Below are 62,077 nucleotides of genomic sequence, written 5' to 3' on the forward strand. Positions count from 1 at the left end.
TGCAGTAATTACAGCAGTCTACTTTGACAATTTGTGTGCATTTGTTTACCTTCATTATGGCCGGTGGCTCAAGTGATAGTACTATCTTTAATATTGACAAGATGGATGGCATCAACTTACAGCTAATAGAATGTTAAAATACGCAGGATCTAGAGCATGGCAGATGTGGAAGCTATGGAGGTTGAAATAAGAAAAAGAAACTCATGAAGACATTGAACCTGACAAGGACAGTTTGTTACACAAGTGAATTAGGTTCCAAGATTGAGACTTGGACTCATAAACACAATCTTTTGTATTGACAGTGACGTGACACTTTACTAGAAAGAAAAGAGTACTATCATTGCATTAGAAAAAGAGTGCAAGTACAATGCTTTATAGGAATTGAGTGGTGGCACTTTCTCCTACTGTGCATATGGGATTCTGGTCCTGAGCCCTCACTGCTCCTCACAAAGGGACTGAAGTAGGTGTGATTGTAAATATCTCAACATGGAAAGCCCAAACCTAGCAAGTTTTAGTGTAGAAAATGCAAGTTGGGTGTTTAAAACATAAGAGTGTCAAGCCAGAACCTATTGATGTAGAGGATTGGGCAGAATTAGATGAGCTATGTAAGTCCACCATCATATTGTCCCTCTCTAAGCAAGTGTTCTATAATGTTGTCTCAGATGGGCAATCCACATGGGACTTATGGGAAAAGGTTCACAATGCCTATGACCAGCAGATCCCCACTTCTCAACTGTATTGGCTGAAACTAATAGACCTTTACATGGAGGGCACTTCTATGTCAACTCCCTTAAATGAGTTTAATTCCATTATTAGTCATTTGTCTTCATAGGGGATTGAATTCAAGGGTACTCTTCTTCCCTTGTTCCTCTTACTTACACTACTTGAATCATGGGATACATTTCGTACTGCTATGTATGCCAACATGCCTATTGATAGGTTACAATTGCAGGATGTATAGGGTGCATGCTTGATTGAAGAGGTTAACAAAAAGAATATCGATATTTCCTACACCTCTCATACTTTGACATTTAGAGGCAATAATTGTAGTGGTAGGAATTCCCACCATGGGAGAGACTCTCAACAATCTGGCTCTCAGTCATATGGACAGCAGTCTCACAATAAGTCCCATGACTATCCAGGAAACCCATAGGAATCTTGTCATTGCATGTAGTGCTAAGTCCAATATTGTCTACTCCTTGCCTATATTTGGGTTAGTTAACCACATTTTGGCAGTGGATGCAGTTTCACATGTATATTTGTGGTATCGTCGCCTTGGGCACATGTCCTTGAAAGGAATGAAAATACTTACCCATTTGTAATATCTTCCACCACTGCTTTGAGTCTTGTGATCATTGTTTATATGGTAGGTAGACATGTAATATGCATAAAAAGTCTATTATGACATGCATGGGTGAGCCTTTGGCTCATGTTCATTTGGATATATGTGGTCTCATACCTTGCAAGTCATTAGGAGGTATAAAGTATTTCGTTACTTTCATTGATGGCTATACACATAAGGTTTGGGCCTATCCTATTAAACAAAAATTGGAAGTCTTGTCTACCTTTCAATATTGGCTTGCTTTAGTTGAGAATTAGTCTGGGTATAGGCTCAAATTCCTAAGGTCAGATAATGGGGGTGAATATGTCTCTAGAGCCTTTGAGCAATCTTGTGACAAGAGGGGTATTAAGCATTAGTTCACCACCCTGTACATCCCACCCCAGAATGATATGGCTAAGTGCATGAATAGGAGAATTCAGAAGTGAGTTTTCATTATGCTTAGCTAAGCAAGCTTACCATAGCATTTTTGGGCAGAGGCAATTACTACTACCATACACTTAATAAATCGGTCCCCATGTAATACTATTCTTGACTATCAGGTTGTAGAGGAGGTATAGTTTGGAAAACCTCCCTTATATGCTCATTTGTGTGTCTTTGGTTGTGAGGCTTTCTACCATGTATCCAAGGACAAGCGCGAAATTTCTTGGTTATGAGAATGCAGGTGAGGTGGGCTATCACTTATGGGATCTGCAGTTCGAAAGGTTATCTACAGCCATGATGTTGTTTTTCATAAGGAGAAAATGTGTAAGCAGCCTGAGCATGTAATTAAGGTACGCATGGTGATATTTCAGGAGCCTCATGTTACTATGCAGCCCACTAGATAGCCTATAGCAATTATTGATGTACGACTAGTCAAGGTCCCTCCTAATGCTCCATAGGATGTACAAGCCCCATAGCCAGCTTTGAGGCAGTCTACTAGAGATACATGACAACCTACACGGTTTGAGCCCTTTATGGATTATGTTATGGTGACAGATGTGAGTGAGTCTCTTACTTATGATGAGGCCATGCGGAGAGGTGATAGTCACTCTTGGGAGAGGGCCATGCAGTCAGAGTATGACTCACTATAGAAAAATCATAAGTGGGATTTAATTGCTTTGTCTAGTGGCAAGTACGCTTTGCCATGCAAATGGGTGCATAAGTTGGAAAATACCCTTAGACGCCCCAAGTCGGGATACAAGGCCAAATTGGTTGCTAAGGGCTTCAAGCAAGAACATTTGTTGACTTTGATGAAGTCTTTTATCATGTTGTGAAGATGACTATCCTACACTTGGTACTAGCTTTGGTTTGCTCAGCTTGACTTGGATCTTTATCAGATGGATGTCAAGACGGCTTTTCTTTATGGGGACTTGCATGATGAGATTTACATGGAGCAGCCTAAGGGCTTTGTAGAACCTAGCAAGAACCACTTAATGTGCAAATTGAGGAAGAGCCTTTATAGCCTTCAGCGGGCACCTAGGGAATGGTACCACAAGTTTGATACCTTAATGCATTCACAGGGATATTTCCACAATGATGCAGCCTTATGATTTTAATCCTCTATTTGGATGATATGACTCCTAGGAGTGCTCATGATGAGTTGGATTCCTTGAAAGGTCAAAGAATTTGGTTTTCCATGAGAAGAAGAAGCATATTGAGGTGTGTTACCACTTTATTGAAGAGGTCATTGAGGATAAGTCCATTGAGCTTGTCAAGATCTCAATTGACCAAAATCCTATAGATCTACTCACTAAAAGTCTCTCAGTGGAGGGTTTTTCCTTCCTTAGGAAGTTGATGGGGTGTTACATGAGATGAAGTCTTTCCTCATCCTTTTGTACTTATGTACATTTGTACTTTGTCACTTTTTTTAAATTCTCTCCTCACTAGGGGCACATTCGCCTTTAACTAGAAGGTTGTTGGGGGTAAAGGCGATTGTGCCTAGCCACCCATGTATTAGTTACACTAATAGTACATGCATACCCGCACACTTGTACACTACACGTGGCGAGCACCCATCACTGTCACTTCATTATTTATTCTTTAAGTGATTTTTGAATAAAGGGAAGGCTGATCACTCATTGTGACTATTGGAGTTTCTACATGTTGTGTGTGTCTCTCTCTCTTGCTCTTGGTCCTTCCACCATAGCTCTTGCTTCTACTCCATAATTCCACTTTAGGACTCACTCCCTTCAAGTTGGCCAACAAAACCTCACAATGAGGGAGTATAAAAAGTAATTTATGAAGTTAAAAATATATATTGAAAGGGTCAATGATGATACAAAGCTATGTAAGTATATCTATGGGCTAAAACCAAGCCTATCTACTATGTAATGGCTCAAAAACCCTCCACCTTGTTTGATGAGATGGAGTTGGTTGAAATATATGCACGTAAGTATTGCAAGTATGATGATTTGCAGCAAGGCTTTGGACAACAAAGAGGTCCCATAAGTCGAAGACAATATGGAGGGATTTATAGATAGTAACATACCTAGTACTAGCCCCAAAATTCCAACTTACCCTACATTTAATATTGAAAGAAAACAAGAAAATTTTGGGATAGCATTTAACCCAAGGAGAGAAATGAAGTATGCTAAAAACAAGCTTAGAAATGCTTGAATCCAAGATGGTAAAAATGGTCAAAAGTTTATTCTGTTGGATGTAGTTAAGGAAAGAAAGGAAAAAGGCATATGCTTTGAGTGTGGGGACAAGTATTTAGTAGACCATGCCTCTAAATGTCCTTATAAGATAGTCAATGTTAAGGTTCACAACATGTATGTTATGGAAGATTGGAAAAATGAGGATGAGGACCCAAATGCTATGAATGCCATGGCACATGCTAAAAATGATGAGTATGAGGAGGATATTGAGCAAGAGCAATTCTATGACTTGTCTATGATGGTTTCTCTTTTGACTTGGGTGGATGTTTGCCTTGTCACCCCGATGGGATTCCTTCTACTATACCCTCACATGTTGCCACTTCCATTTGATTCATATCTATGGATGCATGGACAAGCTCTAAGGTCCCTAGCACACTTCACATCATTCAAGGGAAAATCAATGGGAAGAATTATTTCATTTTAGTGGATAGTGATAGTAGCCATATTTTTGTAAATAGATAAGCCATGGATAGGCTAAAATGCTTTCCAATGGAATTACAATATTCCATTACAGTACAAGAAGCTAATGTTGATGAAGAAATCAACACTCAAATATGCTCAAAGCACTTCCACGTTTGGCTGAAAATTATTAGTGGATTTGATTGCACTAGACATGAGCCCCATTAATGTTGAGCTGGGTTGTGATTCGTTGAAACACTTGGGCAAGATTGCTATGGAATTCACTTAGCTATATATGGATTTTTTCATATAGGGGTAGCTCATAGCTTAGAGGCGGTTTGAGATAATGTAGTTTTTAGCTTATTACGACTAAGCAACTTAAGAGGGAATTTAAGAAATACTCTTAGATATTTGTCTTACACTTGAATAAAGAATTCATTGATTAGTCCTCAAACTTGGCTAAGAATTCACCATTGGAAACTTTGTTAAAAGACTACATGGATTTGTTCTAGATGCCTACAATCCTCCCACTTAAGAGACAAGGGAATCACACCATTGATTTAGAGCCCCATTCTAAGCAAGTGAATGAGCCACCTTACAAGATCTCAAAATGTGAGCCTGAAGAAGTTACTAGGCATGTCCAAGAGTTGTTAGAGATGGGGTTTATTGAGCCTAGTTCTTCTCATTATGCATCCCAAGTTGTGTTAGTCAAGAAGAAAGATGGTTCCTTCAAAATGTCTATTGACTATAGAGACCTCAATAAGAGCAGGGTCAAGAATAGGTAACCCATTCCCAAGATTGATTACTTGCTTGATGAGTTGAAAGGGACAAAGTATTTTACCAACATAGATATGAGATTTGGCTATCATTAGATTTGCATGAGAGAGCATAATGAGATAGAGACGACATTCAGGATCAATCGCAAGCTTTACCATTTTCTTGTGATACCATTTGGCCTAACAAATGCCCTAATCACTTTCTAGAGCCTTGCGAATATAAGTTTACACCCTTTTCTCTTTAAGTTTGTGCTTATATACTTTGATGATATCCTTATTTATAACGTAATAGAAAGAGTACTTGTCCATGTTAGAAGGTTATTTGACATGTTGAGAGAGCATAGATTGTTTATTAAGGAGAGCAAGTATGTATTCATACATCATGCATAAAACAATGCAATGCTTAGGCCACACTATGAGTGAAAATGGAATAGAGGCTGGCCCAAAAAGTTATAACACCAAGAGCAAAGATAATGTAGTGGTTGATTCAATCTCATCGTTGTAGGCAACGACATATTTCAAAAAGTACAGTATGGGTTAATGGAAGAAAACTCCCATGTGTAGCTTAAGAATGGCACTGAGATGGTCCTATAGCAAGATTGTTATCCCCCACACCTCTCATTTCATATGAAAGATCATGGAAGATATGCATTCTTGCTCCACTGTTGTTTATCTAGGTGTTTTCAAGACCTATGAAAAATTTACCCAAAGCTTTTATTGGAAGGGCCTATGGAGGGATTTCAAAGACTTTATCTCTTGTTGTGTTCCATGCCAATAGAACAAGGACAACACTCTTAAGCGAGTTGGTCTATTGTAGCCCCTTTACCTATCCTTGAGGGGAAATGGATGCATATACTATGGACTTTATCACTAGCTTACCCACAACCAAGAAAGGATGGATCAGCATATATGTGGTGGTAGAAAGGCTCACCAAAGTAGCCTACTTCATTCCCACAAAGACTCAGTATACAACATCTCAAGTGGCCACTCAGTTTATAGAGCATATATCCAAATTGTATGGCTTATCGCAAGTCATAGTGTATGACGAGGATACTAAGTTTATGAGCAAATTTTGGTAGGTGGTTTTCATCTCTATGGACACCAAATTAGCCCCATCCATGGCATGTCACCCCTAGATTGATGTCTAGAGAGAGAGGGTTAACAAATGGCTTGATACCTATTTGAGACACTTTTGTCATAATGTACAACATACTTGGGATTCATGGATCCATTTTGTAGAGTTTGCATACAATAACTCCACTCATTCTAACATTGGAGTTTCTCCCTTTGAGTCATTGTATGGGTATAAGGTGCCACTTCCTATGGTTCTCTTTAATGGTAAGATAAACCCTTAGAGCAAAGAGGAGGAATTGGAATGCACCCATGCCCTAGATCAGCAATGTAAGATGAATCTTAGAAAATCCCAAGACTACATGAAGCTCTATGTAGATGAAGAGAGAATACACATAGAGTTCTAAGAGGTTGAGCTAGTTCTTTTGAAGGTGAAAAAGTCCCACTATTCTACTCTCAAGGATGGCACCAACAATAAGCTGACCCACACATTCTATGGACCATACAAGGTCATAAAAAGAGTAAGTGACTTGGCTTATTGCTTGGAACACTCCTTCTCAACTAAGATTTATGATGTGTTTCATGTTATCTAATTGAAGCTCTTCATTAGAACCTCAGTGGAGTATGTGAAAGAGTTACCTCCCATAGATGAAAAAGGCATCATTCAGTATATCCCTAAAGCGGTCATTGGGTAGAATGACAAGTAGCTGAGGTCCATCCATTAAAGAATACATCATTAAATAGCAAGCTCTACCCTTCGAAGAAGCCTCTTGGTGACCAACATTCATCTTAAAGGAAGTCCTCTACTTAAAAGATACTAATTTGGTTGTAAGACTAGCTAGACATGGCTTAGGTTTTGACCTTAGACGTCTTGTAGATAGCACTTTGTCTTAGACCACTTTGGACCCTGCATTAATTATAGCAAAGTGCATCCTATCTGGCCTAAAAGTACTTGCCAAGAGCTTCATTTTGATATGTGCTATGCCCCATTCGGAGTATCCCATAGTGCGGATTTACTACAATAGGTTTGTGGTAGACAACATGTTGTTCATAGTCTTTAGGAGCCCACTTCTAAAGAATTGATTGCCAAGCTTATAACTTACCAATGCCCCATTAATGTACATATCCCATACATGACTATATACTCCATCTAGATTTGGACTTCTTCTCATATTTTTCTATCATTATAATGTTGAATAGAGTAGTACTCAATAGCATCTCACCCTTTTCTTAATGATTTGATAAGCTTTGGGATAATCATATGTAGGAAGAATACTTTTAGCATCTCAAATTTTTCTTTTTGGAACTTCAAATCAAGCAAGCCACTATATGTTTCACTCTCATTAGTTTATGTTAAAGTGATACTCATCCTTTGAAGCTTCACCCATTTAGAAAACTTAGTTTTATCTCATTTAAAGCAATCTATACTTTGGAACCACATTTTTCCATATATCATTATTGTAGCTTGCATCTTGTATAGATCTAGATATTAGTGGTAATATTTATGAAATTGACCTTCTAAGCATCCTTTATTTCTAGCTTCAAAGTTTCCACATATCTAGCATGCATAGGATCTCCTACTAACTCAAAAACCTTAGTCTTGAGCATCTTACATGGATCTATTGATGTTGATGGCCTAGGCAAAGGCTATTGAGAAATGTGCAATCACATCCACCATAGCCTCTTTGTAAGGAACAACAAGGCAAAGAAACACATTGCAAATAAAGCCTTAAACTAGGTCATGTATGCATGGTTTATTAAAACCACAGTTGGTGAATACCATGGTCACTTTCCACCTTTTTCCACCCACCAATACCACCTACTGTAAGCCTATAAAAGGCACTCATCTCCACACTCATTTCATCAATCATTATCATTCGGTTGTACTTGCATTATGCTTGGATAATATCAGTTGTTCTTCTTTGTCATTACTTATGACTCATCATGATTGTATACTTACTCATCAGTGATCCTCCTTAGTATGCATCTTCAATATTTTAACATGGTATCAAAGCGAGTTCCAAGATAATGAGTCATTAGGCCACTCATTGGGTCATTCCAGTTTGAATTTCTGGCTCCCTCCAATTTCCTATGAATCTCTCACCTACCTCCATAGCCGCCCACCTTCAGTGGAGGGCTTGAATCTCTCAAACCAGGCCATTTCAGCTCGTGCTTTCCTCTGGAAAAATCTTCCTTGACTCAAAATGCTCCTCCCTATCATCTCATGGCCTAACATTGTCACCCCTCAACTCCAGCATTGCAGCTGCAATGAATCGCAGCCCAAATCTGCGCCATTTCTGTTCGTACTATTCAATCCATCTTCACACACAACAATGCTGACAATGTTCATGGGTTTCTTGAAGCCTGCTATCTAATCTAAATCCCCATCAAATCTCTAGCTAAATAATCACATGTACATGCTACAATCAACAAAAAATCAGTCGTCTGTTGTAACCCTAATAGAGAAGCCATAGACATCAAACTTCAAGCTTCTATTTCACTTTATTTTTCTCCTCTACCACTCAAGCCACAGTGTTACCACTCAAATATCATTGGATTTGGCATATATTCTCACAAAAAATCATTGAGGAGGGGAGATCTTGGTGATGTTTTTTGCAAGATTGAAGTATAGTCAAGCACAGTGTCTCTAGACACCACTGATCTAGTGACTCTTGTCACTGTGTCATCTGACACAATCAGATTTTTTTTTGTGCTACTCCAACATCAAATCAAGGAGGGGAAGACTCGGACCTACAAGACCTTGAAGATCCCAAGTTCAAAGGGCATACTAGTCACCTAGTCACCTAGTATCTCTTGATACTAATCATCTAGTGCTTCTTGGCAATTGTGCTCGACTCTTTTACTACTGAAATCTAAAATTTTTGGATTTGATTTGTTGCTAATGTTGCAACCTCAACATGGGCAAGGACTCACCGATAGCTCAATTCAACGGTGTCAAATTCCATACATGGCAAACTAGGATCAAACTGATCCTGATAAAGAAAGGCTTGTGGTCAATCACTAGTCAAGAGAAGAAACCAAGGGAAGCTGCACTTTCAATCATATGGGATAAAAATGATGATAAGGCTCAAGCTATTATCAAGCTCAAACTTGATGACATCTATATTCATTGTGTTGATGATTGTTAAACCTCTCAAGAAACATGGGATTGATTAGAAACCTTGTTTGGAGCTCATTCAAAATCCTCCAAATATGGCTTACTGATTGAATTTTTTAGGCTGCTTGACATGAAAAGTAGTACCTCACTTGCAACTCATTTGAATTATATGGAAAGCTTGTTGACACAACTTGCAAGAATCAACTTGAAGATGGATGAAGACATTTGCATTGGAGTGCTTCTCAAGAGTCTTCCACCTAAGTTTGATAATGTGTCTACCACATTAATCAACATGCCAAAGCCGAAGCTTGTGGATATCAAAGCCAATCTCCTGGGGAAGAGGAAAAGAAGAGCAAGAGCAAGGGAGAAACAAGCATCCCAAGAGGAGACCAACAACTCCTCTATGTGAAAGGGAAGAAGAGCATAGTTTGTGACTTTTGTAAGAAAATTTGGCATATTGAGAAGTTTTCCCATGCTAAGAAAATTTCTCAAAGAGCATATCTTGCTACAATCAAAGAAGATGAAGACAACAATGAAGAAGAAGAAGAAGAAAACACTCAAGAACAAAAGGATAGGACTCACCAGCCCCTCTTTTGTAGCTCATTTTCTGATAGACATTTTTAAGTTTAAAATGTGGACTTGCCTAGTGTTCCCACCATAAGCTCCTATACTCCTCATGTAACCCTGCACACTACAACCTCTACACACTTAGTGAGGCCTTGTAACAGCCTCTAGCTTTTTACTGTTGGTTCTTTCCATGTCTACACTTGGAAAGGTTCTACTCATGACAGCCTTTGTAAACTCAATGTCTTTCTTGGTTGTGATTGAGGAGGGGTGTTGAGAAATGTGCAATCATATCCACCATAGCCTCTTTGTAAGGAACAACAAGGCAAAGAACAAATAAAGCCTTAGCCTAGGTCATGTATGCATGGTTTATTAAAACCACAGCTGGTGAATACCATGGTCACTTTCCACCTTTTTCCACCTACCGATACCACCTATTTTAAGCCTATAAAAGGCACTCATCCCCACACTCGTTTCATCAATCATTATCATTCAATTGTACTTGCATTATGCTTGGATAATATCAATTGTTCTTCTTTGTCATTACTTATGCCTCATCATGATTGTATGCTTGCTCATCAGTGATCCTCCTTAGTATGCATTCTCAATATTTTAACAAAGGCACTATCCTATTCTTATTTGGTGTATAATCAAATATATCTTTTACACTTGAAAATTTTGGAATAATCATTGTGCTAATGCCAGCCCTATCACATATAGCTTATGCATCCATAGGAGAGAGTTGATTTAAAGCATTTCTTTAAAGTGAAATCAGTGAAATTATTCAAAATGTATTCTTGTGTGCTTGCCTTCATCAATTTATTATTGGATGGCCACTATTCTCACTCAACTCTATTATTTATTTTCTCTTTCACTTGCTTTCTTGTGTTATGTTTTGATTAATCTTGTGAAGCTCATTCAATTGTGTTATATTCTCCTTGTATTAGATAGTGAGAACATGGATGGTGTTGTTCATTGTGTTTGTCACATTGATTCTTTCATCTAGTAATCCATTGACATCCACAATGTCACTTGATACTAGTGGGGTCATGGCATATTTTCCATATTTGTAATCATGAGAACATTTGATTGTATTTTTGCAACTATTGTAAACCTTCATTTCTTGATTGTTGAGATGCCCGATGTGACCAAGCCATCCATTTTCACTATTATGAATATATTTTAGAAAGCTTATGAAACCAAAAGAAGTGGGAGGGGTATAGCCCTATCCACCCATAAGTTAAGGTGCTTCAAACCATTATGCTTGTAGCTTTATAAGACGTAAGAAGTGGGAGGGGTATTAGCCCTCACTTTTTCCACCATACATTGTATTTCACTCTCTTCAATTTCGCATGAAAAATTTGCTTCCTCCTCTCTCTCTCTCTCTCTCTCTCTCTCTCTCTCTCTCTCTCTCTCTCTCTCTCTCTCTCTCTCTCTCTCTCTCTCTCTCTCTCTCTCTCTCTCTCTCTCTCTCTCTCTCTCTCTCTCTCTCTCTCTCTCTCTCTCTCTCTCTCTCTCTCTCTCTCTCTCTCTCTCGGGTCTCTCGGGTCTCTCGGGTCTCTCGGGTCTCTCGGGTCTCTTTTCAATTTCTCTCTATTTTTAGTCTTCCTCTTTTTCTATTTATCTCTCTTTTTATTTTATTCTATATATATCTCTATCTCTCCTTTCCCTTGTGTGTGTGTGTGTGTGCATGTGTGTGTGTGTCCCTCTCAAGCAATGTGCAGACTTCGCCCTTCTCTTGAGAGTGAGAGAGAGAGGCACCGCACCCTCATTCATAGGATTTCTTAACTCTTTGAATGAGGGTGCCCAATTAAACTGAGCCTACACTATTGCAATTACATTTACCTATGCGCAATCCATAAAATAGTTGTAGGTGCAACAAATACAATTACGGGTGATAATACACTATCCATAGGAGTGAGCTCGGCTCTCACAAAATAGTATAACCATGATAATATGATGTGTCCATGAAGTTTAACAAATAATACAAGAGCCCAAAAATAATAAATCTAGCACAATCTCACACTTGCAATTTGATTGTTGCCTTTGACTTTCCTTGACTTTGCCTTTGATTATAGCCTTCCACATTTCCTGTTAATGCTTGAACTTGAAAGCCTTGCATTGAGGTAGATTGACCTATGAGGAGGGGTGTTGCAAGCTCAAAAGGAAATTTGGAGGTTTGGGATCTCCCTTAGCCACAGTCAAAATTATATGTAGTACCTAGTCATCGACGCGTCTAAAAAGCTAAGATAGTGTACATTATAACTTCATTATTCTTTTCACTAAACTCTTTTTTCCTCATGGCAAATATCTTATCATGAATTGTAGGCATAAATTAAATTTGTATTGAAGCCAAATACAAGCTAAGACATTTATCAACACCTATGGAAGGGATTTTAGGAGTGTAAGCAATATGCATTGATAAAAATGAAAATATGCATTAATTAAATATTACATATTTATTTGTCAAAGGTAGAAAATAACAAATACAAAACATAATTGCTTCCTCTAAGGGAAGTTTTGTAATGAAGAAAAGTAATGTTATTGATCGTGTTAATGTAAATGGGGGTTTAAAATATGAACAAAGTTTCAAAATAGTATAACTTTATGATTGAGATTAAGGGCAACAATACAAATAAATTTTTTTAATCAATCATGTCAATGTAAAAGGAGGTTTAAAGTATGAATAAAATTTTCAAAATAGTTTACCTTTATGATTGAGATTAAGGCCATTAATAAGCATATTCCAAGAACTTGATCGTAATGTCAACTTTTAATTTTAGAAGCACAAATGGAGTTTTACAAATCCATTTCGATTGTTCTCTCTAATGTAAATCTTTAACAAAGTCTTAAATATCTGTTTAAATAATATTATGCAATTTCTACAATGTGTATCTATATATCTCACTTTTATGCTACTTTCACAAAATGGCATCATTTTATAAACAATGACTATTACTTTATTGATTAATTTTTAGTGCGTCCACAAATAGATATGCATACTTTGATATCCAGGTCAATCATTATTGTTTAGGAAAGACACCTCAAGATCAATAATATTAATCATACAATAGATACTATTTTATATTAGACATTCTCAAGTTCTAAACACTCCCAAACAAGCTTTGCATAGTGCATTTATAGATCTTGCCTTCCAGGTGCTTTCATGACAACTATTGGCATAATTTGCATAAACATGGTCTATTACTTAATTTATTAACTTTTAGAGTGTATATAATATATATGCAAGCTTTGATATCCAAGTCCATCATTAATGTTTGTGGAATACACCTCAAAATAAATAAATGTGATCATATAAGACACATTGTGTTTCATAGGAGACATTGGGGATCTTACACACCACAACTAATTGTCAATTGAGTTGGAGCTTGTCCACACATGATAAATACACATATTTTGTCTCTATTTCTTCAATATAATCATGTAATTGCTGGTCTAGCTTCATTTATGATACCTATGACATTGCTTGTGATTTTCACAACTAGATACTTAAATAAGAAATATGATAGCATGTTGAGCTCTTTGATGTTCTAATTTGGCCATAAAGTAAGTTCATGTTCTTTTAACAAGAAATAAACTCAAGAGAAAATCAACCAAAATATTGTGACACTTAAAATAATGTTTTTTACTAAAAGACCAAAGAAATCATATACTAAATTCGAAAAACTTTATTGGCGATATGAGGACAATCTTTTGCTAGAATCTTTTGAAATCTCATAGTTTTACTAAATAAAGAAATTGCAATAAATGTAATGGTACCTAGGGATTTCTTGTTATGATATGATTCAATGTAAATTTATTGGGCATTCATTATGCAACAACAAGGTTTTTTTTTTTAATATACAATGTTTGACAATAAGTAAATTGTGGGGGCAAAATACATGTCTTCAACATTAACATTTCTTTCTAATGTCAACAATTTGAATGATACTTAGCAATGCCCATAAGATTTAGTGATACATGATCCAATAAATAGTGGAAGTTGAGCCAAGTAAGTTCAAAATAAAACATGGCAAACAAGTTGTTCAGTTACTCATTTAACCTCATGGCTTTTAGGTTTGATTTAGTAAATTATCACATTCTAGACACATAAAAAGTAAGATTAGAGCCCATTCATCACTATTTGATATAGATTTAGTTACGTAAGTTCTTAAACTAAGGCTATGAACGAAAGTCCCAGGAGAAAGTCAAACTTCTACCATGTTAGGTAACAAATAAGAGAGTGCCACCTGACATAATTCAAGAGTCTGCAAATTAGGATGGTCTCGCAAAAGTTAGAAATGCACCACATTTTTTCTAACCAAACGATAAGTATACAACTAAAGCACTCATAATCTTGTGGACTTTTAGAACCATGCTATGTGCAAATTCACAAACTTGTGCATGCTAATCAATGAAACAACTAGCTAGACATGTGCAAGTAAAGAATGCATGTGGCCAAGAAGAGAGTAGTTGTTCAAGGTGGAGAGAGACTAAGACATGAGAGAGAGAGAGAGAGAGAGAGATCATTGCTCACAGCATGACAAGTACTTATAATAGTCAATCAAGTAACCCCTTTGGGGGTTGCTGCATTGAATTGCAACAACCACAAGAAAGCTTGAAGACCACCAAGCTAGCCACATGTGCAATCCTTTTACTTCAACAAGTATTTTGGACTTATGCATGGTTGCGGTCTTAGCATACTGATTGTGTCCAAACCACATCTTATCATAGACCTTTATTACAACAATTAAACAAGGGAATAAGCACAACTCACTAGCAATTCTTTATCCCTATAGTGCCAGACCACAAATAACTATTCACATGAAAATACTAGACATTAGGCCCATTATCATACAAAATATCGAGTTTGCATATAACAAACAACAATAAAAGTTTTCACATTTAAGCCATGATTGGAGAAAGGAACATGCAATGAAGTTTCTTCGTGCAAGTTATGACTTGTGTCCATATAGAAGAATCAAAAGTGCATATGATAATGAAGGATCTTTGGATGTTTGAGTGTGGAGATAGTAAACATGCTAGAGACAAGGATTCTCACGCTTCATCTCAATCATGTTGTAGTTTATAAGTGGATGCTCTTTATAACTCTTTTACTATATTCATGATGTATTACATATTAGCCTTTAAATAAGAAGAAGAATCTAATGGGGAAATTTGGTGATGTAATTGATAATCTATTCAATAATGATGACCGTAAAATGGTTTTAAAAATATATTTATTTTAGCCTCAAAAGATTGACAAAAGCAAGCATTAGTAAGTCATTTTTAAGTTCCTCTTTGCAACCCCACAAACCTACCTTATACACTATTGGACTCACCTTTCTAAGGACTTTGCACTTTAAAAAAATACCATACATTTTTAAGAAAACATCACTCACCTTACATATTATAATTTATGCAAGATGCATTTTTTTAGCTTCTTGATATGTCTCTAAATTACAGAATTTAATCCTTGCTCTTCAATGTCCAACTTAGGGTCTTTTCGACAATTTGTGCATGGGTTTCCAATGGCAAAACTAATATCTAGCCTTTTGTTGCACAAAAAGACAATGAATGAGGACACATGAGCTCCTCATAATGGGGCTAGTGTCCATAGTGGTGACACATCATCCATTGAAAATTTTTGAATCAATTCCACTACTAACCATGTTCTTATATTTAGTTATCCTAGATGCCTTAAGAATGTCTTGGTACACCTTCACTATGAAATGAGGGTTTTGTTAGGTTCTTGAGAGACCTCAATACATAATTAAAAATATAAAAGCCCCAAATATATCATCTCAAAGTCTTAGAACTTAGCAACTACTCATGATTTCTTGTGTCCTACCAAAACATGTACTATTTAGCATCAAATTTACTTCAAATAAAATGACTTCTTTTCTCTAGCACCATGCCTTTCTTGTTCCTTATGATGAATTTCTATGATTGCAAATCTTTTTTTGTTAATTTCCCACCTTATTTTCCATACATGTACATGTATCCATTCAAGAACACATATACAATACCATTCTAAAGACTTGCCAATTCTTGTGAGCACACGAGGCTATCACTTCTAGATGTATTGGTTTTCCTTGTTCTAAGAGCAAAGGTCTCCTCAAAACCAAAACCATCTACTTTTTGTATAGTTATGGTTAACTACAAAAACCACCAACTCCCAAGTTTGAAGCTTGGGGATGTTCTCATGTGTACTATTTGATGCTTCCATACATCGATTAAGCAATATCTTCATTGAAACTTACAACTTCCTTTACTTTGATTTTATCAGCCTATCAAGGCCATAATGACCATATGCCTAGATACCTTCTCTACTCCTTTATGTTCTTTGACCTTCAAAACATGGGTAGTAGAAGGTGGGTTGTTGCCCCCACTAACTAGTTTGTTGTTGGCAAGGCATGCGAAGGCAAGGTGGTTAGCCACCCACCCATCCCCCTCACACATATACATGCATGTTTGCATGTATGCACACACGTGTGTGCCCCTCCCCCCCCCCCCACACACACACACACGAACAGAAGGAAGAGAGTATTTGGAGGATCTTGGATAAGAAGCCTTTGTGCAATAATTCAAACATCGACCACATTATGTTAGATTATACAATTCAATACATAAACAAAAATGTGTGTAATCATTTCAAACATCAACCACATTATGTTACGTTATACAATTCAATACACAAACAAAAATGTATGAAATTAAATGAGACTTCCTACATTTATAATGTGATTAAATAGATATAGACATCCAATTTGAACATGCAAAAATCCTTCTTTAGGTGGCATTCCATAAGAGGAGAAGAAGAAGAAGAAGAAGAAGAGAGTTTTAATGTGATAGGAACAATTCTAGCATGGAGAGAGAGAGAGAGAGAGAGAGAGAGAGAGAGAGAGGCAAGTTGCGCACTACCTCCATTTTAATTGATGTATGTGCTATTTTTCAAGGTAGCTCACTACCCTTAGTTTTAATGTTGTATGTGCTTTTTTGAAGGTCAATATTACCCCCATTTTGAAGCTTGTCAGTGTGTTGTTTTCCAAAGGTACCCTCAATTTTAATGTTTTCTTTCAAGGTTGAAAATTTGAAAGAAATGAGACAAAAGTTTTTGCTCTTTGAGCATATCATATTAGTAATGGGAAGATTTAAGAAATTTTATGTAGCCTCAATCAAATTTTTCATTATTTTGGTATTCTTAAAGGTATAGTGAAAATAAAAATAGTATACAAATAGATATGATACAATACTTTTATTAAAAAAACCATCAAAATATCACAAACATAAGAAGGTCAACCATTCTACTTAGAGGACTTGTACTCATGGTTTTTATTATTGAGTCGAAATCCTTTGAAGCATCCACACATCCTCTCTCTTGTTTACAATAGCTCTTTAAAGCAATTGTCCTTTTCATTGGCTAAGGAATACAAAGAGAGAGGACATAAAAGCATTCACAAGGCATGACTTAGACACAAGATAACACTCACTAATTGTATGCAAAATGTATTTGATTAAGGTTCCCAATCTCTTAACTGAAAAATAGGACACTCTCAACAATAAGGCATTGTGGAGATGGCAGGTCATAGATATGGAACCTTGATGCACAGCTGAATGCTCAATGTAAAGCATACATGGAAACCCCTTGAAAGGACATTTGCAAAGTAAGTGTAAGGAAACCCTTTTACAAAGTTGTAAAGAAAGTGTGTATCTGTAGCCTTTTAAAAGGAGGGTAAAGCATCTACTCTCGCATGCCTTACTTTCTTTTTTATATTTTAAAATCAAAGTTATTTGTCTAAAGGAAAAGGACAAAAGGGACAACGTCCTTCACTTGTACTCAGTGTTATGGCTTACAACCTCCTTCAACAACCAAGGGGCAAAAGGTAATTTGAGTTGCTACTAACCCCACCAAAACATAGTAAGTATTAGAGTTTAGAGGGCTCCTTGAAAATCGGAGAGAGAATTAAATCCCACAAGTTCTTTGAGAAGTGCAATGTTTTAGAAAAAATTTGGAGTGTGATTCACTTCTTAATCATTAGCTTTTTGTCTAGTTAAAATTATCTAATTAATTTTGTGTATGAATATATTTTGAGATGGGCAGGTTGATAGTAGTGCAAGACCAACTTAGTTGAAAGACTATTTTCACATCTTGAGGTGTCACATGGCTCTTACATGTAATTTAGTCTATACATCAAAATTTCCTTAAAGAAATGAAACTATTTTCACATCTTGAGGTGTAATATGACTCTTATGTATAATTTAGTCTATACAATGACATTTCCTTAAAGAAACAAGAGTGCAATTGGGTGCACTAGAGCATTGTCTTATTATAGGTGTGTTGTTTGACTTTGTTAATGTTAGTGGCCAGAGAGAGAGAGAGAGAGAGAGAGAGAGAGAGAGAGAGAGAGAGAGAGAGAGAGAGAGAGAGACTGACTTTGTGTGTATAGATTTCAAAAACCCAAAACTTAGTGCAAACAATAACTCACAAGAAAAGTTAATGGCCATCAACTTTAATCGAAAAAACATTGGGGCACAATGCTGAATTATAATAAGACGTCTTAGATCCTTGGGGCACCCAGCCATTACAATAGCATGTACTCTCATGAGCAATGCTAGAAAAAATGATTGGATTGTATCTTAGATCATTGAGGCACCTCCACCATTAGAATAGCCTATGCCCCTATGTTCGATGCTTTAAATAAAAGGTAGGATTGTGTTCTTGTTGTCCACACCTTTTGAGGACACAAAAAAAGGGGGGAGGGGGGGAGAAGGCATCAAAATGAAGGGTGATTACTTTTAGTAATAGAAAGGGTGGTTGCTTTTAGTAAATGAGGGACCATCTTTGTGCTTGCTTGATAAACAAGGGGCATGCTTGGTGGTCTTGTGTATTCATCCTCTTGATCCTGGGCTCCTCCTCTTCTTCTTCTTGGTCATCATCATCATATCCTCCTTGTTCTTCTTCCTATTATTCATTGTTCTTCTTCCTATTCTTCATCATCCCACCCCCCACCCCCAACCCCTTCTCTCTCTCTCTCTCTCATCACCATCATCATCATATCCTCTCTCTCTCTCTCTCTCTCTCTCTCTCTCTCTCTCTCTCTCTCTCTCTCTCTCTCTCTCTCTCTCTCATCACCATCATCATCATCATCATATCCTCTCTCTCTTTCTCTCTCTCAGTGACAAAAATTATCATGCCCGGCTTCCCTCTCCCATCGCCTCCTGCTGCGCGCCCCAGGAAGGTCCTCAGGCGCTTGCCCCATGTCTTTTCCAAGACCTTGGAGGTTGCCTTCCCCCACACGCTCCTCCTCCGAGAAGAGAGAGACGACAGCTACGCCTTCTCAGTCCTCGAGGACCAGCGCGCCTCCTCTCCCTTCGATCATGACGCAGAAGCTGGCGCGGGAGAAGCCGTCTCCACTCAGGTCATGGAGATCCTCGAAGGAACCATCAAACTACTTCTCCTCAAGAAGAAGATGCCAAGGGGCCACCCTGCCTCTCTCCATGATAACACCCTTATGGTCCCCATAAGGTACCGATTGCCTCCTTCTACCATACCCCAAGCCGCTCAGGCTTCCTACCTCAACCATGTCTTAACCATAACCATCCCTAAGGAGAGGGGATAACTCCTTCCTAAGACCCCCCCTAAGTAACATCATGCCAAGCCTTTTTCTCCCATAGACCTCCTTTATCACTTTCTTCGGTGTCACCAAAGACCTCCTCCTACCTTTTCAGCACATATGTGCCTTGTCGATGACCTAAGTGATGCCTTTTCTGCACCTTTGTGCCTTGTCAATGACCTACTTGATGCCAATCATGACTGCCAAAACCTTTGGTAACTCCTGAAGTTATGATCGTAACTGCAAAACATTTGGTAACTATTTTAAAGTTGTATCTAATAACATACAAATGTGTTTTCCGAAGGCTTGAATTTGCAAGTTAAAGGCCTAGATAGGTCTTTCTTCCTCAAATGAGGATTGTGGCAACCTTCTATAGTTAAAGTATGGAGGTCGTGTCTACCACTATGGGAAGGTTGACTTCCCCATAATTTAAGCAAGAATGTTTATATCTGCTCTATTTATATGCATGGTCTCCTATATCCTTTACAACAAAACAAGTGGAATATATTGTATTCAATCTATGGTTACTAAGGTAAAGTTAATGTATGATGTATGAATTTTAACATAAAGCTCTATGGGAGTAATTAGTTTCTTTAAATCAAGCATATACATGTTTGTATGTGTTACACATTGCCATCAACAAAATATTGACTTGCATGGCATACATTATATAAGTAAGCACAATATTCACCGAATCGTGCACCTATTATGTGTACATCTTACCCAAATATCATGTGTGTGCGTGTGTGTGTGTGCGCACGTGCGCGTGCGTGTGTGTGTGTGTGTGCATGCGCGCGCGCGCGCACACACACACAACTTATAACAATCTTTGTACTAAAAACTTTTTTGCCCTTATGTGATACTCATGCATACATATATGACACACATATGACTTGTAAAAAGCTTTGTATAAGATTCTTGGGAAAATGATAAGATTTACTAGTACATCTCCGACAATAGTAAATGATAGAGATATACAAGAAAAAGTACATTAGTCTCTCCCTTTCTTCTTGTACACATACATCCCTCCACTCACTTATAAGTCTCTCCCTTTCTTCTTGTACACATACATCCCTCCACTCACTTATAAACACATACTACGTGGCCAAACTCTTCAGTCACTATGCTATGAAACATGCAATGATTGGTTGATACACTATTCTTATGTGTTTCTTCTAACTTGGGCATGATATTTTATTTAGTTGACAATGTTGTATATGCTCCATTGAGTCCATTATTAGCACAAAATTATCCTCCTTTCCCACCTTTATGCCCAACAAAAGATGGGGGTGGCTACCTCTCAAAACCTTGATCCCCTAGGTTTCTACATAAGGAATCTACCACTAGCTTGACATTTATGTTTTCTGACCTTAATATGTATGCATGCATGCACATACACACATGCGCACAAACACACACGTGCGTGCACACGCACACACACACACACACACACATCACTGAGACACCTCTTACATAGTGTGATAAAATCTTGGTGATCATATTACCATTATTAGAATGTGGATGACATGCATACCCTCTATTATTTAGATGCAAACACCAATGCACTTGTTTTATGAAATGGCGCACTTTCTAACCTTTTTTATAGCCTTACCTTTATAGGAACATGAAGGATTCTAGACACTCACACAAGCTGCACACATGTAGATACACATGCATGCACACGCAAATGCAAAAATGCACTTCAACTCATATGTGGTTTATAGTATCCTTGTCCTACCTATTGGGGATAAAGGCATCAGTGTCTAGCCACCCGTGTATTAGTTGCATTGATAATACCTACACACCCGCACACCTATATACTATAGGTGGTGGATGCACATCACTATCACTTCATTCTTTATTCTTTCAGTGACGTTTGAATAAAGGGAAGGCCGATCACACATTCTGACTGTTAGACTTTCCACATCTTGTGTCTCTCTGTCTCTTGCACTTGCTCCTTCCACCATAGCTCTTGCTTCGGCTCTATGCTTCCACTTTAGGGCTCACTCCCTTCAACTGTTATCAAAGCCATCTTCTCTGAGAGCTTGAGCCTGACTTGGCATTGCTTGAGCTTGTGGAGAAAAGCTTCAGCTCACAATTTCAATGGTAGCCATGGATTCTTCACCCCGAGGTATGCATTGAGCTCTACGACTTCTTCCCCTCCTTTTGCAACTTGTTCCAGGCATCACTCAACTTATTTGAGCACCTTAGAGTGCTTCTGATGCCAGGAGGCATATTCCACGGTGGATTCCGTGAGGTTTTACGGTGGATTCCGTAAACTTAGATGACCGGGGCTCATACGCAAAGAGGATTCTTTGTGCGAGAAGTTGATGGGGACGCCTGTCCTTTTCGGGCGTTTCATTAATTTAGTGTGTACATGGGTGATTCCATAGCGGGTGATTCCGCAAAATGCATATTAAATTAATAAACGTTTATGAGTTTAGAGTGCGCACTCGTAATAAATTAAGGTTAGGATTTATTTCTAACCAGTTGATTTATTTATGTAGCTGAAGACTGCTAGGTATTTACTTTTGTCGGTTTAATTGTGTTATTTTACTAACGATTGTGAATGCTTCAGTTGATGTGTAGAGATAGCAGCAGTGGCGGAGGAAAGCATTGGAGTCTAGCGGGTTTTCGACTCTTGGACTAGATTTTGATAGGCGCCACGCCTATATTTTGTTATGTCTATTGAGACATCGATTATTTATTATTATTTTGTATGCGCTTATGCGCCTCGATATGTTATTTCTATTTGGACATTGAGATTGGACGTGCCAGACTCTATGGGCACCGTCCATTAGCTTTATTTTCCTATTTTTGGTAGAAAGCAAACTCAAAAGCTAAAAGCTTGTCATATTTTTGTAATTGGGCTATTATTGAGCATGAAGATTGGAAATATACATTAAATACATGCTTTGTGAAGCGCTCACACAGGGCATGGGGGAGATTGAACCCAATTTGTGTCTTGCCTCTTGTCGTGCTTGCTTTTACATGGGTTTTTGTGCTAAAAAGTAGAGTACTTTGTTCTTGGGGACCTTCCGGGATTCACCACGTGAGCTATCTGCGACCGATCTGCGCACCAGTGGTATCAGAGTGGAGCAGAGATCAAGAGCTTCCAATCGCTACCAATCTCGGGCGAAGGCGGAGCTCCAGGAACAAACGGCCTCTACAGTCAATCTCGTCGCGAACCGTCGATACAGGCAGACTTCTGGCGATCAAGAACCCCTGTTTCCACTGTCAGATCGCGAAGGACCAAGCTCTACAGGTGGAGGACCACGCATCCATCTCCTTCATGAAGTCGTGGATATACAGTAAGAAGTTCATATCTTTTTCTTCCAAAAAGCTTAGTCTTCAAGCTTAAAGACTTAGGAATTGAAGAAGTCCCACAAAAATTCTCAACGAGGTATCTGAGGCTGTCCGAAATTCGCGCGACGTCATCAAACACATCCTCTTGACCTCCACGATCTGCGCCGTTTTCAGTCGACTCTCCCTCCCTAATAAGCCTAAGCTACTAAGCTTATTAAGCTTAAGCTTAATTCATTAAGCTAAGTCACACAATCTTCTGCAAGTCACACTGGGCAGACAAGTTCAGTAACTCCGGGTCTCGCACTCCTGAAGTCAAGTTCCGTAAGTCGACAGAAATCAAGTACTGCAAGTTCTGCAAGTCGGCCTAAGTCCAGCAAGTCAACAACTCTGCAAGTCTGTTCAGTCTGCAACTCTGCAAGTCAGACTAAATCAGAACTGACTAGTGCTTAAAACTCATAGAAGACTTGTTCGTATGCAAAAACTCTGAACTGGAAAGTTGTTCGCAGCAAGCTGTTCTACCTATCTACAAGTTTGTTGAAGTACTTTCAGCAAACGGAGATAGAAATATTGCAGAATTTCTGAAAATTGAAGAAGAAAATATCCAAAAATACATAGCCTTGTAACCCCAAATTTGAGCTACGCTCATCCCGCTAACTGATTTTGAGTGAGAAAGGTTTGTTGAGTTTTACAGGATGACTACCCCACATATGGATGATCCTATGGCTGAAGACGATCTACCCGAGCCTACCATGGAACAAAAGCTGGATCTTATCATGTTGCAATTGGAAGAAGAGCGAAGAGCTAGGCAAGCCTTGCAAGCGCAATTGACAAAGCTACAAGGAGCGTCCACTGACAAAGAAGAACCTCAAGCTGAAGATTTGATTCGCCGTACCATCAACGCCACTCTTGAGGCACAAACCATTCGCAAGGAATCCAAGATAAGTAAACGAAGTTTCAAGTTTCGCACTTTCAATGGCATAAGAGAAGGAAAGACTGTTTTATCATTCATTAGCCAGTTTGATGACTATTTCCATGAGGAAACTTATTCCGAAAAAGATAAAATCAAGTGTGTTACTAATCATCTGATAGACAGAGCATCACTTTGGTGGACTGTAGTCCGCAAGAGTATAGAATGTCCTGCTACATGGGAAGATTTCAAGAAGAAGTTCATGCAAAATTTCCTACCACCGCAATTTCATGAGAAGGCTATCAAGCAATGGGATTTACTTCAACAGCGCGATCGTGAGCCTATTCCACAGTATACAGAGCGTTTTTGGAATGCACTCCTACAGCTACGCATGCTTGAAGACGTACCAGAGACGACACATAAGCGGAAGTACATGTCTGGACTTCTTGGACATTACTACGCTGAAGTGAACATGTTCAAGCCTGCTACCCTCGAAGATGCCATCTCCTTAGCTCACGACACTGAAGATAAGTTACGCGGAAGAGATCGACGACCACAGCCATTCCAAGCAAACGGTAATTATGGATCTAAACAATTCAATTCCAATTTCAGAAGGTTTAATCCAGGTCGTTTCTCATCACCATCTTTCCGCAAGAATTGGCCTAAACCACCTGCATTACCATCCACTGTCAATTCAAATCCTAAGCCTATTCCACAAGCAAATCCAAATGTACCCAGACTCCCAGCCATTGCAAATAATGTGACCAAAGCCAAGCCCATCGTATGCTACAAGTGTCACCAGCCAGGGCATCTCGCAGCAAATTGTCATTCAAAGAAGCCATCAGCACATATCAACTACCTTGGAGCTATGGACGAAGACGAGCATGAGGATATGCCAGATTTTACTGAAGATGAGGATGATCCTATTACTACTTCCGACACTTTACCAGGTATGCCTACTTCACATTCATTGTTGACTATGAAATGTATGGTGCATGGAAAAGAAAGAACTATATTGCATGACGACGGTAGTACCCATGACTTTATTTCAGCAAAATTGGTAAAGGAATTGAAATTGCATACTGTACCTACGCACTATCGCATAAAAGCTGCATTTTTAGGCACTAGGTACAATGGCACACAAGAAGTTCAAGATTTAGAAATTCAAATTGGTCCATATATTGAAAGAAGAAATTTCTTAGTTGTCCCATTACAGTCAAGTGACATTATCCTAGGAATGCCATGGAGACACCAACATAATCCCAATATAGATTATTCTACACACACAATGACTATTAATTTTCAAGGAAAATCTATTACATTATTTGGTATGCATGCATCTCATATTTTTCCACTGCTTACGCATACTCAAGCAAAACGTGCACTACGTAAGAATACTAAATCATATCTCATTTGGGTGAATGAATTGCACGCAAAGGAAAATCATATGCACCCTAAGCATAAGGAATTTCTTGTATATTTTAAGGACTGTTTTGCAGAAGACCTACCACCAGGTTTACCTCCATCACGTCCAGAAGACCATAAGATTGACCTAATACCTGGCACACAACCACCTTGCAAAGCCCCATATAGGCACAATCAAATAGAGCAAAAAGAAATCCAGAGTCAAGTTGAAGAATTACTAAATAGAGGCTTAATTCGACCTAGCAGTTCTCCATTCGGTGCACCTGTGCTCTTAGTCAAGAAAAAGAATAATACTTATCGTATGTGTATTGACTACCGAGCATTAAATAAGATCACTGTAAAGAATAGGTATCCTATACCTAGAGTTGATGACCTTATGGACAAACTACAAGGATCTTCTATATTTAGTAAAATTGACCTTAAGTCTAGATATCATCAGGTGAGGCTAGATAGATCCGACATATTTAAGACTGCATTCATGACACAGTTTGGCCATTACGAATTCTTAGTCATGCCATTCGGATTAACTAATGCACCTGCTACTTTCAGTAGAATGATGAACCGTATTTTTCTAAAATATCAATATTGTGTGATTGTTTTCTTTGATGATATTTTAGTGTTCAGTCAAAGTGAAAAAGAGCATTATGAGCATTTATCATTAGTTTTTCAATTACTCAAAGAAAATCAATTGTTTGCAAATCCTGACAAGAGTGAATTCTTTAAGACAGAAATAGAATATCTAGGTCATATTGTATCAAAAGAAGGAATAAAAGTTGATCCTAAGAAAATTGATGCAATATTGCATTGGCCTATTCCTAAAAATGTACATGAATTACGCTCATTCCTTGGTCTTGCTAGTTTCTATAGGAAGTTTGTACGTAATTTCTCATTACTTGCTTTACCATTGACCAAACTTCTTAAGAAAGGCATTGTTTATCAATGGACTGAAAACCAGCAGAAATCCTTTGACTTACTCAAACGTGCATTAACCAATGCCCCTGTTCTACAATTGCCTGACTTTAACAGACCATTCTTTTTAGTTGTGACCGATGCTAGCGGATCAGGAATAGGAGCCGTGCTAATGCAAGACAACCATCCAACAGCATATTCTAGTTCTAAGCTGAAACCCTCTGAGCTTAAATATTCCACTTATGACAAGGAACTCTTAGCAGTTGTCCAAGCATTAAAACAATGGAAGCATTATTTAATGGGTTCAGAATTCATGATAAAGACTGACCAGCAAAGCATTAGACATCTACTTAGCCAACCCCAAATTTCTGACCGTCATATCAAATGGGCTTCATTCATTCAAAGTTTCCATCCTATCATTCAATACCAACCTGGAAAAGAAAATGTAGTTGCTGATGCATTGAGTAGAAGACCTGCTATTCATAACATTTCTATCATATCTTTTGATTCTTTGATTGCTATGAAAGACACATATCACCAGGATATTACTTTTCATTCTGATTGGCAAAAATTAGTTCAAAATAATTTCATTCCTGTTGATTCATTGTCATATAATGATGGATTTATGTTCTTTGAAAAGAGACTGTGTGTTACTATTCCATTCCGATCTTTCGTTTTGAATGAAATTCATTGTCCCCCATATCAAGGTCATAGAGGTATCATTTCTACATTACGCATGTTAACTGAAGATTTTTATTGGCCGCATATGGATGCAGATGTATCTAATTTTGTTTCTGAATGTTTGATTTGTCAAAGAATAAAGAGACATCATGGTAAACAGTATGGGTTATTAATGCCTTTGTCTATTCCATCTAAACCTTGGGAACATATATCTATGGATTTCATTACTGGTTTACCAAATACTAAATCTAACCATGACATGATTTGGACAATTGTAGATAGATTTAGTAAGCAAGCATATTTCATTGCATGTAAGAAAACTTTAACAGCATCACAAGCAGCACAGTTATTTTTGAAAACTGTTTTTACTAACCATGGATTGCCGAAAGTGATTATTTCAGATAGAGATTCTAGATTTTGTAATAATTTTTGGATTACACTGTTTGCAAATCTAGGCACAAAGATTGATTTCTCATCTGCATTTCATCTAGAAACAAATGGACAAACAGAAGCCACAAATAGCACTATTTTAGATCTTTTACGTGCATACACTATCTCTAAACCTCAGACATGGGATACTCATTTGCATTTATTACAGTTTGCATATAACAATACACCGCACACATCTACAAAGAAAGCACCTTTTGAAGTTATTTATGGATATAGATTATCTACACCTGTTGCATCTTTGTCTAATAGAATACAAAGTGCCGATGATATTGCTGTTATGCATAACACTATTTTTGATGAGGTCAAGGATATGATTGCTAAAGCCCAACAATCATATACCAAACAAGCCAACAAGAAACGACAAGCCATGAATTTCAAAGTTGATGATTATGTTTGGCTTAGAATAGAAAAGCGTAGACTGCAAAGTGTAGATAGACATCCAGTTGTTAAATTAGCTCCTAGATTCTACGGACCATTTAGAATCATTCATAAGATTAATGACAATGCATTCAAGTTAGAATTGCCATCTCATTGGAAAATTCATAATACATTTCATATTAGTCTATTGAGACCATTTAGAGGCCAATTACCTATCCACCCTGTCTATGAAAACCCACCTTTACTAGAAGAACAGACTGAAATACTTGAACCAGAAGCCATCATAGACACTGACTACATGACCACTAGAACTGGCCGAAGGTATTCTAAATATCTAGTAAAATTTAAGAACCATCCTGTAGAGGAAGCACAATGGATGCACGCTAGAGACTTAAATGCTTTCCCCACTCTGTTAGCTCCACATTGAGCTAATAGCAATTGAGGTCAATTGCTATCCCACCCCGGGGGTATGATGCCAGGAGGCATATTCCACGGTGGATTCCGTGAGGTTTTACAGTGGATTCCGTAAACTTAGATGACCGGGGCTCATACGCAAAGAGGATTCTTTGTGCGAGAAGTTGATGGGGACGCCTGTCCTTTTCGGACGTTTCATTAATTTAGTGTGTACATGGGTGATTCCATAGCGGGTGATTCCGCAAAATGCATATTAAATTAATAAACGTTTATGAGTTTAGAGTGCGCACTCGTAATAAATTAAGGTTAGGATTTTTCTAACCAGTTGATTTATTTATGTAGCTGAAGACTGCTAGGTATTCACTTTTGTCGGTTTAATTGTGTTATTTTACTAACAATTGTGAATGCTTCAGTTGATGTGTAGAGATAGCAGCAGTGGCGGAGGAAAGCATTGGAGTCTAGCGGGTTTTCGACTCTTGGACTAGATTTTGATAGGCGCCATGCCTATATTTTGTTATGTCTATTGAGACATCGATTATTTATTATTATTTTGTATGCGCTTATGCGCCTGGATATGTTATTTCTATTTGGACATTGAGATTGGGCGTGCCAGACTCTATGGGCACCGTCCATTAGCTTTATTTTCCTATTTTTGGTAGAAAGCAAACTCAAAAGCTAAAAGCTTGTCATATTTTTGTAGTTGGGCTATTATTGAGCATGAAGATTGGAAATATACATTAAATACATGCTTTGTGAAGCGCTCACACAGGGCATGGGGGAGATTGAACCCAATTTGTCTCTTGCCTCTTGTCGTGCTTGCTTTTACATGGGTTTTTGTGCTAAAAAGTAGAGTACTTTGTTCTTGGGGACCTTCCGGGATTCACCACGTGAGCTATCTGCGACCGATCTGCGCACCAGCTTCCAAAGCCTCAATACTAGCAACATGAGCAACAACATCAATGTGATTTGCACCCATTTGCTACCCCCTCATTCCTGATCAACTTGCCTCATCCTCTAGCTCTCTTGTCACTCCTCTCAGCTCTTAGCAATCCTTGGAAACTTCCCCGATATCTTTGGCATGAGTTTGGGCATCAGTTGGAGCACCTGGGATCGGCCATTGATTCACAGTTTGTGACAATTTGTTGTCATACAATCTAGGACAAAACCTCATTCATTGTCTCGAGGTCACTTATGCTTCTCTGGATGTATATTTGATGGCAGATCATCTGGGATATTATGCCAATGTATTGGAATGCTTTGGGACTGTTTTGAGCACTCTTTTGCTCAATTTTACGGAGGTTTTTCATTGTTATTTTTAATAGGGTTGAATGCTATTTTATCAATGAAAGCATATGCCTATTGTTCCCAGGTGCATAGCAATTATTCCGAATGATATACCAATACTTATGGTTCATGTTACATGCTAATTATGCTTCTAGATTGTCTTTCAGCTGAGTTTGGAGCTTTAAATCTTGACATTGATTGTCATTTATTGTTATGTATGGTTATTTGATTCTCTAGTAAGAACTTTGCAAGATACTTGGGTCGGATGCTCCCAGATGTATGCTACTTCGAACTTGGATGTATAGATGCCTTCCCCATGATGTTTTAAGCTTTGTTTGCTCATCTAGCATTCGACTTTCCTTCCAGTGGGGGAGTCACTTCTTGACATTTGGAGATGACATTGAGCTTTTTATTATCCAATTGAGCTTGAGGGTCTTACAATGAGATCATGGGACTTGGTGACATGTACATACTCGTGTCATGCTTTATGTATGCAATTGATGCTTAGTGGGATGATTTGACATTCCTTTTGGGTCGGCACCTATCTCTGTCACAATATAGTCAGTGATGTATGCATCTTGGTTGGTTATGTATCGAGCTTCCGTTACATTGTTTGGCATTTGAATTTTATTCTAGTTGGAGCCACTTCTTGATATTTGGATATTACATTGAGCTTTTTAGTATGCAGATGAGCTTGAGGATCTTATAGTGAGACCATGGGACTTGATGACATGTACATACTCATGTCATGCTTTATGTACGCAGTTGATGCTTAGTGGGATGATCCAACATTCCTTTTGGGCCGACACCTATCTCTGTCACAATATTGTCATAATGAAGCAACTCATGGACCTTCCCATGGAGGAAACTTCTATGTCAACCCACTTAAATGTGTTTTATTCCATTATCAGTCATTTGTCTTCGTAGGGGTTTGAATTTAAGGGCACTCTTCTTCCCTTCTTCCTCTTAGTTACAGTGTGCCTGAATCATGGGATACCTTTCGTACTGCTATGTGAGCCAACATACCTCTACTCTAATGGGTTACAGTTGTAGGATGTAGAGGTGCACTCTTGACTAAAGTGATTAACAAAAATAATGTTGATGCTTCCCACACTTCTCATGCTTTGACAGTTAGAGGCAGTAATGGTAGGGTGGTAATGATCGCTATGGTGGAGACTCTTAGCAATCTTGCTCTCAAACACGTGGACAGTCTCGCAGTAAGTCCCATGGCCGTAAGTCCTCATTTACTTGTCATTACTATGGGAAAGCAGGGCCTGTTTGGCCATAGTGCCATAAAGTGCACGAGGACAAGCACAAAGAAAAGGGAAAGGGTAAAGCACAGGACAAAAATGATAATTGTAACATTATCCCTAGCAAGTCCAATGTTAAGATTGAGGAGATTAATATTGTGCAGACTTATTTTGATGATGATTTTATACTTGCAGCTTCTTCTCTTGATACTTGACAACAACTAATTAATGCTTTGTCAAGGTATACTCACTATTGGTTGATAGATTCAGGGGCTTATTTTCATGTGACCCCTCATATAGAGTGGTTTTACTCCTTTCACAATTTGACTGGATCTGTCCATTTGGGTAATTACCTGGCATTGGAGATAGTTAGTATTGGTGATGTCCAATTGCAGTTTGGTTCAAGTTGCATGTTTACTCTTTATTAGGTACATCATGTATCGGTTCTCACAAAGAGCCTTATCTATGCTAGGACTTTGGATGATGCAGGTTATCTAGTTTCTTTTGGTGATTCCTCATAGAAGATTACATGTGGGAATCTTGTCATTGCACATGGTGCTAATTCCAATACTCTCTATCCCTTGCTTGTATCTAAGTCAGTTGATCACATTTTGGCAGTGGATTCAGTTCCACGTGTATCTTTGTGGCATCATCACCTTGGACACATGTCCTTAAAATGAATGAAAATGCTTACTTGCGTTTGTAGTATCTTCCCCTCCCCCTCCCCTTGACTATAAGTGCTTTGAGTCCTGTGATCATTATTTATATGGTAATAAGACACGTAATACACATAAAAAGTCTAGTATGACATGCATGGGTGAGCCATTGGCTCTTGTTCATTCGGATGCTTGTGGTCCCATGCCCTGCAAGTCATTAGGTGGCGTGAAGTACTTTGTCGCTTTCATTTATGACTATATGCATAAGATCTGGGCATATCCTATTAAGAAAAAATCATATGTCTTAATAACTAGGCTTCCTTTCAGTGTGTTGGCTTACTTTAGTTGAGAATGAGTCTAGGTATAGGCTGAAATGCCTAAGGTCAAATAATGGAGGTAAGTATGTCTCTAAATTCTTTGAGCTATCTTGTGATGACAAGGGTATTAAGCGTCAATTGACCGCCTCGTACACCCCACCCTAGAATGATATGGCATTAAGCCTATGAAAATGATAATTAAGAAGTAAATTTTCAGTATGCTTAGCCACAGTAGGCTTACCACAATATTTTTGGGCTGAGGCAGTTACTACTACCGTACAGTTGATAAATTGGTCCCCATGTACTGCTCTTCACTATCAAGTTGTAGAGAAGGTATGGTCTAGAAAACCTCCCTCGTATGCTTATTTTCATGTCTTTGGTTGTGAGGCTTTCTGCCATGTACCCAAGGACAAGTGCAATAAGCTCGATCCTAAGTCTAGGAAATTCGTATTTCTTGGTTACCGAGATGCAGGTGAGATGGGCTATTGCCTATGGGATCTACATGCTCAGAAGGTTATCCATAGCCATGATGGGGTTTTCCATGAGGAGAAAATGCATAAGCAGCCTAAGCATGTAATTGAGATACACATGGTGATATTTCAAGAGGAGCCTCATGTTACTGTGTCGTCCGCTAGATAGCCTATATATCAATTGTTGCGCTGATGCCCTTGTGTCCTAGGTTCCCGATGCTCCACAGGATGTACAAGCCCCATAGCTAGCTTTGAGGAAGTCTACTACTATAGATAGATGACAACCTGTGTGGTTTGAGCCCTCTATGAATTATGTTATGGTGATAGATGCTGGTGACCCTCTTACTTATGATCAGACCATGTGCAAAGGTGATAGACACTCTTGGGAGAGGGCCATGCTATCAGAGTATGACTCACTATAGAAAAATCATAAGTGGGATTTGGTTTCTTTGCCTAGTGGCAAGTGCGCTTTGCCATCCAAATGGGTGTACAAGTTGAAAAATACCCGTGGATGCCCCAAGTTGGGAAACAAGGCTAGATTGGTTGCTAAGGGCTTCAAGCAGGAACATGTGTTGACTTTGATAAAGTCTTTCTCCTATTGTGAAGATGACTACTCTATGCTTGTTATTGGCTATGTTTGCTCAACTTGACTTGGCTCTTTATCAAATGGATGTCAATATGACTTTTCTTCATGGGAACTTACATGATGAGGTTTACATGAAATAGCCTAAGGGCTTTGCAAATCATGGTAGGGAACACCTAGTGTGCAGATTGAGGAAGAGCCTTTATGGCCTTAAGGGGACACCTAGGGAATGCTATCACAAGTTTGATGCCTTTATACATCCATAGGGATATTTCCCTAGTGATATGGATTCTGTTTATACAGAAGAAGGCTCGTGATGGTAGCCTTATGATTTTGATCCTCTACGTGGATGATATGTTGATTGTTGGGAGTACTCATGATGAGTTGGATGCCTTGAAAGGTCATCTCAAGAAGAGAATTGAGATGAAGGACATGGGACATGCCTCATATATTCTTGGGATACACATTATGCGTGATCACTCTAAGGGGCTCCTCTACTTGTCACAGAAGGAGTACATTTAGAAGGTCCTTGAGTAGTTTCATATGCAGGATGTTAAGCCTATTGGTTGTCCTTTACCTTCTCACATGAAGGTTAGTCATGCCAATTGTTTGCAGTTTGATGAGCAGAAGGTCGAGATGGCCAAGATCCCTTGTGCATCCGCATTGGGCAGTTTGATGTATGCCATCAAAGCCACTCATCCCCTAGCATAGCATTTGTAGTGGGAGTTATAGCACGCTATATGGCTACACATGGTAGACGATATTGGGATGCCATCAAGGGTGTCATGAGGTACCCAAGGGGCACAATAGCTATGTGCATGTGTTATGGTGGCCAAGATACATGAGTCATGGGATACACTGACTCTTATTATATAGGACATATAGACAGTAGGAATTCCACCTCTTGCTACATCTTCACCTTTGTTGGAGGTATTGTTTCTTGGATGTCTAGGCTGCAAAAATGCATGGCCCTATCTAATACAAAGGTAGGGTATGTTGTAGTGATGAGGCTTGCAAGGAGGCTATCTGGCTAGGCTGTCTAGTGGCAAACCTTGGTATTACTGTTATGGTCCCTACACTACATTCGAATTCCATGAATGCTATTCAGTTGGTCAAGAATCACTTCTTTCGTGCGAAGACAAAGCACATTGAGGTGCATTACCACTTTATTTGAGAGATCGTTTTGTGAGGAAACTCCATTGAGCTTCTCAAGATCTCAACTAACCAAAGTGTTTTGCCTTCCTTAGGAAGTTGATGGACATTGGATGAGATGATGTCTTTTTTCATCATGTTGTATTTATGTACATTTGTACATTGCCACTTTTTTCTTGTTCTCTCCTCACTAGGGGCACATTTTCCTTAAACTGGGAGGTTGTTGGGGGTAAAGGCACCTATGCCTAGCCATCCGTGCATTAGTTACACTGACAGCACCTGCATACCCGCACACCTATACACTACTGCAGGTGGTGGCGGGCGCCAATGACTTTCACTTCATTCTTTATTCTTTCAATGGCATTTGAATAAAGGAAAGGATGATCACACGTTGTGGTTGTTGGAGTTCCCACATCTTCTCTCTCTCTCTCTCTCTCTCTCTCTCTCTCTCTCTCTCTCTCTCTCTCTCTCTCTCTCTCTCTCTCTCTCTCTCTCTCTCTCTCTCTCTCTCTCTCTCTCTCTCTCTCTCTCTCTCTCTCTCTCTCTCTCTCTCTCTCTCTCTCTCTCTCTCTCTCTCTCTCTCTCTCTCTCTCTCTCTCTCTCTCCTTCCATCATAGCTCTTGCTTCTGCTCCGTGCTTCCACTTCAAGGCTCACACCCTTCACTACCTCAAGTTATGCTAATAACATTACCTTGAGAAGGTAGTCTAGGCTTCCTTGTAGTACATCAATTTGAGAAGGTAGTTTAGACTACCTTGTAGTGCATCAATTTTAGATTAAGATAAAGCATTGGATGTATAAAAGTGCACCCATACTGAACCCATGCACTTTTCAGCGTACATATTTGCATTAGATTACCTTTCCACCTAACTTGTATACCAAATGTAATATGTATTGCTATTCCAAACATATCCATGATTAATAGTAGCATATATTTGCTACTAGCTAGCATGGAGGTATAAATAAGCATGTGCTAGTTGTACTTTTTATCTAAGACATTAGAAGATATATTTAAATTTGACGACTATTTTTCCTATTTTTTTGCATTTTTACCTATCAATGCAAATTTTTAAAAAAATACATCTATGTCAAATGTCATGTTTTGTTTAAGATGATGCCTGTCATTTTTCATTCAAGGTATAGTTTATATAATATACCTAAATTTCTAGATAGGTATATACTTAATCCAAACAAATGAAAGATATTTCAATAAATTTATGGTCATATGAAATATTGGACATCCAATCAAATTTAGTCTTGATTAGAATAACAAAGATGACTCTTTGATTGCTCCAACGGAGACTTTGATTCTCATTTAGTTGCTATGGTACTGGGGGTAGATATTTTCAACAAACAATTAAAACTTATAGCATGCTATTCATGGGATTTGTGTAAACACACCAATATGTTTACTATCATTCGATACCCATCACTAGATATGGTGGCAACAAAGTTCAAAGATAAATAAGACCCATAACCAAATGGCATGGTCATTGGATAAATGACTATTTTGTATTGCATACATAAGACTCATGCCTTTTACACCTTAGAATGGCACTAGTGAAGCTTTTGAATTTCAAATCTGTATGATTAGTTGGATGTTGGATTAATAAGAACACAAGGTATTACACAACTTTATGTGACTAGTGGTTAGCTATTGTCTATCAGTGAGACACCATGCCTTTATCTTAGGGATATCCTTGCAGCACAACCTATTGGATTGTTGTATGCTTGTATATTTTAAACTTGGCATGAGTACTATCTTCTTTAGCTCCTTTTTTAGAGTTCCTCTGAATGCTATAGGTCATATCATGGTCTTCTGAGTTTTATAGTCTGATTTCCTATAGATTATATGCCTATAAGCACTATTAATTGAATATTTCTACCCAAGCATATGATCCATCCTCTAACTAGAAATGGCTAACCTATATACATGCACCAAGGCTTAATGCTTATTGTTGCTGAATATTGCAAACTTCTCAAAGCCTTAGACATTTACTTCGACCACATGGAACACAAGTATACCCACATAAATCATGTTAGAAGGTTGACTTTTTGTATTGCACTTATTTTAGACAAATAGGTCAATGAAAAACTCTATGCTATATATTTTCAAAGGATATGTGATGCATTTAGTATGTACTTAATGTTCTTATAGTATTGAGTGGATAGTGGAATATGCAAGTTGTTTCAAGTTTCATTTATTGTCTATTTAAGCAATTGGGCATTTCAAGGATCGTTCAATCCTTCATTTTCGTTATCATTGTTAGAAAATTGGATTTAATGTCACCAATAATTGGATTCATTGCATTTGTGTAGCTTCGTCTAATTCTTCCAATAATAGGTATCATGCTAAAACTATTTCATGGGGAATATTACAATACTTGAAAAGACATGTGAAGTATTGCAATAGGGTCAAGAGATGATTGTATGCTATAAATCAAGGCAAATAGGAACCTTTCCTATGCTACCTCAAGATTTGATCTAATTTTCATCCATCCCTCTCTTAGGACAACATAGGTAGTTATCATCCTTAATATAGAGAATGCTCTATAGGAGTCATTTTTCCTTGCAAAAGTCCATAAACATAGGTTTAACCTACTTTGAGTTAATTAGATGTTGCTTCTTTCAACTCAAGTTCCAAACTCTTAGGACCTCCAATGATTTTGGTAAAAGAATGTGTAGCTAGGACAATATAATGCATATAGTACTTCAGGCTGACAAGGTTTAGAAGCATGGGTCATTTTGTTAATCATAATGTTTTCTTTAAATGACCAACTGTGCATTCTATAGTTTTGGACTTGGTAACATGACTGCAAATGGAGTTTTTTTCCATGTATTCTTTACTAGTTGCTAATCACACAGTTTTGTATTTTTTATAGGATGGTGGATAATTTGTCATTGTATAATGATTTACCACCTAATCCTCTGAAGAAGAGCGGTCTTAACCTTTCACATTGTTTTTCTTTTGCAATACCACATGTAACTTAAAAATCTAATGGATCTAGTCATTTTACAAGTCTAATTTTCACTCCCTTCAATAAATGAATTACAAGTTAGACTTGTCTTAAACTAAGGATAAAGGAACCTTCAATGAATGGCAATGGGGTGTTCTCCATACGTAAAGATATAATTAGTAAGAAACTACTATAGAAAGATAGAATGATGAGTTCTAAGTGCTTTAGAATTAAAAAGTATCAAATCATAGATCTCTAGAATGTCGCAACATGAGTGCCTATCTTGTTGATTTTTACAATCTGATTGTATCTTTAGGGAAATGCTATGATGCTTGTTTCGATTATATTAATCCTAACTAGTGTTAATGTTGAGGTCCTTCATCATATAATTGCACAAATTAATTCAAAATTAAAGACAACACAATTTGCAAGAGAGAATAGAAATAAGAAAAGTATGCATGACACAAGATTGGGTACAATCTCCCATATGCATGGGTGAGCACATCCTCCATATGTGTATTTATGGGCTTGTATTAATATTTTGTGCTTAAAATCATTAAAAAATTACCCCTTTTTGGACTCTTACTTTCTTTCCATGAATGCTTTGCTTTTGTCCTAATATTTTTAAACTCTTATTCTAATGAACCTATTCTAAGGTTTATAAAATAATAATCAAGCTCTCTAGGCCTTGCAAAATAGTTACATCCAAATAAATGAATTGCGTGTAGACATATACAATGTCATTGCCCTAGTAAGCACCCAATATAATAATTCCACGCTATGACACATTCAACCATAAATAATTCCTAAGCATTAGAATGCACTTCATTATAATATTTACTTTGCATATAACTCGTTCCAATTCTAATGATTTGCTAACCAGACACAAAACACATTAGTATCCTTTCGTTTTTCTACCAGGCATAAATGTGACTATTGTCACACACAGTGCCATGTGTAACAAGTCATAAGCCATGCGACAAATATAGAAATCCATAAAAATAAATAGAAACCATTTTATTTTTGCAATAAATTGTTATTCTCATAGTAGATTTTAGCAATTTCCATAACATAGCTTAGGGGTTAAAAAGAAATTGTCCTAATAAGTTGATAAAACAAAGTTACATGAATGATTAGTCACGTGCTAGTGTTGCCTCTCATGCAACGAATTTGCACTATATTTCTATCGCCAAACTCTCTATAAGTTGCGTGGGGAAAACTCCCAATTTCCCTCTCACAATGGTTAAGATCCTCACATAACTCTTTGCCTAAGGGTACTTGCTCTAAGACCATTCCCTTGTTCATCTCCTCAAACTCATCTCCAGAAGAGATTCTTTTGATTGCCAGCTTGCTTCTTATGCTTACTTAAGATGCTTTCACATCATAATGACTCCTCATCTTACAAGACTTAAAGTCAATTTCAACAAGTCCTTTCTCCATAGAAAACTTATCCTCGTTGTCTAAAGATTGCACCTATGACACACATGGCTCAACTTCACTAACCAATCCATTAGATTAGAGTGTGTAGAAAGTCAATGCAACCATGAAAAGAGATAACTATCAGTTTGTTGAGGAGATTCACGAATAGCCACTAACTGCCGAGGTTCTTGAACAAGAATTGCAAGATAGGAGAGCAAGAGAGTATAGAAACTAAGAAACACTTTTGTATTCAAGATTAAAATAGCCGTGCATACACTCAAACTAGGCGAGAGCCTAGAACTCAATAATAATATAAGAAATCTTGTTACAATAATGAATCTTCAAGAAATAATTTGAAGATGCGCATCCAAGAGAGCTTTGTCGGGCATCAAGCACTCTCAATTCATGGTTAAACTTGATAAGTCTACATTCACTAATGTTATCTTTGCATTCTCTTCTCTTTATAATTGTACCCAGGCCTTCATCACATCAAACAATGTATCTTATATAGAATTTCATTGCCTTTCTTTTCATGCTAAAAGCATAGGCTTTTGCCTTTTGTGCCTTGGCTTTTGCTTTTCCCTATTTTCATTTCTGTGTAGGCCTTGAGTCTAGCTACAACTTGTTTTTTCCATAAATTTGTCATACAAACTTCCAATATTGTCATCCATATACTCAAAATGATTGGAATGACTCCAATCTAGAAGCCTACATGGGCGAAATTGTAAAATTCTTCTCAAAATAGCTAAAAATGCCATTTTTCATACAATGCATCTCTCTTTTACATTTTTGGGTTCGAATGACTTGTACCACTTTAAGATAAATCATTGCATGTATTTTAATCCATCAAGACCTTCCAGTTTCCTCGAACCCTACAAACTTTTCATTAAGTTATTAGAACTTGATAATGGATTGATGGACTAGTTCTGCTTCCTAAAAATCTTGTAAAGATCACATTTAAGTAATACACAAGTATCATAAGCCCTTGCATATATTTTAATCCATCCAAACGTTTCTTTAGGTTATTAGAACTTGATAATGGATATTCAGACTATCTTGATGGACCAGTTCTACTCCCTAAAAATCTTGTAAACATCATGTTTAAGTAATCCATAAGCACATATTCAAAATACTTGTATGGATGTCTTTTCCTTGCTCTTCCTTCATTGAGCCTGTAGCTTCATGACATTGTTGCCTTATACCAAGCACATATTAGAAACAATTGCAGAAAAGGAAGCCTGCAATATTCTTAATGGATTATCAAGATACAATCAAGTGCAAGTTAATCCAAATGACATGCACAAAACAACATTTTCCATTGAAAGAGATGTATTCATATATATTGTAATGCCCTTTGGCCTAACCAATGCACCTGCCACTTTTCAAAGACTAATGTGTACAATATTCAAAGTCATGCTCTGTAAATGGTTGGAAGTGTTTGTAGATGATCTCTACATGCACACCAACTAGGCAGACCATCTCAAGAAACTATGAACAGTCTTTGAGCGGTGTAGACAATATGGCCTTTCTTTAAACCCCTTAATGTGTCAATCTTTTGTGAAACACAGATACATTGTAGGACACCTGATATCAAAGAATGGTATTGTAACAAACTCCTCAAAATTCAAAGTCATTGTCGAATTGCCACCGTCGAGAAACTTCAAGGGAGTTCAATGCTTCATTGGCCACATAGGATATTATCCTAAACTATGCATTGATCACTTAATCTTATTAATTATCTTCCAGTCCCCATTGAAGAATGTCAATGTGCCTATGAAACATTGAAAAAGGCTTTAACTATAGCATCAATTTTGCGAGCCTTATATTGGAATGCACCATTCCATGTGCATATTGACACCTTGAAGTTGATGTGAGAGTAGTGCTATGCCAACCTAGAGAGCATAAACTAGACAACCCAATGAGCTTTGCTAGTCACCAGCTAATGAATACTGAGATGAACTATTCCACCACTAAAAGAGAAGGATTAGCGATGGTGTTTTCCGTAAAGAAGTTTCAACATTGTTTAGTAGTGATGCCCTTTACTTTCTTCCTAGACCACCAGGCTCTACTATATCTTGTTAACAATCCATGCACTACCAATTGCATACAGTCCAATGGTTTCTACTTCTTCTTCTTGAATTCGACTTCTCAATTGTAATATGAAGAGAAAAGCAACATTACATGGCTAACCATTTATCCTGAATACCCAATGGAGAGTCAGCAAAAAAATGTATCGTAAATGACCTCCAAGATGCACATTTGTTCAAAATGTCTAAAGTAGAAGATCTCTTTAAAGCCAACCTCATGCCCACTCGGTCGATGACATTGTTGAGATGTTGGAAAATGGAATACTTGATTGACCAATAGAAAAGGCTCGACTTTATCAACTCATAATCAAAGTGCAACTCTATCAACTAATCGTTGGACATTTATGCTGATTAGGCCAAGATGGGTCCCTGAGGCATTGTGTATGCGAGCGTGAGGAGATACAATTTTGGCTAAAGCACATGCAAAGAATTACAAAGGGCCATTTTGATGGAGACTCCATGGCTCATAAAATCTTGTAGTCTCAGCCATGGTGCCCGACTTCGTTCAACGATGCTGCAAAATTTGTCAAACACTGTGATGAATGCCAACACATAAAAGTTCCAATCAAGAAGGACAAAGTGGAGCTATCACCAATGATCACATGATAACCATTTGGAAAGTGGGGGATAGATTTTGTAGGGCCTATAAGCCTTGTAGCTTAATATTCTCGGGGTAGGTACATTATTGTTGCTATAGATTACCTAAACAAATGGGTTGAGGCTAGGGGCACAAGGAAAAACAATGCAAGAACAACATCCAAGTTTTTACAAGAGCACATAATCTCATGGTTGGCTAGCCCATTGAGATTGTGAGTGATCAAGGCGCAATGGTTGAGGCTATGGCCACAAGGAAAAAGATGCGAGAAAACAACAGCCAAGTTTTTATGGGAGAACATAATATCATGATTTGGCTACCCCATTGAGATTGTGAGTGATCAAGGCACACACATCATTAATGAGGTGATTTCACACTTGCTGTCCACATTCATGATAATACATCAAAAATCCTCCCCATATTACCCACAAGCAAATGGTCAAATTGAAGCTACAAACAAAATTCCGATTAATGTCTTGACAATAACTATATTTGTCTCTCAAAGTGGCCTAGGACAATAAGCTGATGGCAGTGTTGCGTGGGCTTATTGCACAACCTACAAGATTGTGATGGGCCAAACTCCCTTTAAATTGACTTATGATACTGATGTAGTTACGTCAATTCAATTCTTTGTCCCTAGCTTGAGAGTAGTTATGCAAGAGCAATGGGAGGGCAAGAAAGCTCGGACCAATTGTTTAGCAAAGCTAGAACAATTGTCAAAAATTTGATCATTGGCAACACACAACCTTATCTACCAAAAAGTATGGTGAAAGGCTTGGTTTGACAAATACATCAAGTAACGGGAATTTGAGAAAGGCAACCTTCTGTTGCTCTACTCCATCAAAGGTTATAATAAGCAAAAAATGAAATTCTAAGATCTAGGCTCTTTGCATGGAACCAGTAATGTCGAGCTTGAAACATTGAATGGTGAAGGCATGGGCTTTTTCAATGGAAGCCAAATCAAAAAATAATATCCACATGCACATTCCTTGTACAAACCCCCAATGGCACTACCACCTATTTCCATACAGGTAGTTAGAATCACTATGCTTGACCCTAAAGACAAAAGCCCCATACTTGCAACTTACTAAGTATCACACTGGATTGTAAGGAAATCTCGCAACAAAGTCACTACCATAATCGATGAAGGCGTTGATTGTAACATCTTGATATACAATGATTGGGATGGGAATTGGGCAACCGCCACTCATACCAACAACTACAAAAGTAAATCCATACGTGTTGATAAATATGACATATCCTAAGTCATATCCTATGGTTGTATGTATCTAAAGGAAAAGTGTATGTAAAGTGTCCTTAAGTTTGGGGTATCTATCATTTGAGGATACCACTTGTGGTAGTGGACTATTGGAGAAATAGAGAAGAATAATGGAGGAGAAGAAGACATGAAGCTCCTGACTTCTCATCTGATTTCTTTCACGGACTCCATCCACTTCAATTTTTATTATGGTATCAGAGCAAGATATTAACACACATGTAACACAAAGAGAGGATCAGAGTAATCTCTGCCATACAAAACAAGCCCTTTGCCAAGAAAAAAGAGAGGAATCCTTGAAAGTCAAACGGTTCCATTTCTGACGCTTCGATAAGGATGGAGATGCATCCTTGAATCAGAGTGTTCGAGCTGAGACTTGTCACTGAATCAATTCGTTCCTTTGGTAGAATACCCATCAGAATTGAGATTTGTCTAGGCCGTCAAAGTAAGGGTGCTGCTCGGAGCTACTCATTATTCAACTCCTACGGACATATGGTCTGTTGGTTGCATTGGCATTGACTTCTCGGAGCCCCTAATAAGGGCCAGGTTTGAGGAGCTCAACAATGATCTTTTCAAGAAGACGATGGGCCCTGTCAAGAAAGCCATGGATGATGCTGGACTGCAGAAATCTCAAATCGATGAGATTGTGTTGGTCAGAGGAAGTACCAAGATCCCCAAGGTTCAGCAACTACTGAAGTATTTCTTCGATGGGAAAGAACCCAAGGGTGTGAACCCCGACGAGGTTGTGGCATACGGAGCTGCAGTTTAGGGTGGCATTTGAGTGGAGAGGATGGTGACGAGACAAAAGATATCCTGCTTTTGTACGTTACTCCAATGATAGCAGTCCCAGAGACTCATCTTTCAAGAACTTCTCAAATCTTGCCTGCTTGCCAGGATTGTCTTTAAAGGGTTGAGATTTGAAAAGAGAGTCTTCAATCTACGAAGCAGACTTAGTAAAAGTACTTGACAGAGCTGACTGCAAACGTTCACGATCTTTTGAGCTAATTAAGGGTGTAATTGTTGTCCGTTCCAAAGGTCTCTCTCCAAGGATTTCTCCTCATTGTGCAGAATCTAGGCCTGCAACCTTGCTTGAAACTTGTGGCGAAATCACTTCAACAGGCTCAGATTGCAACAAATTTCTCTCTGAATCTAAGGAATCCAAGAACTTATGCATCGGTACAAAATCTGGAGGTATGACAGGAGGAGGAAACCTCTCCATCTTGAAATCAAAATTTGATGCAGGTTTATAGTCAATTAAGACATCCTATTTTTTTTGTGGTAGTAATTCTCTATGGTGACTTGTAGGCGTGAGAAGGTTCATCTCTTCATCACTTGCTGCAATCTCTAGTTCAAAATCTAGTGCCACCTATAATCTCCTCAGAACTGATAAAAGGGTAGATTCATGCTTGATTGGGTCAGGTTTGGTATATATATGCTACAACAACGATCTAACAAACAATTTGTAGGTTCAGATTTCTATCCCTAACACTACATTCTGCTATCATTGGTGATGCCATGATGCATTTTGGGTCATATGGACAATGCTTGGGATCCGAATCGGATGTTTCTTGTTGGGAACTGAATGTATCACATGTTGGCATCATGGATGGATGTATATGACAGATTTTGGACACATATTGGACCATTGATGTTCCAAATTGGGGCATACTCCTGAATACCATTTCTTGACAGTTTGTATTGTTGTTTTTTTTCTGAATTTGCAGCAGTCATAATGTCTGACACGGCACAGATCACTCACATCGTGGGAAACAAATTGACCAAAGACAACTATAGTGTTTGGTCTTACAGGATGGAGAATTTTTTGATGGGTAGAGGTCTATGGGGGATGATGAATGTCCAGAAGTTCCTGAACATCCAACTGAAGAGCAAAAGAAAGCATACAAGGATTGGACATGGAAGAATATGAAATTTTTGCATTGGATCTCCATATGTATTTCAGAAACATTGATTCCTCATATAAAAAAGGCAAGTACTTGTAAGGAGGCATAGGAAATCATAGAAAAAATGTATGGAATATGTACATAGGCTCGTAAGATACAACTCAAGCAGAGATTACATGGTGCATGGAGAGGCAATCGCAGTATCAGTGACTATGTGGCAAAAATCAAGCAAATTGCAGAAGACCTTGCATCCATTAATGCACCTATTGATGATGATGATTTAGTGTCAGTGACACTAAATGGACTTGGACCAGCTTTCAAATCTTTGGATACCTCTATTTCAGTTAGAGGAGGCTCTATGCCTGACTTTGAGGAGCTTATTGGATTGCTACTTACAGAAGAAATCAAGTTGGGATTGAATGTATCTAGCAGTGGCAAAAATGCATGTGGAGACAGTGTTTTCTATCACAAGAGAGGTCGTGGCAGCTCATCTAGAGCTAGAGGCTCTTCACATGGTCGTAATAACTATGGTTTTGCTCATGGAAGAGGTAACTTTGGTCGTGGTGGCTTCATGCATAGAGGCAGGGGGAGATCTTTCCCTAGAGGTAGAGGATGGTCTAGTCCTTCTTCACAAAGAGATGGAACTTGTCATTATTGTGGGTAGTTTGGTCACTTTGAGAGGGATTATTATCAAAAATAGAATGACATGTCTAGGGGTCATGGAAGGACCCAATATGGCCACTATGCATGCACTTATGGTAGTACAGGTTATGGACCTAGAGGTGGATCACCTAGAGGTCACCTATTTGCTATGGAGCATGTGCTTGGGAGCATGACTCACCCTCTTCATGAGAATGATTGGTTTTTGGATTTAAGAGCTACAAACCACATGACTCATCATGCTGAGTGGTTTGATAGCAAGGAGCGAATGCAGAATGAGGAATATGTTGCCACTGGTGATGATACTTTACATAAAATTACTCATATTGGTAGTGTGCCACTTGTTACTAAAGGTGGGATTGAGAACAAGCTTGGTGATGTACTTTATGTACACACAATAACTAAGAACTTAGCATCGGTTGGTCAAATGACAGATCAAGGATTGCAGGTGAGATTCAATAAGTTTGGATGTTTCATTGAAGAGTTCCATAATGGGAGAACTTGCGGCAATTGACATGCAGGTACATGCCTCAGCAAAATGGTACATACCTCAGCAAAATGGTGTGGCTAAAAGGAAGAATCGGATTATTGCAAAGGTTGCAAGGGCAATGACGAACCAAATGAACATGCCAGTTTCATGCTATACTCAAGAACTTGACTTCACAGAACATCACTTTTGCAGAGGATGTCACTCCTCTTTTCTTGCTTGGTACTCTTAATGAGTCATGGGATGTATTCCACACTGCATTATGTGCCTCTACTGCTACCTTGAAATTATCTGATGTTGAGAGTGCTCTTCTATAGGAAGAGGTTAACCGTAAGAATTTGGATGCTCTCGTGTGACTCATGCTATGACAGTTAGAGGCAGGAATGATGGATATGGAAAGCATGGCAGTGGTAGTGGCCGTGGACGGGATTCTTAGAAATCTCGGTCCAAGTCTCGTGGGAAGTCACGTAGCAAATCACGTGGCAGGATTGCAGATGTTACTTCTTACCATTGTGGAAAAAAGAGCCATATTAGGCCACAATGCCATGAATTGCGCAATGAAAGGCACAAAGATAAGGGGAAAGACAAAGGATAAGTCTTCTGATCGCAGCATAGTACCTGCAAAGTCTAGTGTTAAAATTGAAGAGATCAATGTTATGCAGCCTGAGAATGTTGATGATGATGATTATATCCTAGCAACTTCTTCTAGTGCTTTGCAGATGACAGAGGTACACTCTATGTATGCACAGTGTTGGCTCTTGGACTCAGGTGCGTCCTTTCATGTGACACCTTGCTGAGAGTGGTCTCATTCATACCGTACTCTTTCGGGTTTTGTGTGCTTGGGTGATGATAGCTCTCTTGATATTGTGGGCATTGGTGATGTTAGGCTGCAGTTTCCTTTTGGCAGCAGTTTTGTTATGCAGGATGTACATCATGTACCTGCTTTGACATGCAGTCTCATGTCAGCTGGACAGCTTGATGATGCAGGATATCATGTGTGTTTTGGAGACTCTGCGTGGAAGATCACTCGTGGCAGACTTGTGATTGCAAGAGGTGCCAAGGCTGGCAGTCTCTACCCCTTGATTATAACAGCTTCTTCCCTTGATCATGTTTTGTCTGTGTGTTCTATCCCACATGTATCTCTTTGGCATGCCCGTTTGGGCCATATGTCTTTGAAGGGAATGAAAATGCTTTCTGGTTTGCAGTACTTACCGCCCCTTGATTATGCATGTTTTGATTCATGTGAGCATTATCTTTATCGCAGGCAAACTAGGTCTACGCATAAGAAGTCTAGTAGGCCACGCATAAGTGAGCCCTTGGCATTGGTACATTCGGATGTCTATGGGCCTATGCCTTGTCAGTCTATGCTGCGCAAGTTCAGAGACCTGCTTGGTGTGCAGGAATTGGGATTGAGCTCGAGGGGGAGTGTTGAGATATCGAGCTCCACTCGTGATATGCCAAGGTGACCGTTCAACATTTATGTCACTGACTTGTCAGTTGCAGATGCGATTGGTACACCGCCCATGAATAATAGCTAGATGACAGCTATCCTTATCTACTCTAGTTCGTGGCTCAGTTAGTATGCCACCTTAGTTAGTTGAGTTTGTTTTGAGACCCATATATAGGGTTCTTCTATTTCTTTGTACTTGAGTTCTTTTTGGCTTACACAACTAAGAAGAGAAAAACTGTTTTCAGCCTCCACCTTTGTGTGTATTCCCCCATTGTGCAAGCAAGAAAGCTACAAGTGAGACTCCTTCCTTCTCTCCCACAATCTTGACAAACCTAGGGAGTGGTATCATAAGTTTGATGCCTTTATGCAGTCACAGGGCTATAGCCGGAGTGCTATGGATCTATGTCTTTACACGAAGAAAGCCCGTGATGGTTCTTTATTGATTTTGATACTCTATGTGGATGATATGTTGATAGCAGGGAAAGCTCATGATGAGCTAGATGCTCTTAAGCTCAAGAAGAGCTTTGAGATGAAAGATCTAGGATAGGCCGCTCACATACTTGGTATACGCATTAGACGCGACAGGCATCAGGGACTCCTCTACTTGTCACAGAGGGAGTACATTCATAAAGTCCTTGAGTGCTTCCGCATTTAGGACGTAAAGCCTATTGGCTGTCCATTGCCTTCTTATGTGAAGATATCACAGGCTGATTGTCCACAGACAGATGAGCAGAGGGCTGAGATGGCCAAGATTCCCTATGCATCTGCAGTGGGCAGTCTTATGTATGCCATGATAGCCACTCGTCCAGATATTGCCTTTGCAATTAGTGTTGTGGCACGCTATATGGCTACACCTGGCAAGAAGCATTGGGATGCCATGAAGGGTATCATGAGGTATCTGAAGGGCACTGTAGATATGTGCATATGCTATGGCAGCCATGATACAGGAGTCATGGGGTACACTGACTCTGATTATGCAAGACATGCAGATAGTAGGAAGTCCACTTCCGGCTATGTATTCACCTATGCTAGAGGTGTTGTTTCTTGGATGTCCAGGGTGCAGAAATGCACGGCCCTTTCTACTATAGAGGCTGAGTATGTTGCAGCCCACTAAGGCTTGCAAGGAGGCCATTTAGTTGGGTCGTTTAGTTGCTAACCTTGGTATTGATGCTATCCCTACACTCCATTCGGATTCTATGAGTGCTATTCAGTTAGCCTAGCCAAGAATCCGGTCTTCCATGTGAAGACGAAACACATTGAGGTGAGGTATCACTTCATATGTGGAGTCGTTGAGGACAAGTCTGTTGATCTTGTCAAGAGCTCGACTGACCAGAATCCTGCAGATCTGCTCACGAAAAGCCTCTCTATAGAGCACTTTGCCTTCCTCAGGAGGTTGATGGGCGTGGGATGAGATGACGTCTTTCCTCATCCTGTTGTACATGTGTACATGTTATAGTGACTTTTTTCTTTTTCTTTTCACTTCTCACTAGGGCAGATTCACCTTTAAGTGGAAGGTTGTTGGGAGTAAAGGTGCCTCTACCTAGTTGCCCGTGTATTACTACACTGATAGTCACCGCCATTGCACACTGCAGGTGGCAGATACCCATCACCATCACTTTATTCTTTATTCTTTTAGTGACAGTTTGAATAAAGGAAGGCCCGGTCACACATTGTGACTGTTGGAGTTCCCATTTTTAGTCTCTCCCTTTCTTGCTCTTGCTCTCCCGCCATAGCTCTCGAGTCCAACCTTCAATTCGTCGCTCTCTTTCAGGTATGTCGATTCAGGTGCATCTAATCATATGACCAGTCATGTTGAATGGTTTGGAGAGATGCAAGACTTACAAAACTTAGGTTATGTGTAGACGGGTGATGATTCATGCCACCCAATTTCACACATTGGAAAGGTTCCCTTGTCCTTGTATGATGACCAGACAAAGATTCTGACAGATGTATTACATGTGCCATCAATTACAAAGAATCTAGTATCTGTTGGCCAAATGGTAGAGCAGGGGTTGCAGGTCCGATTCAATGCAAAAGGTTGTTTTGTAGAAGACTTTAATGATAAGTGCAAGTTGGTCACAAAAGGAAGTAGAGTTGGCCGAATGTCCACTTTGGATGTTGGAATTCCTGTAATGGATGCTGCTATGTATGCTAAAGGAAAAGGAGTAGTTGCACATATTGAAATATGGCATAAACATATTGGACATGCAAATGTGCAAAGGCTGAAATTAATGCAGTCCAGAGGATTGGTTATAGGGTTGCCTTCTTTTAGAGTTGCAGAATTGCATAAATTCTGTGAAGAATGCTAGTTTGGTAAGCAAGCAAGACAACCCTTCTCGCATGATAGAGAAGTGAGTAGAAAAATACTTGATGTAGTGCATACAGATGTTTGGGGGCCTACACAAAATGTATCTCTTGGTGGCAGCAAATACTTTGTCACATTTATTGATGTGACTGTTCAAGGAAGTTATGGGTATACTTCATGAAAGAAAAAAGTGATGTGTTTGAGCACTTCAAATCTTTTAAGGCAGCTGTTGAAACAGAAATAGACTTAAAAGTAAAGTGCTTGAGATGAGATGGAGGGGGAGAGTACCTCTCTAATGAGTTCAGTGGCTTCTTGAGGACTCATGGGATAAAGAGGCAATTTACTTGCAAGTATACCCCACAGCAAAATGGTGTTGCAAAAAGAAAAAATAGGCATATTGCAAAAGTTGCACGGGCATTAATGGCTGAAAAGAATATGCCCAAACATTTTTGGTCTAAGGTTGCCCATACTATTGTTTACATTATGAGTAGAACTCCCACAGCTGCAGTTCATGGGATGACTCCTAAAGAATGCTTTACTGGCAAGAAGCCTGATGTATCGCACTTGGAGGTATTTGGTTGTGTTGCATACGTTCATGTACCAGATGAGCTACGAAAGAAGCTTGATCCAAAGGCAGAAAAATGTGTTTTTATTGGATACTCTTTAGATCAGAAAGGGTATCGATGTTATAACCCTGTCATAAGTGAGGTCAGAGTGAGCAGGGATGTTATCTTTGATGAGATGGAAAGTTAGTTTACACCTGCTGGTGATGTTTTGGATGATGATAATGATCAAGACAACTATGTGCAGAAATATAAACAAGAATCACGAAGTCTTAGTGGACCAGAAACATCATTTGGTACTACATCTACAGTAAGCCCTTGGTCTAGGAGACTAAGGAGTAGCCCCACATCTTCAGGTGGATCTATAAGTGTTGCAGGGAAGGACAAAGGAATAAAGAAAGTGCTGGATGGTAATGATGCATTTACCAATCATTTAGGATTGGATGGAGATTCTAGTGGTTCGGAGAGCTTGGATGATGAGCTTGGTATTCCTTCTATCAAGACACCAGGTATACAGAGAGCTCATAGTAATGTAAAGGATCCATTGAGTGATCCGATGGTACGCAGATCTAGCATGGTCAGATACCCTGTTAAAAGATTTGGTTTTGAAGGTTATGCAGCTCACCATTATGCTTATATGATGAAACTAGTTGAGGATGTTGAGCCCACTTGTTTTGAGGATGCTGTTGGTCATGCTCATTGGGATGTAGCAATGGATGAGGAGATGGCTGCATTAAAAGATAATAAGACTTGGGATTTGGTACCCTTACCTAAGGGTAAGAAAGCTATTGATTGTAAGTGGATTTACAAAGTCAAGCATAATGCAGATGGTTCAGCTAGCAGGTATAAAGCTAGACTCGTTGCAAAAGGCTATGCTCAAACATATGGCATAGATTATGAAGAGACATTCAGTCCAGTTGCTAGGATGGCAACTGTTAGATATGTGATTGCCTGGCAGCATCCAAAGGTTGGAGTTTGCAGCAAATGGATGTTAAGAATGCCTTCTTGCATGGTGAATTGCAAGAAGAAGTGTATATGGAGCAGCTAGCAGGTTATGAGGATTTAGAGCATCCCACATATGTGTGTAGGTTAAAGAAGGTGCTCTATGGACTGAAGCAAGCACCTAGACCATGGTCTCACAAGATTGCAGAGTATCTTGTCAATATTGGATTTTGTATTTCTGATACTGATCACTTACTTTATGTGAGAAAGGGAGATGCAGGGTTGGTCATCATAGTCATCTATGTGGATGACTTGATTATTACAGGTGACAGTGACAATGGGATTGCTGAAGTTAAGGACTTCTTGAAGAAGAAGTTTGAGATGAAAGATTTAGGTGAGCTGAGATACTTTCTTGGTATTGAGGTGATCAGATGTGATGATGGTATATGGCTATCCCAAAGGCAGTATGGCTTAGATATGTTATCCAAGTATGGTATAACAGCATGTAAGCCCCTTTCAGTACCATTGGAGCAAAATGTGAAGTTGAGTGCTGATGTTAGGGATGTGATAAAAGACCCTACTATGTTCATGAGGATAGTAGGAAGTTTGATTTACATGACTATCACAAGGCCAAACTTAAGCTATGTTGTTGGCCTTGTCAGTCAGTTTATGCAGATGCCTAGAAAGCCTCATTTGGATACAATTAGACATATATTGAGGTATGTGAAGTCCACTTTACATTATGGACTTTTTTATGAGGCAGGTGAGGACGTACAGGTCTTTGGATACACAGATGCAGATTGGGCTAGTAGCATGTCAGACAGAAGATCTACAAGTGGATTCATGTTTTCCCTTGGTAGTGCAGCAATTACATGGAGCAGCAAAAAGCAACCTACAGTTGCTTTATCGAGTACAGAGGCTGAGTATAGAGGTGCTGCTATGGCAGCATGTGAGGTGGTATGGTTGCAAAAGTTATTAGATGATTTGGACGTGCAGGGAGATGGTCCAGTTGTCATTCATTGTGACAACGTGAGCAGCATGCAACTAGCTAGAAATCCAGTGTTCTATGCTAGGACAAAATACATTGAGGTGCACTACCACTTTGTGAGAGAGAAGGTACTTGCAAGAGAGATTGACTTGGTATATGTCAACACACATGATTAGATAGCTGACATTTTCACAAAGGCATTGGGTGCAGAGAAGCTTCGAAAGTTCCAAAGCTTACTTGGAGTTGCAGAGATAGAGTTGAGCTTGAGGGGGAGTGTTGAGATGGTAAGCTCAACATGTGCGGACATTGATGATGGACCGCCTGGCTAGATGGGTCCACACATCTACACTTAGCATGTTGGTGGTCATTATGATACTCACATGGCCCACTGACTTATCACTTATTATATTTAGTTTATTACACCTACCTACAGCTGGCAAAGACATAGCGCCAGTCGATTATACACTGTTTGACTTACTAGGCCACTTTCCTTTATGTTGTATCTTATCTATACTTTGTGTACATTGTATAGTGTGTGGAAGAAGAAGAAAAAACCAGCAAGAAAACGTTTTGGCCTCCATCTATCTACTTGTGTTCTTGAGTGAGCTTCCTCTTGTGTATATAGTGTGTGTTTGGCACCGCAACTCAAGCAAGTCCCCCTACCACACGATTCTTGACATATCAGCCATGGTAAGTTGGAGCAGTAAGAAGCAACCTATAGTTGCTCTATCAAGCACTGAAGCATAGTATAGAGGCATTGCATTGGTAGCATGTGAGCAAACATGGCTGAGATTGATCTTATATGACATGGGGATAGAGATTGATGGTGGAGTCATTATGTATTGTGACAATTTTAGCAGCATTATGTTGGCAAAGAACCTAATCTACCATGCAAGGACAAAACACATAGAAGTGCACTATCATTTAATTAGAGAAAAAGTCATTGATGGAGAGATTGGCTTGGTCCATGTGAAAACAAATGACCAAGTTGCTGATATCTTTACCAAAGCATTAGGTAAAGATAAGTTTGAGGTCTTGAGGAGTGCACTTGGAGTCTTATGTGTGCAAGCTCATTCTGAGCTTGAGGGGGAGTGTTGATAAATATGACATATCCTAAGTCATATCCTATGGTTGTATGTATCTAAAGTACAAGCATATGTAAAGTGTCCTTAAGTTTGGGGTATCTATCTTTTGAGGATACCACTTGTGGTAGTGGACTATTGGGAGAAATAGAGAAGAAAAATGAAGGAGAAGAAACATGGAGCTCCTGACTTCTCATCTGATTTCTTTCACAAACTCCCTCCACTTCAGTTTTTATTAATACGGAGGACCTCCTTATGCATTATTAGGAAAATGTCAAATCATGTTGTCAATGATTGTCAAGATTGAAACTCTACACACCACCTTCTACATGTTTCCTAACACTGAAGGAGTTGGTAATGAGATACTATTGGGAGGCCTATTTAAACAAGTAACCAAGTGTATACTAGACCTCAAATTCCAATGCATCCACCTGGAGTTACCCAATGTTAGGATCATCACAACTTTCAACAAGGGTACTAACACCACAAATCAGAAGGCAATACCACTGACGCTAGTAAACCAATCATTTGTGTACCTCAGTCCAATATGAACCATTAAGAGTGGGTGTCGATGCTAAATAGAAAAACCAAACATGTTCACTCACATGCTCGAGAAAAAACCAACCCCTAACCAAGTACACTAGCAACACAACCATTATGCCCCAAATTCAACTCAATCGATTCCTAAAGCTACTCAAAGCACAAGGCCACTATGCTGGCACAACACGCAGATCTGGATGTCAAAGTTTGCATACAAGGCTACCCTCATATCCCCACACCCAAATTCATGAGACTTCGAGCCTCCACAACCATAGAGACAAACACTATGACCACTAGCACCCAAGTGTTATAACTCAACAAGCCTACAAAATGAAAGAACCATGGGCACCACTAGTCAATCCTACAAAAACCCAGGCTTCAAACATTGTCAAACAACCCACAAGGAATTGCAGTTCACTGAATTAACAAACCCACATAAGCTAGCCGTCCCTAACTGTGAAGAGAAGCCAAGGATTGCTGGAATTGTGCCTCATTCTCATCCTCAAACCCAATTCCAACCAGTAGTCATGAGATCCCTACCTGAACCTAAGAACACCCTTAACTCAATGCCTCCAAGCCAAAATCAAGCAATCATATCTCCTAATCAAAGTAACCACCAAAAGCCAAAATTTTCCCTAGGTCTCCAACCTTCTTACGAGAGGCAATCTCTCTTGGAACTACCTACCAACATGAGTGTGAATTACTAACAACAATGTTGTCACATGTATTCAATGAATGGATAGCACCTTCACCCTATTTACACTTAGCTACAAATGACTTGACCTAGGCCTCCTAGATGAAAATACCGCAAACAATGTGGAGTCTCTACCATGCTCATGGGGGGAATATGAATTCATATTTACTAAGAGTGCCTCAATCGCCAAGAAGCTCATTGTTGCTCAGGTTTCATGAGAGCAGACCTTGAAGGGATAGTTAATCACCTCCTTCAAACCTAGTTGTGCTAAGACCACACCCAACGAACTTACCAACCTCGATCATGTTGCACAAACATATTCCTCATTCTTGCAACATTGGTTTTCTTTACAAGCGCAATGGAAAAGAGTGGGATGTCAGATCATGACCAATATTATGGAGCGATAGTGTGCCATTAAGATTTCATAGAATGTTCCTACTTACATTGCCCCCACTTCATTTCAGATACTTGCTTTAACTCGTAAATATCCATTACAAGATAATATAATGATGCATCCATACATGGATCGAGTCCTTAGCAAATAAGAGCTTCATAATATTGCTAGTCGAATAGGTTCAAGGGACCTTCTTACTGATGTTCTAACCTATATTACCCATATCAACATTCAATCATAGGATGTGGACCATTACGTCACCATGGCATATAATCTGCACTTCTACAATTGGTAGTTGCAAAAATAGCCAAGGGTCTCCTTGTATATAAGCTAGTGGGCTAGCAACTCAAAATCAAATTCTCACCTGGAACCCCTTGCACAATCTTGGAAGTATTGCAATCCATTGGGAGGAGAAGGGGCTTGTAGCTTGCATAAACTTTGCAAATTGATTATTTCCCTGACATGCAAAAACTTTTTTTTAAATGAAATTTCAATTTTCCTAGCAAGATGTACATAGGTTTTTTCATTATTTAACAAATTCAATACTCTCCAAATCTCACCACAAGATGTTGTTAAAGACTTTGAATAGAGCAAGACAAGGAGAAAAGGCCACATAGGAAAAGATGACCAAGTCCCAAATATTGTTTTTAAAAAAAGAACAGAGGAGCTAAGCACGAAAGTTAAGGAATATTGTCACTCGCTGTATTATAAACAAATCCACAACCTAAAACAAGTAGCAGCCAAATATCCAGATGCCAAGGAATCAGAAGACCGGTGTGGGTTGAACAAGTACACAAAAAAAAAAATCTTGGGGGGGGGGAGATCATTACAAGAACATAATGGGTTAGTCACAATAGGTGACAACAATGGAACAAAGATAGATGGAAGTCACTCTTAATCCAAAAGTGGTGAGCAAAGCATTGGGCCTACTAGTAGATAAGAAGGAGAAACGACCAAAGAGAGATATATATGCAATGTTAAGGAAGGATAAGTAGAAGGTTTTCACTATGATGGCATTAGCCTTGAAGACATCCCAAATCCTTCAATTACAATTTAGGCTAAACTAATCCATGTTCCATTCTCTTGAAATAGGTACAACTTGTTGATGAGTAGGATTCAAGTAGCAACGTTGGAAAGTGTGGCTGCTCGAGCAAAACAATAAAAATCTCAATGCCTTCTTCATAAAAACCATCCATGATGCAGCAAAGGCACTTGGCTTTGGATCATAAGAGTCTAAGTAATCATGGCCTATAATAGCAAGCAATAAGCAAAGAGGTAGAAAGGAGGAAGGCAGCAACCAAAACCACTCTAGTAGGATTTGGGGATGTGGTAATATCCATTATACAAGAAGTCACCAAGGAATCACATCTAAGAGCAAAACTATCAACACATGGACCTCTAGGTATAGCAATACAAGAAGTGTTATCCATGCACACTAAAATGCTAGAGCATGGATTCTCAAGATAGCAAGAAGAATAGCAAATCACAAGATTACAGCTAGAGGTAGAGGAGACTACTAGAAGGCTCGCAGCCACATGACAAAAGCTCCAAACCAAGAAAGTACCTAGTAAAAGAGTTGCAATCGAAGCCCTTGTGACAAGCTCCATTGAAGAACAAGAAGTAGCTCAATCAAAGCCCATAAAAGTGGATATTCAGACTCAAGTCATGGTGCTAGAGCAACCATCAAGTTGAGGAGCAAGAAGTTCCAAGATCCACAATACAAGAGGCTAGAAACCCAACAACAGCAATAGAAGCCGCTATTAGTACTAGTCAAAAGGAAAGAAAGGGAAAATTTTATCATCAATGTTTCAATCTAGCAAGAGAAGGGCATGGTTGAAGAGAAGAAAGAACTTGAAAAATCGAAAGAATCCTCAAAGACGGAAGAAGAGGAATGAAGGCAAAAGTAATGAGGGGAGGAATGCCTTAGAAAACAAGAGTAGGTAGACATAGCCCTAGCAATTAGAAGATCAATAGAGCAACCCTCAAGGGTAGAGAGCTGGCTCTCATGGACCTTAACCTAGGAGGTTCTTTATATTGTAGGCATTAATGCAATAGGACATATGACTAGGCCACAAATCACTATGGGAAAGGGTAAGGCTCCACTTAAAATGCCTTCCCCTTCAAATTAGTAGCCACCACATCACCCACATCCTAGTCCCCACTATACTGAAGACTTGGCTAGAAGCAAGCTAGAAAGTATGGTATATTAGCTTGCTAGACAAGTCACCGCACTCTCACAAGCGAGATCAAAAGAAGCACTACCACTAGTACTAGACTCTTGGCAATTACAGATGTGGAATCTGGTTAGAAAGCACCTAAAACACCAAGGGTAGAAGGGCCATCAATTTCTTTATCTATGACTACCTGCCAACAAAAGGGTTTGAAGAGCTATTAAAAGAGATGGAAGAGCAAAAGGATGAGCTAGATGAGGAGAGGAAGTCTGTTGTAGCAACCTTAGAGAAGGAAAAGAGAGCCCATGTAGCATACTGACAACAAAACACAAGAGATTTTCAGTCTAAAGAGAAAATTGGCTACAATGAGGGAAAGTAATGACAAGGAAAAAGTATATGAAGAGTTGCAAGAACAGTGTGAAGTAGAATAAGAAAATTGTATGCAACTCGAAGGCCAGTAGGCCCAAGCCATGAAGGACAAGGCCAAGTTAGAAGGAGAACTCGAGGAAATGAAGCATCTCCAAGGACAACAAATAAGAGAGATGGAGGAAATAAAGCGAGCCAAAGAGGAGGTTAGCAGAAGACTAAGTAGTTAGTGGAGTTGAAAAATGAGATAGAAAAATTCACACATAACTATACCCAAATCCAAAACTATTTGCATTATGAAATGGAACAAAGCAACATCCTTTCCCAAACCTAGCAAGAATAGCAAATCATACTAGAAATCCTTGCTAAGAACCAGGGGCTAGAGATGGCAAGGGAGAAGTGAGTCAGTGGTGGGAAGAGAAGAATGTGGATGTATTGCAAAACATGGCCACCCGTTTAGCACAAGCAAAGTGTAAAAAAGCTTGGAATTGGAAAGACCTAAAGCAATAGAGGCAATGATGTTGGTTCCACATCAAATCTTCATTAACACACTGCATGAGGTGTGAAAGCTTTGTGAGGATGGCATGATGGACAATCTCAAGAAGAAGCTGCAACTCACTAGGCAAGTACTCAAGCATAGTTTGGAGGTGATGGTTCCCCAACGAGAGTATAACATGACAAAGGAAAAATATATACAAAGGCTTAGGGAAATGGGGCTCTCCACAAAAGGACTAAGGATGATTGGGATAGTCATCACTGAAGAATCCACCCAAACCATGGAACCGCCACCATCATCACCCCTTGCACTTGAAACAAATTGGGAATAGGAAGAACATGAGCAGCCACTGTCCCCCACAACTCGAAACCACCATAGGAATGGAAAGGGAACCCACCCCTCCAAAAAATATTACAAAAGCCATGCAAAGAAGAAGAGAATAGTTGAAAACAAAGTAGAATAAAGCTCACTACTACTTCTCAACAAGTGTTAGATATACCCTTCCTGCAGAGGGGGGAGTACTTTGTTGATAAGTTGGGATAGGAAACTCACCACTTGGGAACAATGGGAGGCTCAGGTATCACATATGCAATTTGTATTTAACTTTCCCTATGGCCTCAAAAAGCTACTACATTTAACAATTGTGCAAAAGGTAATTCATGTGTTGTTAAGGCTATGAAAAAAATGACTGGAGCAAAAAATTTAGGACCGTGGGTTGTGGCAATGAGAATTAGCAAATTATTGGCATGACAGGGTGTTTGAGGTGCGAAGGACTATGAAGGGTTACGAATCTCAACCTACCTAGAGAAGGAATATCTTGGATGACAACATGGAAGCATGGGTGGATTTCTATAGCTCACTACCATTTGAGCAAGGAAATTCCATTTACATGCATTATTCTAGGAGGCACAAAGTTGACTATGACCCTGCAAGGCATTGGACACATGATTTCCCGTTGCTATTCAATGTCAATGCAGAAAGGCTAGAAGATAGCCTCAAGTTTCGAGAGAATGATTTGATTCCTTCTTTCAAACAATTTGTGGAGGATTTCTTTTCTAGTCCACACCCCACTTTCATTACAATGTGCAATTATTTAAGATTGATTCTCCTACTCAACTAAAAGAAGGTGACAAAAGAGAGAGGTCTCCACCCATTGTTCTTTGATGTGAATACAAGAATAGATAGGTATGCCATAGTAAGATTTCTCCTTCGTACTACGATGCTACCAACATACTACTTTGAGCTACTAGAAGACATGAATGTCCAGCCGATTCACCAATTGTAGCTATCATTTTCTTCCAACAACACCCCTCGTAGCAAGGTTTGCATTGAGAACCTATATGATGAGCAAAGTATGCTTAGAAAGATCATTGTGGCCACTACCCCGACCACCACCGAGGAATTAGAGAGAGCCCCAATGAAGTCCTAATCATTTACTTGTACATTATTTTTCTTCAAAAAAAAAGAAGAATAGAAATGAAAAAAAGAAGAAGAAAGGACTAAGGGCCCACACACAATCACATCACCTAGGGGGCTATAACCCTTAGCCCTTTCCCACTTCACAACTCAGGGCATATCAAGTGTGAGACATCTTGCGAACATCGATGGACCTGTCACCTTAAGCTTTGCACCACACCTTCCCTAGCACCAATTTCATATTCCTATTCTACTAGCATATGAACAAAAGTTGCAGCACAATGAGGTAGTCACCCCCTTAGAAAGTGCATGCATTCTTCTATGGTGAGAACCCAACTTTCAAAGCAGCTCAACAAAACCAGCAACATTGGTGGCCCACATCATCTTGCTCCTTCTCTCTTCTATCTCGATAGTGAGCCTACCCCTAAAGACTAACTCGAAGCTAATTCCATTCCTATTAAGGATACTAATGGTTACTCTCTACACCTCCTACCGGCACCAACTACACATAGATTCAATCAAACCACAGAATGCCATGGGATTGGCACAACTCTAGGAGGAGGGGGTGATGTTAACCACTTCTACGAATGTGCAACCAAGGAGCATGCAAAAGAAGACAAAATAAAAATTGATATTTTACAAAGACATAACAAAAGTAAAAATAGAAAAATAGCTAGCACGTGCAATTTTTGAAATTAAAAAATTGCTTGGAATTAATTTTGTACTAGAGCAATAGCTTGCTTTCATGCAAATTGTAATGACTAATCTCAAGCGAGTCGGTGAACAAGTGAAAGAATGTTAATGATGTGTGCAAGTGAGAGAAGGCCAATCTAGGCAAATGCAAAAGGAGTTTTTCCAAAAATTGAGGCCATGTATAAACATTAAAAAGTGAATGGATAAGCTCATTCTTGTGGTGTGCAATCTTGAGAGATCTCTTCTTGCTTCTTGCTTGTGTGTGTGTGTGTGTGTGTGTGTGTGTGTGTGTGTGTGTGTGTGTGTGTGTGTGTGTGTGTGTGTGTGTGTGTGTGTGTGTGTGTGGGACCAGTTGGAGAAACTCAAGAAGAAGAAGTAATTGAGAAATAAGAAAAAGTTGATCAACCTAGCATCCCAATGCCAATCCTAGCACCTAGCTACAACCCAAAGCCTTATAAGTCACAAACTTTTGGAAATGAGCTAATATGCATGATGTGTTGCAAAGTGCTTGCCCTAGTTGACACCCCAAGAGGAGGAATTATTTGCACAAAAGTAGGTGGTAGCACTATTAATTGCACTATAGTTGAGGCTTGGGGAAATTCACCAATAAAGGTTATGCATTTCAACTAATGGTAAAAAAGTAAACCCTTGGATGTTCTAGAGGATTGACTAGTCAATATTGTGGATATGAGGTTCTCACTTACTTTTGTTATCATGAAAGGCATTGACTATGACCTTTTGCTCAAAAGACCATGGATGCATAAGGTACAATTGATTGAAGATTAGAACAATGCTCTAACCTTTTCCGGTAACAAGACAAAGGAAGTGTGCATAGAAATGAAAAATTGGAAAATCTCTCTTATCAGCTTAGATGCCATATCAAAGATACTTCATGATATGAGCAACCCATGGCAAGCTACTTGAAGGAGCACAACCCTAATTTGGAATATGAAAAGGATTGGATGTAGATCTTGGCTCCTCTAGATTTGGCATTCACAAAGGAAAATGAAATGAGATCGGCTAATGATAGGTTAAGTAAAGGAAAATCCTTAGGACGGGCACCTACCCATTAAGTTGTAGTATACTTATGTCTATAATTTGAGAGAGAATGTATGGATGTCCTCTACTAATGACAAATATAAATCAAGGAATTGATGTTAGAGCAATTCAACTCATTGATGAGGCTACAGACCAAAACACACTCAACTTGGATCCTAATTAAACAGCACAAGCTTATGCCACCAATAGTAATGTCAACCCATATGGAAGTAAGCCTTACTCACATTTGAAAAAGTATAAGATCGTGATGGCCATAGAGACCAAGAATATTCCTATCTTGTTTTATGTGTTGTCTAACCTTTAAGATAGTGGAAAGGGAGTGCTTGTTGAGATGTCAAGCTCCACATGATTATACAGTTAGACTATAGTCACGTAGCCCACTCTTGGATTGGATGTAGATATTGGCTCCTCTAGATTTAGCATTCACAAAGGAAAATGAAATGAGATCAAGGTTAAGTAAAGGAAAATCCTTAGCATGAGCACCTATCCATTAAGTTGTAGTAAACTTAAATCTAGAATTTGAAAGAGAATGTACAGATATCCCCTACTAATGACAAATATAAATCAAGGAATTTATGTTAGACATTTCAGCTCATTGATGAGGCTATAGAATAAAACACACTAAGCTTGGATCCTAATTAAACAACACAAGCTTGTGCCACCAATAGTAATGTCAACCCATATGGAGGTAAGCCTTACTCAATTGAAAAAGTACAAGATCATGATGACCATAGAAACTAAGAATATTCCTATCTTGTTTTATGTGTTGTCTAACCTTGAAGATGGTAGAAAGGAAGTGCTTGTTGAGATGTCAAGCTCCATATGAGATGGCACCTACTACACACCTTGATAATGTAAAAGAACTTTACTTATTAGCATGTTAAGTGACCGATATGGAGGATAAGCTAGTAATCTCACATTTAGACTATAGTCATATAGTCCACTCTTGTTTATAGTACATTCATTGTGCCACCTCATCAATCCTTAATTATTCACACTTAGTTACCACATATACATATATATTTTAGTATTTTCTTATTGGACCAAAACACACCTCTCCTATGCCGAGCAATAGATTATTCAAGCAATTCCATCCAAAGGATAGCAACCCACTCCTTCATCAAATCTAGACACATGAGGATGGATGTGAAGGGAGAAACCTAAGTGAGCACAAAAAAGTGCAAGCAAAAAATGTCTCAATTGGAGCAAGAGAACAAGAGAGAGACTCAAGATGTGGGAACTCCAACAATCAATGTGTGACTAGCCTTTCCTTATTCATTAGTGAGTGAAAGAATAAAGAATGAAATAGGGACATTGTCAGCAAAGGCCCAAGCCTACACGACAAAATCCTATCAACTCTTTATCCTTTATGTCTATCTAGTCACATGGTACCTATTGGAATCTCGTCCTTTGGTATTTGTTGAAGCCTTTGTATCTAGATCATACATGATGGCCTAGAGCCACCCTACACATTGTAATCTTATTATCTTATACTTTTTCATAATTCATATAATTACCTACTAGGAAAAAAAAAAAGATTGTTTATGTTTGACCAAGTCGTTCAGACATACATTAATCATAGTCAAATACTTGGCTCAAATTGGTTGACCAAACAATATCTATTGCAAAATGATTAAATAAATGCCTTACTATAGAAAGAGTTTAATATAACACAGTGGTCTAACAAAGGATTAACAAGATCAAGATATCACAAGAATCTACCAAGATTTAAAGTAGAGTAGGGATCAAAGACTTACTTAAGTTGAGGAAACAATCAAATCATGGAAAGTAACTCACAATAATAATAATATTTTTAAAGCCTTCTATAAATAC

The 62,077-nt window shown here is 38.8% G+C and overlaps 1 protein-coding gene across 1 annotated transcript; it reads left to right on the plus strand.

Annotated features, from left to right (window-relative positions):
• Window positions 1-20,578: 20,578 nt before the first annotated feature.
• LOC148009837 (uncharacterized) lies at window positions 20,579-29,088 on the plus strand. Its single transcript, XM_087673118.1, has 2 exons — window positions 20,579-24,686; window positions 28,407-29,088. Exons 1-2 carry the CDS (start codon window positions 23,522-23,524, stop codon window positions 28,415-28,417), a joined length of 1,176 nt encoding a protein of 391 aa, XP_087529244.1. The 5' UTR covers window positions 20,579-23,521; the 3' UTR covers window positions 28,418-29,088.
• The last annotated feature ends 32,989 nt before the right edge of the window (window positions 29,089-62,077 follow it).

This window comes from Lygodium microphyllum, chromosome 30 (assembly GCF_053477565.2).
Source record: "Lygodium microphyllum isolate KBCC chromosome 30, Lygodium_microphyllum_v1.1.10, whole genome shotgun sequence".
NCBI lineage: Eukaryota > Viridiplantae > Streptophyta > Polypodiopsida > Schizaeales > Lygodiaceae > Lygodium > Lygodium microphyllum.

What these genes read in the sequence shown, in the direction of transcription:
- LOC148009837 (XM_087673118.1), top strand. Translation starts at nt 23,522, where the DNA reads ATGACTACCCCACATATGGATGATCCTATGGCTGAAGACGATCTACCC.